The following is a 72,089-nucleotide window of genomic DNA, read 5'->3' on the forward strand; positions in this document are numbered from 1 at the left end:
CCGAACAACCGCAACGGCCGCCTCTACCACATGAATGCAGAAGAAGCTCAGGAAGCCCCAGACGTTGTGCTGGGTATGTTCTCTGTTAACTCAATACCCGCAAGAGTGCTGTTTGATTCTGGAGCATCGCATTCATTCATTACCGAAGATTTTGCATGCACTAGTAAGATTCAACCCATCAGTTTGAAGCATGGCATGATAGTTCAAATACCTGGATCAACCACTAAAGCTAGAAAAATTTGCATAGATGTGCCAATCAGAATACATGAAATAGAATTCTATGCAAATTTGATTGTTCTGGGAGCCAAAGGTTTGGAAGTAGTCCTAGGAATGGACTGGATGGCGAAACATCATGGACTGATTGATTGTGCCAAGAAGGCCATCACCATGACTAGTAGCACCGGAATAATAGTCGAACACATATCTGAAAAGATGCCCCGAAAATTCACTTGTAACCAAAGCCTAGCCAAACCCACCTTGGATCAGATCAGGGTCGTTTGTCGATATCCTGATGTGTTTCCGGATGATCTACCCGGTATGCCCCCAGATCGGGATATCGAGTTTATCATCGAGTTAATCCCCGGAACCGGACCTATAGCCCAGAGAGCCTACAGCATGAACCCGGCAGAGTTAGTGGAACTGAAGAAGCAACTGGATGATATGCTATTCAAAGGTCTGATTCAACCAAGTGCGTCACCTTGGAGATCGCCAGTTTTGTTTGTGGATAAAAAGGACGGTGCCACTCGTTTGGTTACGGACTACCGTAAGCTCAACGATGTCACCATTAAGAACAAGTATCCGTTGCCCAAGATAGAAGATCTGTTTGACCAGCTGACCGGAGCCCAAGTATTCTCGAAGATTGATCAGCGGACAGGATACCATCAGCTGAAGATTCGTGCCACCGATATCCCAAAAACTGCCTTTACCACCAGATATGGATTGTATGAGTACAATGTCATGTCATTTGGATTGACCAATGCCCCCGCTTACTTCATGAATCTCATGAATAAGATCTTTATGAACTTCCTGGACAAGTTTGTCGTTGTCTTCATCGACGACATCCTCATATACTCCAAGTCCGAGGAAGAACATGAGCAACATTTGGAAGTGGTCCTAGATACCCTTCGGGAACATCAGTTGTATGCCAAGTTCAGCAAGTGTGAGTTCTGGTTGAAAGAAGTAGGATTCTTGGGTCATATCTTGTCAGCCGGAGGAATTGCCGTTGACCCCGCAAAAATCAAGACTGTTGAAGAATGGAAAGCCCCAACCACTCAGACAGAAGTCCGTGCATTTCTCGGATTGGCGAGATATTACCGCCAATTCGTTGAAGGATTCTCGAGCATAGCAAGACCGATGACTCAATTGTTGAAGAAGGACCGGAAGTTCGAATGGACCGACAAGTGTGAAGAGAGCTTTCAACAGCTCAAGCTAAGATTGACAACAGCCCCAATACTGGTTATGCCGGACATTACCAAGCCATTTGATGTGTACTGTGACGCCTCCAAGATTGGTCTTGGATGTGTGCTGATGCAAGAAGGCAAAGTGATATCTTACCTATCCAGACAGCTGAAGCAGCATGAACAGAATTATCCAACCCATGACTTAGAGCTAGCAGCGGTGGTGTTAGCACTGAAAGTATGGCGTCATTACCTCATGGGTAATCGATGCGAGGTTTACTCGGATCACAAGAGCTTGAAGTATATCTTCACGCAGAAGGAGCTGAATATGAGACAGCGCAGATGGATAGAGTTAATCAAGGATTACGACATGGAAATCCACTATCACCCCGGCAAGGCCAATGTGGTAGCGGATGCTCTAAGTAGACTGCCGTGTCAGTTGAACTCCATGTTAGCAATTGAGCAACCCAGCCTGTTTGAAGAGTTTGAACAGTTTAGGCTTGAACTGGTTAGCGAAGGATACCTCGCCAGCATTGAACTCCAACCCACCCTGATTAGTCAGATCAAAGAAGCTCAGAAAGGAAATGCTAGCATTGACGGAATCAAGAACCAAATAGCCGCCGGAAAAGCACCAGGATTCACCGTTGATGAAGAAGGAGTGCTATGGTATAACAAGCGCCTTTGCGTGCCATCAGACTCAGAGTTGAAGCAAGTTATTCTGAAAGAAGCTCACGACACCCTATACTCCATCCACCCCGGAGGAACCAAGATGTACCAGGATTTGAAAGAACAATTCTGGTGGCATGGAATGAAGAGAGAAATTGGAAGCTACATCGCCAAGTGTGACATCTGTCAAAGGGTCAAAGCAGAACATCAACGCCCCGCAGGACTGTTGCAACCCCTACAGATTCCCGAATGGAAGTGGGATTCCGTAGGAATGGACTTCATCACCGGACTGCCCAAGTCTAGTAAAGGAAATGATTCCATCTGGGTAGTGGTCGATAGACTAACCAAAGTCGCCCACTTCATCCCCGTCAAGACCACCTATCAAGGACCAAGACTCGCAGAGTTATATATCTCAAGGATAGTCAGCCTGCACGGAACCCCGAAGTCGATAGTATCCGACAGAGGATCCCAATTCACCTCCAGATTCTGGCAGAAAGTACATGAAGGACTCGGAACTCGTCTGAATTTCAGCACCGCCTATCACCCGCAGACAGATGGACAGACTGAAAGAGTCAACCAGATACTTGAAGATATGTTGAGAGCATGTGTGCTAGAGTATGGATCTAAGTGGGAAGACTGCTTACCGTACGTAGAATTCTCGTACAACAACAGCTACCAAGCCAGTTTGCAGATGGCCCCCTTCGAAGCACTGTACGGAAGGAAGTGCCGTACCCCTCTGAATTGGTCGGAAGTAGGAGAGAGTCAAGTCTTTGGACCAGATATTCTCCGAGAAGCCGAAGAGAAGGTTCACAAGATCCGCGAGTATCTCAGGACAGCCCAATCAAGACAGAAGAGCTACGCCGACAAAAGACGCCGAGAGATGACCTTCGAGATCGGAGATTTCGTATATCTCAAGGTGTCCCCTCTTAAAGGAATGCAGAGATTCCAGCTTAGAGGAAAGCTCGCACCCCGATATGTCGGACCTTTCAAAGTCCTGAGTCGCCGAGGAGAAGTATCCTATCAGCTGGAGTTACCGGAAGAAATGTCAGCGGTGCACAATGTGTTTCACATCTCGCTACTCCGGAAGTGTTTAGAAGTGCCTGAGAAGACCGAGGTTTTCAAGAACATCGACCATCGAGCTGTGGATATCAACTCAGATCTGACATACCGCGAAGTACCTATTCGCATCCTGGAAGAAGCTTTCAGAACCACCCGTACCCGAAGTATCAAGTTTCTGAAGATCCAATGGAGTAATCACACCGAAGAAGAAGCCACTTGGGAGAGAGAAGACTTTATGAGGACTGAGTACCCATATCTCTTTAGTACCTAGTTTTCTCAGATCTCGGGATGAGATCTTTTGTAAGGGGGAAGGGTTTGTAACATCCCAAGTTTCAACAATAATAAACAAGAAAGATAATTTCCCCAAACCCAAAATTTGCAATTAACAAAAACTTTTTATATGCATATAGTGCCACATATAGTTTCTTGCATTTGAGTGATTTCTTTTGTGCCATTGCCATGATGAGTGTTGGTATGGTTAACAATTGCTAGTTGAACCCTAACCAAGATCACAAAACCCTAATTTGAGGAGAACTGAAGAAAATGGGAAAAACCCATTTTTCACTTACATACACAATATGCAAAATTGCAAATCCTCAACCAAGGCCATAATTGCTTGCTCCCTTGCTTGTAAAATACTTCAATATGATAAACTAACACAATTGCATCTTTGGATCAAGAATCAAACACAAGGAAATCAAAAATCTTACATACATATGATAATGGTCACTTGTCCCAAAATTATTTTCTTCACTACTTTACCCCTCTGGTTTTCTTATTTCTTGAACTAAACTTGGTCAACCAAAGCCATGTCATCCAAGACCATGTCAAGGTGAGTAACTTTGATGTTGACCACCATGGCTAGAGTTGACTAGGTTGACCAGAATAAAAGTGACAAGAGGGGATGCTGAAATAAAGTGAAGATCATGTCACTTTTGACATTTTGCAAAACAACTCCAAATTGAGTGCCACCACCACCAATACTTCACTCTAATATTATAAATGAGATTCACCAAAAAGATTTCCAAAATTCAAATAAAAACTTCATGCGGCCATATGATCAAACAACTTGCATGCAATAATCCAGAATTGAGCTACACCCTTTTACCCTCTGGTTTCTTCACTAAACCCCTTTAATCTTTGATCATTGCACTCTCTTACAACCCCTGCTTCATCCCAGTACTGGCCTTGGTCGATTAAAGTGAGAGGAGGAAGAAAAGAAACCCTAGACTAATGCCTACCGTGGCCATGCCGGCCACCTTTGGCATCTCCACCTCTGGCCACCATCTCAACCCATTCCCTTGTCCTGGAGCATCTACACAGCACAAGGACCACGATGGTACAAGCCCCTGCAACGCCAACGCTCGGCATTGGCCAGAAAGCGCGCGCCCAAAGCATGCCAGGGCATGCCAGCCAACGCGGTGAGCGCGCACTGGCCGCGCCAGTACGTCGCCCACTCGAGCGCGACCGTCCTCCCCCTGCATCCCTACCACGGCGTTGAGCAGCTACTCCCCGCCCTCTACACGCTAGACAAGCACCCATGCCTGTCCCTGCACCATCGCCGTCGTCCTCGACCAAATGATGCCGCACGCCCTGCCGCAAACCCTGCAAGCGCCCGAGCCATCCCTTCACCTTTTCTCCACGCCAGCTAGTCCTCGAGCATCGCCAGGACGACGCCTACAAGATGCCGTCCTCGCCTTGCCCCTTCGATCGACGGAGAGGCCACGCCGTCGATGCGCCCTTGCAGCACCTCACGGCCACCATCGCCCGCTATAAATAGAGCTCCTCAGCCCACAACTCCTTCACACCATCTGCTCCCCTCCCTTCACTGAACACTCTCCCCACCTCAATTTAGCACCACCTCGCCGGAGCAGCAGCAATTGGAAGCTGAGGTCCGCCGGAGCCCGCGGAAGCTCTGCTTCGATTGGCGCCTCCCCGAGCGCCGCCGCTGCACCCAGGGCTTCCTCATCGACTACACCTTCTCCGCGCACCTTGCCAGACACCTGCAACGGCCTGGTACGCCCTCCGACCCCCTCGGCTCGCCGCCAGGGAGCTCGCCGCTCGTCGGAGACGACGACGTTCACACACCATCGGATCTCGTTCTAATCCTACGGCTTAAATCCCGCATACCGTTTCGCTGTTTAAAGAGCCGCTGACAGGTGGCCCCCACCTCGTCAGGGCAGCCCACCCGCACCGGTTGCTTGTTGGGCTGCGAAGTGGTTTTTAATTTCGTTTCGGCCCAGTAACGTTTCCCGCCTAGCCCAGCAATTCAAATTTGGATTTAATCTTTATTCAAATTTGCCCTGCTGATGGTTTAGTAAAAATTGAATAGTTTGAAATCTGCCAAACCAAATTTAGCAAACTTTATACCGTTGGAAAGCCCATGAATTTATCTATCCAATGCCACTGGCCCCACCTCCAAATTCATAGTAGATTTAATTTGATAAAAAGAACAAGACAGGGACTTTTGAACATTCAAACTTTATTTAAATTTTAACCAGAATAGATTTTGAATTGATTCCAATTCTAATAAATCACAAATGATGTCCTCTAATTTATTATGCAATAACATAGGCATGTTGTTTGTATGATCATGGACTAGATCAAATAAATTGGCTATGTAGTCAATTCTAGAGCATTTGAAATTGGAATTCAAACTCAACACTAATATGAGAGCTACCTCTCATTTAAATTGTGATCCTAAGTATTAATAACCAGGGGGAATGACTTAGGCTAATGAACCCTTGAGAATTATTACTTAGAGATTTTAATTCATTTAAAGGTTAAGTACTAAAACTATGTGAAGTGTAGCACTTCAATTAAATTGAACTCACATATAATAGATATGAAATGTTGACTTTGGGTCAACCTATATTTCATACCCTATTATTATATGAAGAGATTAAATCTTAATAAGAGGCAATGAGAAGAAATGAATTCCTCTAAAATTCTACATACCAAATTTAAGAAATAGGAATAATGAGAGAAAATTATTTTCTTTCAAATAAAGGCAAATCAACTAATTCACCATGCCATGTTTGATTGATACTAGGACTAGTGTGTGAACTCTTTTGAGTGTTTCTAGTTTAGTATGTGAACTTGGTTTACTATTTATACCTCGTATTCGTATATAGACGCTAGTAACGAGGAGTACCAAGAGGAGGAGAGCTACTCTCAGGAAGAAGAAGAGAACTTCGATAACTACCCAGCTCAAGGCAAGCTAACCCTTACTAAACACAAGTCCTTAGCTCTACAAGAGCAAAGGCACCCTCACACTTTAATTTTTATGTATTACCTATCCCATGTTTTTACTTACATTTTCTTTTGCTTATTTATTTCAAGGTACTTTTTGATTTATGATTCACTTGGTCTAGAGTAGAACAATACTTGGAATAGATTAGCACAACTCAAAGCTAGATAGCACCCCTCATATAGTTGCTAGTGCTAATCAATTAAAATTGACTACTCTAGATGGGAACATGGTGAAGTGAAATGACTTTGAAAGAAAGTAAAGTGGAGGTGGATTTGAACAAGAGAAGATGGTGATTTTTGATAAAATTGATAATTGGGTTTGAATGCGATACCCTTCCAATTATACAAGTACCCCCACAATACCTGATTATGGGTAGGGCTTAACTAGAAACTTGTGTATTTTAGTATGGGTTCCCTCTGAACAAACATCATAGGGGTTACGCTGCGGCTGCCTCCGTTAAGTGTGGATTGATGTTGAAATGAGGTGAATGTACGGCCCAAGCCCTGTGCAGTTCCCGGGTTGACTGCGGTTTCCACCGGGAGGCCAAGCTCATGGGGAGAGGTGCTCATACTAGCATATATAAGTGGAAGGTTATGGTTGATGATCCGCGTACTGTGTTACGATGATTCGGGGTTATCCTCGACGGATGAAATCAAAAGTTGTGGCATAAGAGTACAACCTCTGCAGAGTGTTAAACCTATTCGAATAGCCGTGTCCACGGTTACGGACGATTGGAAAGGCCATACTATCTCCGTTATCATTAATATGTTTTGATCTTAAAAAGGAATGGTGAATTGAAAGGTGATATTGTGGTGAATCACTATGAGTTGTGGGAATGACACTAATGTTCCCACTTGAGTTAGTCTAGCACATGATAGGGCTTTACCAAAGATTTATCAAACTAAAACTTGGCTTTATGCAAATAAACCTAGAGCTTAGTACCCCCTTACTGCACTTAGTGAGTAATTATTATAGAATTAGTTTGCGAGTACTTTAAAAGTACTCATGGCTTTGCCCTGGCTATTCAAATGCCAGACTATGAAGGAGAGCACCAGTATCAGGATGACGGACAACAGGACGTCTACGATAACTAGGATCGTCTTCTAACGTCAAGCGTTGCCTGTGGAATAGATAGTCCACTACTACTTCGCTTCCGCTACTATTTGTGATGTTGAACAATATATTCGTGTAATATTGGATCATGTGATCTATGGTTGTAAGACAATATGTGTTGTAATAAATGATGACTCTATGCTACTTACTATTATGTCTCGCAAAAACATTATTCCTGGGATTGCGATGTACGGCATAATAGGCATCTGGACTTAAAAATCCGGGTGTTGACAAAGTAGTCCAGAGGGGGCGTCGGAGGACAGCCGAGGGGGCCACACACTAGGGCGGCGCGCCCCCCCTGGGCCGCGCCGGCCTGGTGTGTGGGGCCCTCGGGCCTCCACCTGGCTTGCCCTTCTGGCTCCGAGAGTCTTCTGGTAAAATAGGCCCTTTGGTATAAATTCCGAGGATTTTCCCGAAAGTTGAATTTCTGCACAAAAACAAGACACGAGAGCAATTCTGCTGAAAACAGCGTTAGTCCGTGTTAGTTGTATCCAAAATACACAAATTAGAGGCAAAACAATAGCAAAAGTGTTCGGGAAAGTAGATACGTTTTGGACGTATCAACGCTTCAGGTTCCTACACTGCCAATTCAGTCTATTTGGCACTGACACAGGGGGCGTCGGTTACCTGCTTCAAAGAGGCCTGGCGCACTAGGGTTCCTCCCAAAATCCGGGTCTTCTTGTGGCAACTAATCCGAGGACGCCTTCCCTCTTGTGAACAAGTTGCTAAAAGACATGGACCTTCGGATGGGAGATGTGCGCTTTATCAGGAGGTGGAGGATTGCAATCACATCTTCTTCTCCTGTCCCATCGCCAGAATGATGTGGTCTGGAGTTAGGAAACTCCTCCACTGTGATTGGAACCCCGCAGGGCTGGGGGAGTTCATTGCAATCGCCCAAGGCCTTTACGGTCCGATGCGTAGGCTAGTTTGGTTCACGTTCGCAGCCCAGTGCTGGACCTTGTGGACTATCCGCAACAAGCTTACCATTGAAGGAAAGTTGATCGGACACCCGGCTGATGTTTTTTACCAAATGTTGATACATATGCAGTGCTGGAGGGTTCTGGTCAGACAGAGGGATCGGGCGATGCTGGACGCGGCGGTGGACGACGTCAGGAGGCTGTACGCGAGACTGCGAGCTGAGTAGCCGGGGACCCAGGCTCTACACCATGGACTTCCCTAGTTATCCATCTATCTATCTATCTATGTGGTTGTGGTGTTTGTGTTGGCTAGGCGTGCTTTGTTTCGCACCCTCGCATCTCTCCGTGTCGTGGGTTGGGACTGACCTGGTTCGCCTTAGGGCGAGTTATGTGTTTGTGCTATGTAAGACTATGTTGGATTGTTGCCTTGTGGGCTTTATTTATAAAGCCGGGCCGTATGGCCTTCTGTTTAAAAGAAAACATACCAATAATGCTAACTCAAGGGCAAAGCTTTACATCTTTTTAAAAATATAATGTAATTCGAACTATCAAGACATTTGATTATCCCTCGTTGCGGGCAACTCGGTTTTGATTATCTTTCTTGCTGGAAAATTCCTTTCAATTTTTTATGTCACCACCGGTAAACCCAATGTCACCTTAATGAGGTAATAATGTGGTCCGAGAAATTATGACGTGCATTTCAAATATATGAAAATCTTTGAAGTCTTCAATTCTACAAGTATGTATAATGAATAACTCAACCTTATCTTGTATATATTAGGGTACATTCAATAATACATCTATGTAATACAGCAATGTTATTTACATTGAACTTAGAATACGATTTTATGATTGGAGGTTAAAATAGTCTATGTTTCTTTGGTCTGTAATCGATTTTGTGCAGTGTTCACCGAAACACGCATAACATTTTCATACATACGAAGCTTGTTTTGGACTTATGACCACTTAAAATTTTCAGAAAAAACACGCGCATCTAAGTGTATTCACCAAAAATTAAGGTAGGACGGGTGCCCTACCTTGACCTACTGGGAGCTTCGCCCCTGGCTCCGACGCTCCGACGCAACGGATCCGGCGGCTCCGTCAGCCAGGTGCGGCAATTGATGGCGTGAGTTAGGCGGACTCCTCCGACGCAGCAACTCCGTCGACCAGTACGTACCCCATCGTCAGCGATGTCCCATGCGCGTAGAACCAACGGAGAGCCTGAGCAGTTCGGTCGTGGACGAGTCGGAGACGGCATCGAGCACGCGCGGCCCGGCCATGGCCGTCCCGTCCTGTTTTGACGCCCTATGCAACCCACCCGGACGGCGCGATGAAGTAACCCGCTCAGTGCAAGTACAATAAGACTTAGTCAGCAAACTATAAGGATTTAAATATAATATTTGTGTTTAGTTTGAGGGAAGAGAAGAGGAGAGAGAAGATGAGTGGACTCTCATGCAAGAGCCAGCTCTAGCACGTACTCCTAGGTACTTTGTGAGAGTGAAATGTGGGCCATGTATTGATAAACTAGTACATTTCTATAGCCAACTATTGTACCCTTGTTAGAGCAATTCCAATAGTGTAGCCAGCTGCTGGCTATAAATCAAGTGTCATATCATCTATAGCCAACTTAGAGCTAACACATACAATAGTGAGTTATAAAAGTGTAGTACTTTACCAATGTATGACCCACCTTTCACTCTCACAAAGTGCCTAGGAGCACGTGCTAGAGCTAGCTCTTGCATAAGAGCCCACCCTTCTTCTCTCTCCTCCTCTCTCTCCTCCAACTAAGCAATAATATACTATTTTAATCCTTATAGCCAGCTGACTAGGACTTATTGTACTTGCTCTTAGCTATATGTTGGCTATATATGACATGTCATCTTGCTTATAGCCAACCGCTGACTATACTATTGCAATTACTCTCATGCCGCTAGCTGGTGATGTTCATGTCCTCGCCGTTGCATCTGGCCATCTGTTGTGTCGCTGTTGTTCGTCGCAGGCCACATGAGCTAGGCCTCCAGGAGAAATTCATCGCATCCAGGCCTCCTCCGCCGTCTCCGACCACACGGGGAGTGGCGGCGCGGCCTCAGGCGGGGAGCTGCAGCGCGGCCTCGATGGGAGGGGCGAGGCGGGGCGGTGGAGCGGCCATGCGTGCGCAGGGCGGCGGCCGCCTCCAGGCGAGCAAGGGGTCGCAGTGGGGCGGTAGACCAACAGATGGTAACGGGAATAAGAAGAGAAAAGGAAAAAAAATCTAAGAGTGGGCCTTTTTTTGCATATTCTGCCATATAGCTTTTTACAGTTGGGAAGGGTGTTTCTAGTCCCGAGCTCATCCGAGCTCGTTTTCTGGACCGCTCATTTCGTTGGTACATGGTGTATTCTACTTTGTATATTTGTTAGAAAATGAGATGGTTGCAGCTCCATGGCCCACGTGACAGCGTATTCAATGCAGTTCCTTCCGTTCTGTATTTGGTCAACAAGCTGGACCGTGATCTATTTCTTCCGTTCCTCACCCATCCACCCGCCGTTGTTCCTCGCCGCAGCCCGTCGCCCTCGCCCGAGCGCCGTCCGTGCTCGCAACTCGCGCGCCGCCCAGGTTTTCGCTTCCGCCGCGGCTACTCCACTGTTCGCGCGCCGCCACCCGCCCTCCACCCGTCCCGCACCTCGACCTGCCCGGCCGCTTCGCGCCGACCGCGGTTTCGGCGGCGCTCGGCTCGCTGCTCGACCATGGAGACCGTGGTCACGGTCAAGCTGCCACCACAGCGTTGGTGGCCAGGAGCGCATGCGCCTCCTCGTGCAGCATCTCCGGCGTTGCGTGAATCAGCGAGAAGACCTCGGCCGGGCGCGTCTGTGGCTCCCCCAGTTGAAGATGAGCTTGTTGTAGCCCGACGGCGGGGCGGGGTCTGCAGCTCCCGATCCAGATCGGAGGGTTGCACCGCAGGCGAGACCGGTAAGGCCAGAGGAAACCTCAGAGTAGCTTGGGAGTAAGAGAGGGGCATCAGAGCAGGGGGCGCTGGGGCCGAAGCGAACCGGAGGTGGCCGGCGGCGGCGGAGTGGCCGCCGCGAGGAGAGCGCGTGACCGGAAACGCATGACCGCACAAATGCTGCTCCGTCAGAACGACGCTCGACGGGAAACACACGGTTGTTACATGCTGGCCCACCGTAGCATACGGGTATGCTTCTGGTTCTCTGTGTCGTAGCAAATTAATAATGGTCTGACAGGACTGGTCCCAAGACCAAATGGATGGTCCACAAAAGGAGCTCATCTGTGCTCGAGATCAGTTTTGGTTTTCTCTCTGTTTTACAGTTTCTGATTTACGATTGGTCGATTTGAAAATGTATTCGCGTCTACAGTAGCATGTATTACCAATTTTATAGTTTGTGATTTAAGTGTACTGCTAGTGATGCTCTAACAACCTTGCGAGACACTAGCGTGCTTTGTGTGTAAACAAAATTCTTGAAGATCTAGCTGATATACTTATTCTCCGGTGCAGTCCTAGCTTGTGAAGCATAACTGGAATTTGTGAAGTTTCATGAGATGGTTCCAGAACCTAGCTAGCTACTTACTCTTGATTTGCATTTTGCAAGGACGGATTTAGGGCAATTTTATAGAGGGGGTAAAAATATGATACGTGGTGTAAATAATATTTCTAAATGGGGCATGTCAGTTTTTAGCTTATAATATTACAAGGGAGATGAAAATGGAGTGGGGCCAGCCGCCCCCCCCCCCCCCCCCCCACTATAGGCTAGATCCGCCCATGGCATTTTGGTAGTATAACGTACGTGTAAGTATTATGGCATGTATAATGGACTAATGGTTGATAAAACAGTTTTATTTTAACTCTGCCATGTAATTTAGATACGCAATTTCTGTTTCGTGTCTGGGCACTACGTTGTCTACCGCGGTGCCCACGTCCTGACGGCGTCCGATCTTCATCTGACGGTTTAAACGAAGGCAACTGCTGGGCGTCCTTCGGGGGATCTGATTTCCCAGCCCCCGGGTCGCCAGCCATCGGATCGGCTATCTTGGACGGTCAGATCTGCTTCTACTGAATGTAGCAAAAAATACCTCCCGGCAGCAAAAACATAACCCGCTTTTGCTACATTATAGCAAAAAACGGTTCAGTTTCGAAATCAAATAAAAAGGCTGAGCTCGCCGGAGAGCTCGTAGCAAATTTTTTTAAATTAAAGTAGCAAAACAATAAAACAATTATAGCAAAAAAATAGCATCACTTCGTGATAATATGTTTGCTACGTTGTCTCCGACGATGTCTCTGACGATTTTCATGTTTGCTACATTATCACATTTTTTTTGCTACGTGGTCTCCGGGAGGTCTCCACCGAGCCCAGCCTTTTTATTTTTCTTTTTCTGAACGAACCGTTTTTTGCTTCAGTCATTTGATGCCGAAGGTGATTTTTTACTGCCGAAGGTGTTTTTTTTGCTACATGCAAATCTAACCATCAAAATAGTTGATCCGACGGCTGGGGACCCGGGGGCTGGGAGAGCCTTATCCCCGGGACAACGAATCATTTTCCTTAAACGAAGGGGTGGGAGAGTGGGGAAACCACGGCACGTGGCCAGGCTGTAACAAATAGTTCCCGTGGTCGGATTCGTCTGTGGTTCACACAGTCCCCATCCCCACTCGCACATCAGGGAAGAAAAATCACCCGCACTTTCTCCTCGACGAACTCCAACTAAAAGAAAATGGATTGATCCAATCGAGTGGAACCTGAGGTCGGCGAAGGAGGAAGGAGAGACGCTGGTCGTACGAACCGCATGGCGCCCGCGCTCCCAAGGATCTGGGAGGCGGCCATGGCGTTGTTGCGGCTGCGGGGGAGGGAGGAGCGAGCAGCGCCGGCGACGGAGGCGAAGGGTGGCGGCAATGGAGGATGTGGCGGTGTGGGTAGCTAGGTGCCACTCGGCTCCACCTCCGCCTCGACATCGAAGACCTCCCCGAGGCGGCGCTGCTTGGCGGCGATCTGGAGCTCCTCGATCCGGCGGAGGATGCAGAACTCTCGTTCTCCTTTGATCCGACCGCCAAGCCCCAATCACCACCGCTCCAGCTCGTCTTGGTCTCGGTCTGCGGGCCGGCACAACGCCCTGCGCCATACCGGCGGCAGCAGCAGGCAACCAATCTCCGTGCCAGGCCCTCTGGTCAAAGGCTCAAAGCCTTGTCTCTTCGCTTCGCAGCAGCACTTCACAATCGACAGCAGCAGCAGCGCTGCAGCCATGCCCGTGCACGCAAGCAGGGTAGCAGGCCACCTTTTGCTTCTCCTGTATGTATGTACCATCCTCTCCATCCCTTGTCTCTTCTTTCTGCTCATGTTTTGTTTCGTGCCTTCATGCTTGTTCAGGTGCTAGCTACTTATTACTACAGTCATATTACATACTGATGATAGTTTTTTACATCCAGATCAATAGAAGGTTCTGAATTATGATTCCTAGATGTATTTTTTGCAGACTAATTTTTTTTTTGCTTTTTAACTTTTTTACTTACACACTGGTAGAAGGATGTATATTATGGTTTTTGGATGTAGTTTTTGCAGACTATTTCTTTTTTTTTTTTTTTTTTTGAAACGGGGCAAGAAGAGCTTGCCTTATATTGATATAGGAGGAGCAAACATAGGATTGGCTGAAGCCAAAAAATAAAAGAAAAGGGGAAAGACCCCAAGAAAGAGAAAAAAAAAATCACCCTACAAGCTCCGCCAGGTTTTTTGCACCGGCTAGAATCCAATCCTTTCCTTCCTTCCTAATCTTATCCATGATGACCGAAGGCAAAGATGATTTATTGCTGAAGACTCTTTCATTCCTTTCTTTCCAAATCTCCCAAGCGATAAGCATGATGGCTGTCCGTAAACCTTTGGGAGAAGAGGTGGGAGTCTTGGCGATGGCGTGCCAATAGTCCAACACCTTAGGTCTTCCCGTTCCCAAGCAGAGGAGAAGGTCTGGACAAGAGAGCCAAGAAGCCGCAGCAGCCCAGATCCTCTTGGAAAAGCGGCATTCAAAAAGGATATGTCGCGCCGTTTCGGGGGAGCATCTACACAGCTGACAAGTAGGTTGGTGTGGCCACCCCCGTTTCGCAAGACGGTCGGCGGTCCAGAGGCGGTTCTGAACGGCGAGCCAGGCGAAGAAACGACACTTGGGGGGAGCCCAAGTTTTCCAAACAATTTTCCTGAAGGGGCATGGCAGAGAGGCCAGGAACTGGGCCTTGTAGGCGGAGCTGGCCGAGTAACAACCATTGGGCGACATGGTCCAGATTATGGAGTCCCTTGTGCCAGGGGATAGTTGTACCCCTGAAAGAAGATCCCAAAGGCGGACGTATTGCTCCAGGTGTTCAATCGTGAAAGAGTCCACATTAATATCTGCAACCCAGGTCTGGCCCTCGAGAGCATCCCGAACCGTCCGGTTCTTTCTCCTAGAAGCTTTGAAGATTCTTGCCTATCAGAATATTCACCTCCCTCTTAGTGTAAGGATGTAATTATATTAATTTTTCTTTACTCTAGATGTAATTTTTGTCAATTTTCTACATCCAGAACGTTTTAATGGATCAAGTTGTAAAACAGAACGTTTTAATGTGATCCCACTTTTCGTGATCTTGGATGTATTTTTTGTACTCCGTACAATTTTACATCCATCGTCGTATTTTTTACATGCACAATTAGATCACAGAATAAGTGGTATGTGTTGTGTTATTTATCGGGGATGTAAATTTTTATAAAAGATATAGATGAAGTTTCATTGTTGTAACACTACGTGATGTGCAAAGTGTGGACGTGATGTGCAAAGCGTGCTTTTTTGTTTGTTCAGCATCTGCCTGCGCAGAGCTGTATTTGAAACTGATCTATCGTCTGTCTCCGCTCTCGCATGCACTGGAAAGGGGTCCCCGGGCTACATTTCCTCTTTAAGTGACATGTCCCTTTCAGGATGGGGATCGTTTTCCTTTTTCAGAAATAATTCTATTCAGACATGGAGTCACCCTGGTAGACTAACCGGTGCTATAGCACCCTGTAGCATCGTCCATAAATATATCCTGCAAGCAGATCAGGGTAGTGTCGTTGTAGTGCTGGTTACGTTGAGCATATTTCAGCTTTTGAAACTTCTTCCGTCGCCAACGTGTTGTAGTGCTGCAGTGCATCACAACCACATGCTGACAGAAAAGAAACCATCAACGAAGGCCTAAAATCGCCGCTCACTGCACACCAAACCTTCTCCGATTCCTTGCTCATCAGAGCAAATACAATAAGTCCTAGTCAGCTGGCTATAAGGATTAAAATAGTATATTATTGCTTAGTTGGAGGAGAGAGATGAGGAGAGAGAAGAAGAGTGGGCTCTTATGCAAGAGCCAGCTCTAGCACGTGCTCCTAGACACTTTGTGAGAGTGAAAGGTGGGCCATGCATTGTTAAAGTACTACATTTTTATAGCTCACTATTGTAGATGTTGGCTCTAAGTTTGCTATAGATGACATGGTACATGCTTTATAGCCAACAGCTGGCTACACTATTGAAATTGGAGCAGTAGTTGTTCTTGTTTATTAGCTCATGAGGGGTAGAGGCGGCGGGCGCTCGCGATGGACTCCAATGGGCGGCGGGTGCGAGTTTCTCTGGAGGAAGCAGGCTTGGAGGCCGTTCGGGAAGGACACCCTTGCAGTCAGTGGGTGGCCGGGAGTGCGGCACCGTTCCTCGTCCACAAAGTCATTGTCACCGAAGCCGTCCGCCACGGGGATGTTGGTTTTTTGTGGTGCAAACCCGATCCTAGTGCTACTCTGTTTCAGCAGATTGTCTCTTTGCACTGAATGGCAGTTCACTAAGCACTAGAGCTGGAAGAGAAGGCTCACCAGATTGGACCAGGGTGAGTAAGTGGAAACAGCCGTTGACTCGGCGACGTAGTTAACGATGAGCTGAAGCAGCAAGTCGAGGCGGAGCGGAGGTCTCGGCTGACGCCGTCAAGCGCAGCTGCTAACGGAAGGAAGCGAGATGGAGCAGTACACCAGGTGACGCCGACGATGTCCGGGCGGCCTGTGCGGCCGGCGGCGGAGGCAGAGACACCCTGCTGGGTCCGGTGTAGGATGAGGAGCCAAAATCAAGATCTTCATGTGGCAAAAAAGAAACCTCCATGCAGCCAAAAATCGTTGAACCATGTTGAAGACCATACCAGCATCCAAAGCAACATGTGTCGTGTTACCTTGGCAGCTTAAAATCTGTGCAGGTGGAAACTAACCTTCTTTCTTTATCTAGCCAAGCTAGCTACCAGAACCATCTTAGAGCATCTCTAACAGAGATCGTAAATCCCACCGGAACTGATTTCTTTCAGCGGATTGACGGGTTCGGGCGAGCACCCGAATCGGTGGGCTGGTCCGTATAAAAAGTTCGGGGCCCGAGAAACTGGACCGTCGACCCGTATATATACAGGCCGCGGAGGGGAGTATGGTTCCAAAACCCTACTCCCTCCGCCGCGTCCACCCCCTCTGCCGCGCGCACGGTTGGACTTCCGGCGAGCAATCGCGGAGCCACCGCCGCCGCTTCTCCCCTCTCTCCACCACCACCGTGACCACATGGCTGGGGCGAACAACACCGGCAAGGGAGACAGGCAGATTGGCGGGAGCACCTCTCCGCCGTACCCCCCGTCTTCCAGTCCGAGGCCGAGCGGTGCAAATGGAACCGCTTAGAAGGCGCTCGGAAGCGCAGTGCGCGGCGCTGGACCAACTGGGGTCTAACGCCACCGGGAAAGCTCGCGCGCTACGCGAATAGCGGCAAGGGGTCGTCCTCGGCCGCGTCCGGCCGTGCGCTGTGGTGGCCCGGCACGGACAACAGTGATGATGAGGAGGAGGAGGAGGAGGTGCCGGTGCGCACCCTCCAGCTGCAGTCGGGGGACTTCGTCCTCAACGATGAGGAGGAGACGACGGCGGTGCAGAAGGTGGCCATCATCTCCGCCGCGGAGGCGCGTGCGCTTCCGCCGCGAGGAGGCGGAAGCCGTCGGTGCCGTGCGCGAGTACGAGGCCGCACAGAAGGAGGCGGTCGTCCGCCGCTTGAAGCAGGAGGTCGTCGACCTCAACGCCGAGTACGCCACCGATGGCGTAGTCTTCCGCGGCGCACATAGTAGGTCGTTGCCGGCCAAATTAGTTTACTTTTGGACCACCTCAAACGCAATGTGCGTAGCCATCTTATGTATCGAATTACGCCCTAACTACGTTTGAATTTCTCTTTTAAGCATTTCTCTTTTAAGCTTGTTTGCGATGATCATTTTACCGGCAAATTTTGAATTCATTGTTTTTTCGTTCCGAATACGGGTGTTGATCTGCGCCACGTCCAAATTCACTCGCAATTTGTTTTTCAGAAGACTGAACTCACTTTTTTCGGTTCAGAAAAATAAAGACTCTGCTAGAGATGCTCTTAGTTGTTTCATTAACAAATACTCTCACGGCATACAGGTGGCACAATTTTTCAACAGAAGCAGACACACACTTGTTGACTCTAAAGGAGCCCTACCTACATAACACAAAGTTTCACCTTTGGTGAAAGTTTTTCACTGAGACAGGATCCGGCATGCAGAGCAGCGCGCTCGGAGCATGATTTTTTTCTGCAAATCAAATTTACAGAAACATCTTCATATTCATAAAGCCGTTCTGTTGTGTCCACAGTTAATACCTCCAGCGCAGGGGCATTTTCCACAATATGTAGAAGAAATTCAAGTTGACCTCTTGCCCCTTTATATCCCGTCATATGCATACTCTTCAGATAAGTATATTCACACCGCTGAAGACGCTGATTGTCCAAAGTACCATTGTTCGAAAAACAAAGGTGGCCACAGGTAGCAAACTGCAAGATTCAAATATGGTAGTATATATGATTAGCACAGTATATGAAAATACATACGTACGAAGGGGCCCCCCTTCGAATTTTAGTGTCCACTTCAACTGCCTATCACACAAATTCCGTATCCATGCACACAACAAGTTGTAACACCTATCACGAACAGAAACAAGTATAGAAGGGCTAAAAGCAAATCAAATGCGGTGCCAAAGAAGAAAGATACCTATTGGGACATAAGAACCAAGAAGGGTACTTACATGGATCTCAAGCTTTTCAATAAATGGAGCTGCCCTCAGGATGGAAACTAGTACATGGGGAAGCTTCTCAATATGTTTACCTAATATACTCATTAACAACTGTAAGTGCCTAAGATGGGAAATCTTGCATGTGTTATTCAACAATGATTGCACCTGCAAGGCAAAAAGAACTGTATTATTGAACTGATGATGTCCACCATAAATTTGATTGTAAATTCAATGCCATTCGAGGAGCAAACCTCTAGTTGTGGGCAAGTAGTCTGGAGAGTCAGATTTTGCATGGTCGGAATACCATTCAGAAGTGCACTGACAGCATCTTGATAAGTTGCCTTGAAGAATCGTATATGTGCATTTTCCAGCTTCGAATGTTGAGCCATAACAATAGGAACAATGGGACCATCATATACAAACGCAACAAGCTTCGTAACATGAAGTTCTATCCTGGTCACCTTACAGTATACAACTGTTAGGTGTCGAAGGTGGGACAACGGACGATCCAACTTTAGTTCGCCATTCAGGAAGCATCTGACTAAGCTGAGCCATCCAAGATTATAGCAATTGGACAGTATAACTTCAAGATCCTTTATAGTGATATCGACAAACTGCAAATCAAGCTTTCTCAGGCTTGGGAAACCTCTGAATTCAGATGGTGGTCTGAAAGATACAAAGCTAAGCTGTATACACTGTAGATGAGACATGTTGCTTCCACTATCCAAAAGGTGAAATGGAAATAAGTAGCGATCTACATCCGTGCGTCTCAAGTTAATAGGCCGTAAATAGAAAACTATGCTCTTTGCCTGTGATGATACCGCAAATTTAACCCAATTATTTAGATGATCAACCAGCATTGCGTCGAACTCGAATCTGACATTGAACTCTTCAACCAACTTGGCATGGCACTTTTGCACGGCTGTATTGACATTATTGATGAATTTATGGATGCACTGGAGGTATTCTTTTCTTTCTAAAGTATCACGGCAACACCCAGTAGCACCAGTGAAACATAATTTGTAGCAGCAAATACCACAGATATATCTCCAATAGCTTGATAAAACAGTAGCTCTTGAAACTTCTTTAGCAGGCAACTTTGATACAATGGTGCACAGCAGATCCTGCGTCAATATCCCTCGAGATTAGCAGTTCCATCTATACAGAATTAACACAGAAAAGAAAATTTGACATACCTGTGGAAGGTCTTCCAGTTTAACATTTGGCCTCGCTTTCTTATAGATTGGTTTCCCACTGATACGGTTTGAGGAAGTTCTTTTGCATACTGTATTGTTGATCATTGTGCACCTGAAATTAACAAGGAAGAGTTTCTTATTTTGGTATTACCAAACGGATCACAAGGGTCAGAACTTAGATTACAGACAAGCACAAGTGTCTCGTTTGATCAGTGAACCATATATAGGGTAGAGAGAGAGGGACGAGGGAGAACAAGTAACCTGTAATGGCATACAATGGTGTTTCAGTCGAGAGGATTTGTCTAGTAATAACAGGAATTGGAGTTGGGGCCGGCCGACTGCTCTGCTCCAGTCCGAGCCTCCGACGCGAGCAAATCCAGGGATCGAAATCACGCTCTCGGTTGCAGAGATATTGCCAGGAAACGGCTGTGGTCGTTGGATCACGACTCGGAGACTCGATCAGGAGAACAGTAGGATCACGCCCGCGATGAAGCAACTCGAGCCGAGTCTGCCGAGAGAAGGGAGCTACTAGGAGCGCACAATCCGGCAGCTGGCCCTTCGAACTCCCTTGATTTCTACTCTTAAAATTAGAGCCAAACTTCCGCCGCATAATCTTAGAACTATGTTGTCCGCCTAGAACTCTGGAGGATCACGACTCGAACACTGCATCTGGAGAAGAGTAGGATCACCCTTCGGACTCCCTTTGTTTCTACTTGTATAAAATTAGAATCAAAAACTTCATGTGTTAAACTTGTTTAAATCTTGGTTAAACCTAGGATTTGACAAAGATTCAAATGGGCATGAAAATTCAAAAAAGAAATCAAAAAATGAAAATAAATGGGCATACAAATTCAATTTTTTGCCAACATTGTGAATAACTAAAATGGAAAATACACTGATATCATTTTGCATATATAGGAGTAAAAAACTTGAGTATGCAAAGTTGATGGCCGTGAGAAGATTCACATATGTGCCAAAATATGTCTTCACAAGAAAGTTCGCTACAGATCCTGCATGAACCCTTCCCAAGTGGGTACAAAAACAAGCAAAATCATACAGTTTAATTTTGAATCCAATATGATAAAGCTCAATTATAAACCATATGTAGATGTGGATCGAGATAAAACACTGCAACTTGATTTGGACATCCTTCAGGGTCTAGGGTACATGTGAAAATTTAAGTGGTTGTAGATTGGTAGAGACACTTCACAAAAGACCACTCGTTTTTCCCTCCTTGTGCACAGATGAAATGGGGAATCCATTTTTATTGCCAACACATGACCGCAAAAACTACTACATCCCCGTTTGAAAATATATAGGTGTCTCACTTATGTCTAAATACATGCATTTTAGTTAGTGTAATGTCCCAGGTTTAGAGACGATCGAGGGGTAGATTTTAGAAAGGGATGTGCATTGCATTGTAAATTACGGGGAAATTTCGCGCTTTTAAAACCAAAACTGCATCGAAGGGGGACAGGTTTCTCTCTCGACACCTTACAGGGTTAGGGTTTCGAGAGTGCGATGAACTTGTTCCTACTTATCTAAATTAGGGTTTTGAGAAGAGAGAAGTGATATTGCATTGAAATCTTAAGTTGCATGATTGAATTCTAAATTAAGTTGTATGATTGAATTCAAACCAAATTTGAATTTGAATTTAAAATTCAAACATCAAATGGATATTCCATAATTCAAACTTTAGCTAATTCAAGAGATAATTAAAAGGAATCAAGAATATAACTAATACAACAATTATATAAAGCTCATTAAGGAAAATGGGAGGTTTATTGATAATCACACATAATACATTGTCAATTACAATATCCAGAATTGAATTATGATATATTACAACACATTACATGAATTGAATAAAAGGAAAAAGAAATAGGAAAATTACAAGTCAATAAAATGTCCTAAACTACATTGTTGATCATCATGTAATTCTTGCTCAAGAAGATCTTGATCTTCATCTTGATCAGCACATTGTCCCTGCACACACACACACAAAGACCAAACAAGGATTAAGCCAAGTGGCAAAGCCACTTGGCAGGTTAGCAAATAAAATGTGATGGTGGATAATACCAAGTCTGCCGAGCTGATCCACTCTCACAGCCAAGTGCAAAGCATCAGCATACACACACACACACACACAGCCTGCATGCAGCACACACACACAGTGAGTCACCAAAGGGGAGAGGTGGAGCTGTCGACCAGAGAAGGAAGAGGAGAGGCATACATAAGCTTTTCACAGTCAAACCCTAACCATTCCATCGACAAGGAGCATCAGGGTAAGAACAGCAAGAACACATCAAGAACAGCTAGAACAGGTGAACAACAAGAGCTGCTTCACCTATTCTAGCAACCACCGGAAACCAACCAAGATTCACAAGCCAGCAGGAGGAGCAGGGCAAGCTTCACACATCATCCAGAAGCAAACCCTCTACACCAACCACAATTCTTGGAGCTGGAGTGAGGTATACCAGAAAAACATGAGCAAACCATGGTTTTGCTCATAATTAAGCATGTGCATATGTCACAAAAGCAAAAGAGGGTAGAAACCCTATGTGTGAGTCATCATATGGCTAACAGCCATTTGGTACAAGCAAAGAGGGGAGAGGCTAATAGGAAATCATCCAAGGGAACACTAGTTATGTCATATCAATGGCACAACTAAGGAAATCCAGCAAAGGATGGATTCACAGCTAGCCTAGCCCAAATCACCTAGCACCTACAGCTAGTAAAACCATCAGACAGATAGGCAACCTGTGCCTATTTCTTTTGTCAACAGTAAAGCTCACTGGAAATCCAACAAGGGATTGTCCAGTGATGCATTAATCAAGCCACAGCCAGCCAACAGGGGTGGGAGCTTCCTGAACAGCCAAGAATGGCTGCTGAGGCCACCTCAACCAACCAAAACAGTCAAACCACCAAGCCCAGCACATGCATCATCACCCTGGTGGGTTCAGAGTGGGCTAGGGTCCCCAACAAGTGTTGGCATCCCTCTAGCCCAAGCAAATTAATTGATATGATCATCACTGTGTCACAACTCACATCATTTATCCAAATATCAAGGCAAATTAAGCAGATAAATGAAACAGACAAGCTACTGATGCACATAGTCTTGCAGATGATCCAAAGGATCATTGCAAGCAGTCATTAATGCTTGGACAAGCACCAGCACACACAGGCTAAGCCTGTAGGAAGCACAAATAGCACTGGGTGAGCACCAGATAGCCACAGAAGGAAGCACAACAGTTAACCATCAAGCAAACGATGATCAGATAATCATCAGAGCTTGCTAGCTCATGCTACTGATTGCTATAAGCCAAGCATAGCATCAGAAATGAGTCAGCTACTGAAGAATTACACCCAAGCCTTAACTGAATAAACAGATACTGAAGTAATAATCATATGATTGTATCCAGAAGCACATCAAAGGCTTGATGAACCACTGGATCATGATAAACAAGTAAAGCACTTAGTACTTATCACTGAATCACACCATTAAGCCAACAGCAATGCTCAGATGAGCATGCTCATGAATTTGAGCACAAGAATTAGCCACCGAAGCTCAGGCACTTGCAAATTTGCAAGAATTGCATACTGCAATTAAGCCAAGGAAGCATATATGAATACACTTGAGTGTCAGGCAAGCATATTAACAAGAACAGAGACACAGGGAAGAATTCTAGCAAGAAATGCAAGCTTTAACAAGCACATAGCTTAGTAATTTTGCACAGAACCATGCACAACAAAGATAACCACAATTAAGCAGGCCCTTAGGCAGAGTAGGGCAGCAAAGAAGACAAGCAAGCACATCAAAGATAAGCAACACAAAGAACACAAGCAAAGACAAAGAAGAAATACAGCTACAGCAGTAAGCACACCACGTAGCAAAGATAGGCACAAGGAACAGCAAGCAGTGGCCAGAGCTAGCCTAGAAGAAAAGGAAGAGAGGTAGAATAGGTAACAGAGGAAGAAGGAGGAGGGGAGCACTTACAGGCGATGCGAGCGAAGAAGCACGGCCGTGGCGGCCACAGCGGCACACGCCGGGCAAACGGCGGCGCCAGCCAGGCCAGGCCGCGGCAGAGCCGCAGCTCCAGCACCACCTCGGCGAGGCTCGCGGTGGCGACATGGCGCCAGGGGCACCAGGAAGAAGAACCACGACGTCTCCAGCGCACGGCGGCGGCGAACACCGAGAGCCAGGCGTACTGGAGGGTCGAGGGCGAGCGAACGGGGGCGCTAGCGTCAGATCGACGCGGACCACCGTGTCCGCCGTCAAGAGGCGGATCAGATCCACCTATTCTCGCCGGCGGCGGCGGCCTAAGTCGGCCGGAGAAATTCCGAGAAGGGGGCGGCGACGAGAAATCGCCAGAGCTCGAAAGAGTTAGGGTTCGCGAGCGCGTGGGGGAAGAAAGGGGTCGATGCGACCGACCGAGCCCAAGTGGCTCGGGTTAGGGTTAACCCATTGGGCCACCCTGACAGGTGGGGCCCAGGGGCAAAATGGACTTTTCACAATTCTTAAAAATCTAGGAACTTTGAAATTACACCATAAATGTTTAAAAGCTCTAAAAAAATAATTAAAAATATGAAAATTGATCAGCATAAAATTCTCTATCTAAATAAAATATCAAAGATAATTTTTGAAGACAACTAAGAATAAGTCTCAATTTGATGATTTAAATAATCATTTAAATCACACATATTATTCTCAATAATAAAAATAAGACCATAAGTTCTTTTAAACTTTAAAAACACCTTGACAACATTTCAAGGTTGTATTATGCCTAAGTTAAGTATCTCCAAATTGTTCTTAGTATTAAACCTCTTACATGAAATAATAACGACATCGGAAGGGGGGAACAAACCCTAAAACTGGAATCATGCATAATTGCCTCTTTAACCATTGCCCTTATCGGACAATGATGCTATTTTTCAGAAATAGAGGACAAGGGTCAGTCCACACTATCCAACTGCAAAACTTTGCAGTGTTCAGGCAAGTTCATCACTTGCTCATGTCATTTGTGTATTTCTATCAAATTACTTGCAAAGTACTATGGTTATCACTATCGCATAAAAACCAAAACCACTATTTTCATAACTATGAATATGACTATGTGGTTGGCAATGGAACCATGGATTGTGTTGATATGGTGGAGGTTCCATTGCAAGGGTTATATCCATCTAGGATTAAACAACAAATGTCGCTAGTGATTCTTGTGCCGTAATACCCGTGTTAACCATAAGATCCGGAGTGGGACGGAGTAGTCAAAAGTGTTTCCACCTCTCGTTCATCAACGGACGCGCTTTACCGTAGTACACTTGTAATCCAAGGGGGCAAGCTGGTGAGGCTGGGGAGTCCTAAGTCCCCACGGCATTGTCCGTAGTACACTTGTCGCCCGAAGGAGCAAGATGGTGAGGCTGGGGAGTCCTAAGTCCCCACGGTATTGCGGTCTATGATGGGTTGCAGCTACCGACGAAGGAGTTTGGTTCGATCCCACACTGTCGTCGTGGTCGGGGTCCACCCTGAAATATATGGGAATAATGGGACCGGCGAGGACCCAGGGTCGGGGCATGCAACAAAGGGTGGGTGTTCGAGGTAGCGGAGGAACATGATTGGCTAGACCTTATACCGGGCCTCACACCGAAGGAAGTGTGGACGTGAAAGCTGCCCGGTTGGCACCAAGGTTAAGATCTCTTATGGGTAAAGCAACACACCTCTGCAGAGTGTAAAGAACCGTGACCTGTCACTCCCTGTTCCGGGATATGGAACTGCGAACGCGGCCGGAAAGGAGCTCCATGAAGTTCTAGTAAACCGGTGAAGGCTGACGGACATAGCTCTTTGAAATAAAAGCAATCTCTTGAAGAAATGTTCATCAAAACCTGCATTGGTATTAGACTTTCTGGTCTAATATCGTAGCTAGTGCATTAAACACCTCTTATCTTTAATGAACTTGTTGAGTACGCTCGTACTCATCCCACTCTTAAATCCCTTGCTTAGATTGTCTGAATCGTCTGGAGGAGAACTACGACAACCCTGAAGGAGCCGAGATCATCGGCTACGAAGAACCAGACCTCTCTGGAGGTATTGAAGGCGTAGACTACCTCATAGTCTACGGAACCGGGGAGGCTTCCGGAGGAGATCAAGCCTAGAATCATCTAGTAGTAGTAGTAGTCGAGCAGTCCGAACTCTTAATACTAGCTGCTCGAGAGAATAAATGTACAACTTAATGAGACTTCTATATTGTAAGCTAAGTTGGGTTTGCCTCGAACCCAGGAGTATTCCTCTTAGGACTCAAGAGGAGCTCCGAGACGATATGTGTATGATGCTTGTAATATTAAATGAATGAGTTATGGACCTGCTATGTTCTGTTGTACTACTCTGAGGGATGTAATATTTGCGGAATGGTACTTCGTGAATGTTATGTCAACGACTGGCATACTACAACATGCAGTGGTATGCAGGGTCACCACAGTTAGAGATACATATGTATCCATATAAATTTGAGACGCATATTTTTACCCTAGGGAGCATATGTGAATCTCTAGCAGGTGCGTTTTTTTAATCCATATGGAATATTTTGATAAAACCCTTTTAGAAGGCTTTGTCAAGGCCGCAAGGACAATGAGTTGGGAGGAGGCCAGCTAGATTGTAGCTAGGCATTGATTCAAAATTTATGATGCTTGCGACTTGCTTGCGTGGCTTGTTGATTTCCCAGGTGAAGCAGCTTTTTTTGACTGCCCAGCCATGGATAGGTCATAGGAGTGCAGAGCTGTAGGCGGTGCGGATAATTACGCGGGGCATTGATGATGTAGGGTTATGTGAGTAGGCCTTTAAACTGGGAGGTGGCACAAGAAGATTTTAGTAAGATGCGTTGCAATGGAAAATGACAGTGTGTGGTGGCCTGATGGTGAAGAAGAAAGGTTGGGCGAAGAGTTCTTGGCTAGAGTCGGTTTTATACGAATCGACGAGGTGCGGGATAGTTTGATTTAAGGGCTCCTTTCATTCACAGGATAGGGAAATCATAGGACTAGGATTGAGATTTGGGATGACATGGGTAGTTAAATCCTATAGGTAGATGAGTTGTGTTTGATTGCGCCAAATGAATTTTTCCATAAGGTAGGACCAAATATTTAATCCTATACTAGGATTCGCACTACTTGATGATTCCTATAGGATTATTTCCTATTGGATATGTTCATATGAATCAAACTACTAGTGTAGGAAATATTCCTATAAGATCTAAATCCTATTATTCTTAAACGAACCTAATATGAATCAAAGAAACCCTAAAGGATTTTCGAAGTAATCCTCTACGGAGTATGATTTTACCCATATGGTTATTTCCTATAGAGCTCGTTTGGTTCAAAGGATTGAGCCCTAAAAAATTCCTATCGATTGTTTTCTTAGTACTACTCTAGTAAAATCCTATATATAGTATTTCCAGCAAGAGGTTATTAGACCTCTTGAAAAAAAATCCTATGAGTCTATGACAACTATGTTATGCACTCAATCTCTAGTGAAACTAGAAGGATACCCCACACATTGAAGTGGCAATGTTCTAAGCAATTATATTGTATAATTAAGCGAAATGGTATAATACACATGAAATATGAAATGTTTTTAATTTGTTTTTAAACATACGTGGTTGTCGATCTAGCTACTCCCTAAATATATTGTAATTAATTTTCAGGTAATTAATCTATGGTTAGAAGTAATTTAGTATTTTTGAAATTCAATTTCTCAATCATTGAACAATTCCTTTTTCCAAGTCACCCAACATATATACTAGGACTAGAACTAAGTAGTACCATATACTTAGGGCCACATGCACAAATATTAAGTGTGGACTGAGGAAGTCGACAACTTGGGCAAAAACTTTCGCAACTGCACACCTATGTTACCACCCATGCGACGCTAATGGTCGTAGAGCTGACCTAGAACGAACTCTTGTCTCGATTAACATGAAAGAGATAAGGGATAAATACAATTGTGATACACTTTCCTAATATTTTGTTGAATGAGATAATCTTGTGTTTCCCTAATAGAGTTAATTAAGTACAAATTTGGCCGCTCGTGTGTTGCATACGTTGGTGAACTTTAGACCCCAACTATATATTATTTTTGAACTCACCTCTAACACTTAATTATGTATAATAAGGTCCCTAACTGACCTCAAACACAATTAGGTATAACAGTGGTCCATAACTAACCTCAAACACTTAATTAGGTCTAACATTGCCCCCTTAGACTACCCACAATGGGAGTATCATAGGTAGTACAGTATCATGCATCTCATTCTTGCAAAAAAGCTGATGTGGGACTGCAATTAAAGATGAGAGAGAGGATTATAATATCATAGGTAGATATCATATCATAGCACGTAGTACTAGAAAATTTAATGTTAAATACATCTTGTACATAGATCTGCATTGAGATTCTACAAATCAATTAATATAAGAAGATTATGATACTAGTACATGATACCATGCATCGTTGACATAGTAACATGTAGTATTGTATCATACACACGATACTTTTATATATGATACTATGCATTGTGACTAGTATTACTGACCTCATATATACGCTTACTTAGGTCAAACAATGGTCTTTTAAGTAGTATCAGTTTAATGATGGTTGACCTATTTTTAACTTCATTTGTGCACTAGTAGATATGATTTGACCCATTTTTATCCAAAGGCTCATCTGATGTGATGTCTGCTATATATATTGTCTTCGATGAGTATCACGCGCATTACATACTCATACCACAGAACGAAGATGAAACCCCTTACCCTCGGTGACGTACGCAACATGGTGTTTGGGTGGGATGGCCCACCCTATTTAAAAATGTTTTAGTTAGTTATTTATGTAAAAAATTATCACATATAAAAGTGCAAAAAAATAAAATTAGTAAGGTGTGCCCACCCGGCCTACGGTTATTTTGTGCGTCCTCCACTACGTACTCCTCTTGATCTCTGACGATGAACATAGTTCTTTAAAACACATGCAACACTTACCGTTGATAGGCCGTTGCAAAGCTAATCAATGATAAAACATGCTTTTATACATCCATTGTACTTTGATTTAATTAGTCCCTCTAATGGACCCCAACTATGTGTGCTTCAGATTTGGCAAAATGCTTTGCCGTCGTGCCACAGAACAAGTAATAAACAGATCAATCAAGTTTTAATCATTGCTAGACCTAACTAAGTGTTCAAGTGCTCGATTTTGACCACATTAGAGTTGAGGGGCCAAACATAATTCTTAAATACTTGAGGGACCGAACATAGACTTCTAAACACCTGAGGGACAAGACAAAGTTGAGTACTATTGTTATTATTAGACTAGTCACAATGGGGAGTATCATATAATAGTATCATGCATATAATGTACGATATTATTTTCACAATCCATAGTACCATCATCTAGTAGTACAATATGTTATATGTATTTAGTGATTTGTAGAATATCAATACAAAAGTGTGTACAAGATTTGTTTGGTAGTAATTTTTCTAGTTCTACGTGCTATGATACGATATCTACCTATGATACCACTATCGTCTCTTTCATCATTAATTGATATGACACATCAACATTTTGCATGCATGTAGTGCATGATAGTACTTATGATATTGCAATTGTGAGTAGTCTCCCTTTGTCCTAGAGTACAATGCCAATTTGTTTTCAGAGGCAAACTTAGACTAATACTTGGGCCCGCCAATTATGAGTTGTATGTCATTCAGAACTATATCATCGGATGCTTGTTTCGATGAACTTTCCAATGGTATATTTTGCGGATGTCATAAAATTAGGCTGGTCATACTATTTCTATAGTGGGTAGTATCATGGAGTAGTATCATAGTCATGCTACATTTATTATTTTTTAGAACCTCAATGCAAATTTGTGTACAAGATTTGTTTAGCATTAACTTTTCTCCTTGTTTGCGCTATGATACAGTATCTACCTATGTTACACTAATCTCCTCTCTCCTACGTAATTAGCTGCCACATCAACATTTTTGTGGGACCAATGTGTATGATACTAGCTATGATACTAGCACTATCATGTGGGTACCTAAATCTCGAGTCAAAGTTTGACACGAAACCGATGTGGACTTTATTCATGATGAAAGGGAGTAACAATCATAAGCACACTATTATTATTAATTGAACAACATTTTATTTGATGTGCCATAAGAAGTTTAGAAACTCCTAGCCCCCGGAGGTGGCTTTTTGGCACACGTGTGCATATGCACCCATTATAGAAAATAATAAAAAAAACATTTATATAAATGTTAAAAAAATCTGACATAATTTTTTTGGTATACATTGTGACATCCTACGTTCGTTCACAAGTTTTCGTGCAAAAACGACATTTTGTGTGGTGTGTACAAAAAAGGCAAAAAATGTACTGTACGTAGTCGTGTTACAACATCAAAATTTGTCTTTTTTACAGGAGCCACATTATTTTTTTAAAAAAAAACTTGTGTACCAACATAAAATGTCTAGATATACATGTAAAATTTTAGTTTAGAATTTTTTGACACTTTGAAATGTGGATTCACATAATGGGAGCATATGCTCCTATGAGCCAAAGTGCATTTCCCCTAGCCCCCGCCATTGCTTATATCTCTATATTGTCTATATATCTATACCTCTACCTCTACCCCCTTGGATTCCTAAACAGACGTACAGTACTAGTAGGGCCTACTATTTTTTATTATTACTAGGAAGTTTGCGGCGCGGCGCACGCCGCGCCCTTGCTATCTACGATGCGCCATTATTTTTTGAAAAGAAGCGTTCTTTACGCTAAAAAATGTGGGATTCATTTTCAAAAACAGCTGAAGAAATATCCAAAACTTGATCGCGTCCTTGGTATCAAGACCGTTGGTTACAATTTTGTAGAAAGAATACAATTTCTAGGTTGCTGAAGTACCACAAAAGTGACAGTGAAATAGGCGGGAGTGCTTTTGTTTTTAGATTGTTGGATAAAATATTGTAGAAATAAAACAATATATGAGTTGCTGAAGTACCGTAGAAGTGCCGGTGAAATTGGAGGTGGATGGTGGAGTGCTTTAGTTTTCGGTTTTGCTACAAAAGGAAATGGTAGTATTTCTCCGGCCGAAAGAGGCAACGGGTGATGGAGTAAATCTATCTTTCTAAAGTTACCGTAGAAAAAGGTTATCCCAGGTGAAAATGTGACGGATGGTGGAGTAATTTTTTTTTGACTTACCGTAGAAGAACTCAACATATTCTCCCTGAGTAAAAGAGGGATGGACGTTGGAATTTTGAATCAATTGTTGAAGAATTATGCACTATTAAATAAATATCGGCAGGTAATTACTATCCAGAACTACCATTGAGGTTGAAGGTTCGTGTAAAAATTACTACTCATATGCGTCGTTGCAAAATGATTGGCACAGAAATATGTGGCCTTAAATAATTAATAGTAGGTAGCTAACGACGTGTTTCATAGTTCATATCGGCAATGTTCAAGATGTCTACAGCAAAATTGCTTTTAGAAAAATATAGGTAGTTGCCGCATCACAAAAAAATACTGCCAAAACTAAACTTGAGGTTAAGTAACACGTTGTTGTACCATTGAGAAATTATCATCGCTGGAATATGCGTCCTCAAATAATTAAATATTAGGTAATTAACGATCTATTCGTAGACAGTGGAAAATTACTGTTGATGTTCAAGGATTGCACCGAGAAATTGGTTTTGGGAAATTATAGGTAATTACCGCCTTGCAAAAAATAACTGCTATATTGTTAACACCCGACAAATTATTACGAAAGCTAACTATTTGAACCGACGATCTACTGCGAGAAATCACCATCAGAGTCTTTAAATATTGTTAACACGACAAATTGTTACAAAAACCGATGATCTACAGCCAGATTCTTTGAAAAAATAGTATGAGGAACTTTTTAAAATCCAAAAAAGCAAAAAAAAAAAAGCACACAGTTCGTGTGCACTAAACAGTGTCAAATGCATGAGGTGAGAGCAAACCATCAGATTCTTTGAAAAATAGTATGAGAAAATTTAAAATTCGAAAAAAAAAGGAATGCACTGTTCATGCAGTGCTCAAATGCATGAGGTGAGAGCAAAAGCTCTCAGATTTTATGTATAGTGCTTGCAGAAGTGTCATATATGTATATATGTTACATATGTATCAATAACATCAGAATATATATGTAGTTGTGAACTTGTGATTACATAATTTGTGAGTTTGTGTTACCTAGCTCGTGCAATGCTCTGATCTAAATGAAACACCGTAATAAAGTATATAAATTACAATGATAAGATACGGGTTTTCTTCCTTCATTTGTGGTTCCTGGTAAATCAATGTTTGGTAATATCATTGTTGGTATCATTAGAAGAGAGGAATTGGAGCAGGCTCTACACCCTTGTCCGAAAGAATAGCTGACCGCGGTCATCGGTGCTCTCTCTTCTTGCACACGCTCCTGGAAGCATGTTGCTTTATTCATAGATGTGACCTGTGAGGCGGTGGCTGGCTGGGCTCTTGGCGTTGGCGAGTGGCAGATGTAGTTGTGGTTTTCTTTGGTGTGTTGCAGAGCAGAGCCGTCTACTTTCACAGTTCACCAAGAAGTACACTATGACTCTCTTTTCAGATGGTTGTCATCGCTCGAATAAGAATCGTGATGTATCAACAAATAGTGAAGAAGTCTTGAAAGCGAGTATGACTGAAATAGTTTATGAATTATTACAGTTATAAGACAATCCATGTACATGTATTAGATAATTATAAGCTGGAGTTCACTCCTAAGTATTGGTGCTGGAAAAAACATAATATAGCCCACCGCGCCCTTTGTGCAAATCTTGTTGCATAGCTATTGTAGAGTGTGTTCTTTAACAGTTTGTGGAGTGGTGTGTTTGAACTATATATAGTTACGTAAGGAGCAGAATAAAGAATTAGTGCACACAAAACAGTACACTTATGCTGTAGCTTCTTCGGGTGGATTAGAACAAATAAAGGGTATCTATTATCAGTGATATGAATAGATAATAGTGCAGAATATAAATAGCAGGGATAGATCATTACATAGAGGATGGTTTTACTATGGATAATTCAAATGGTTTTGCTGCATATTATACATCACATGGTTTGTAGTCATGGAGATATGTCTGGTGGCATCTAATGTCTAACCATAGTAGCAAAATACAAATGACAGTAGTTGTGTAGTGGTCATTTTGCTGGTAACCAAAAGTAGATCATGTCCCGGTACATATGGCCTACCGGTTGGGAGAGGCGGCCTACTAATCTTAAGCTTATTACCATTTCAGCGCCTACTAATCATTACGTACCCTACGGAGGAGAACCTAGAAGATCAAAGCGACAGTTCTGCTGATGTCCAATATCACCGGTTAGTCCATGTTTGAGCCATCACTATCATAGGCACATGACCACATGTGGATAGCAAAGGGACGACCTGTACCACCTAATATCTTCAGGAGAAAATGCACCCGAAAAAAAAAAGGTATGAACCATTTAGTAATTGGTCAGATCCACAACATAAATAATTTAATATATTGGAAGTAATGGCATAGCATTGAAAATACATAATATTTTAGGTTGCAGTGTATATTTCTAAAGATGGCAATTTGGCAAGTACTTTCTAGCTTACGTTGCTCCTTGTATCCATAGTTGGAACACCAGATTCATCTATTGCAAGGATTTTAGATATTTTATAGATCACTCTATAGGCAGCAATGTAAAACTGGCTGTGAGCAAATACATGTCTCAGCAAGTACACACCTACTTTACCAAGTGTCTAACCCTCACTTTTGTTAATAGTCATTGTTGAAGAAAGACGAACTGGATAGTGCCGACGCTACAACATGAAGATCCATTTTGCCAATAGTGCATTTAATACTATCCTGAGTATACTGACATATTCACCTTTATTACTTCCAGGCATGATCTCTGCTTCTAAAACCTGTGGATGGTCACAGGTCACAACAATGCCTTATAGTTAATGAATGCAGCCTGCACCATGTTGCCTGCACCTATAATACTTTCAATTCAGGATAAACTTTTAAATAGAACGAAGAGATGTTTAAATTTCTAATTTAGTAGCAGAAATTAAAGTTGCATTCATAATATCTCTGATAGTAGTAATAATGCATTATTACTGATCAATTACACATGCAAATGGCTTTGACCTGGCTCCTTCTAGCCCTTTCTATGCTTGTTTAGTTCAAAAGCTGCAGTTTCAGATTTATGTACCTCCAGTGAAATGGAAAATAGTTAAATGGTAATAATAAAGCATTAGCAAGAGGTACTAATAGGCCTTCTAAATACTTTCTACATAGACATTCGAGGAATCCACCGCAAGGCTTCCGGTAACGACTTACAGATAAAATAGCACCTGCAGGAAGAACATGGCCACTACACACAACAAAGAAGTCAAAGATCCAGCTTGTATTGGCTGCAAAATGACAAATGCTTAAACAGAGGCGCCCTCATGAATTAAATCTAGTTGAATTGGAGTGTATGAAGAGGTTGAAGGAAACAATATTCCATTAAGTAGCCTATATAATCAGCACTAATGAAACTTGAGGACGTGCAGTTTAACTCCCAACTCACACTATTTGAGGGCTAAAAGTCTGTACACAACAATAGATTGATGGAAAGGGATTTTCTCTATTCACAGCTAACTAAGCAATAATGCTACGTTGGCAGTGACAACAGACCACATAAAAACGAATACCTGGCAAATTATATTTTAGTATGGCATCATTCTAGTAACATAGCAAGGATTTTTTTTTTGTCTCATCCACGATCGAATGGCCGCCTAGGATTTTAGCACCTCTTGGAAAACAAATACAAAAATGGAAATATGTCGTGTACCTGGATATCAAAGATGCCTCAATAGAACCTCTTTTTATATAAGAAAACACCAAACCTTGGCAAAAAAGGGAAGCAATAATGGTAGTGAAATTACATCGGAAAAATGCCTCTGATAGGTGATGTGAAAGATTATATAACCTTTCATTTTGCAATTTTGCTTTCAAGCCTCTCCTCACTTGAATAAAGCAGCCATGGTTTTCTACACTGATTAGTGAAGTGCCAATACTACAACTTGTAAATTAAGCATGAATTGATAAAATCCCTGTTAAATGAACATAGACCATCACAGGAATGCACCTAGAGCAACACAAACCATATGAATCCAAGACATGAGCAATGGCCGTTCATCCTAAAACATGGAAATAGTAAATTCAGGTTAGTAAAAGAACATGCCACAATGTACTTATGTTAATTGATTTATCAAACAACACCAAATAGGAGAACAGAAAAGTATTATAGATGTGGGTTGGAGTTAGGGAGAGATGATGTTCAGGTTTCCAGATGGGAACGCAAGGTAAGCTGCCGACGGCGTCGGCCAGGTCATAAATATGGTGGACAACCATGAGCTGGAGCACTTTGATCGGGACCTAGGGAGATTGATTCCTGACCTGAAAATTGCACAAAGTGCGATGAGTAAAACACATCAGGACAGCATCCTAAAGTAATGAAATTACAAATATGGTACTACTAATCAATGAATAACGTATAACGGTAGTCACGAAACACATTCTGATGGATACTATCTCCTTAAATCAATTCATAGTCAGTTTATTCAACCATAGCTCACCTTTTAATAAAATACCGACCAGCAAGGCCAGCCATTTTTTGTACCCAAGTGAAGGAGTGAGACAACAACACCTAAAATAAATAAGCAATGTTAGCTTCTACGCAAACCAATCGAAGGAGCACAAAGAAAAAAAAGAAAAGTAGTTAAGTAATTACATCTTCTAATCTGATACAGCATCCTTTGATTAAAAACAAATGAACAATACAAACAGCACAAAAAAAAGGTAACTGAATACACCTTGTAATCTACTATAGTGTGGACTTCTATTTTGCAGGAAATATGTGAGAAAAAAAATCTGAATCCTATTCAATTGTGACAGAAGCTATGGCTGATTGTGCTTGAGGCTGAAGTTGATTTGCATCAAAAGGAAAGCAGAGATTTGAGCATTAAGCACGAAACTAAATTGCAAAAAGTGAAGCCAATGCTTGGAACAATGTGTAGGGTAAGGAGGTAAAAATGTCATTCGATGAGTAGTTGCAACAATCATTTTTTGTGGTACTGAAAGGCAAAGTACTAATGCGAGCTTAATATAATGTTTAGCACGAAAGTTTGCGTGTTCATTTGAGGATTTGAGCTGTGTAGCAAAATAGAACATGGTGCTCCTCTGATTCATTTCTCTTTGCGAGACAACATTTTTATTCAATGTGATACACTTGTGAATCCATATATATGAACACACTGAATTCTGAAGTATATGCATACAGCTGAGAAGAGGTAAACTTGGTCAATTTGTGTCCCCATTGTTAGTTTTCTTTATCTTGGCAAGCAGCCAGTTAGAATTTTAACTTGCACATCTTTGTTATGCTGAGTACTTGTCAATATGGATTTCTGAAAGAAGCCATGGCAAGATACTGAAAGGTAGAGAATTGTGCATCGAAGAGAGGAACTCAATAAGTCAAAGCAATGTAAAAAAAAGAGACAGAAAGTCACCTCACAGTTCACAACAATGAACCCTAGCTCGTAAATGTTCTGCCATGTTTGGTTGTCTTTGTTTTCCTAGATGAGGCATATACGTGCAAAGATATTCCATTGAAAGGATTTGGGGGCTACATGTTTGACCAAATGAGATCTGCATATTGTCTTTCTTTCGATCTGCACACGAAGAAAATTATTCATTCAGTACAGAATGGCGGACATAGTAATGAAGATCACAAATTGCCAATAAGATTTACGGGGAACATCAGACTGACCAGAACATTCAGTACAGTCATGCCTGCAGCCAGGAGATACAAACACAGCCTGAGGGAAACGCCCGCCGCCACCAGATGAAGACCTAGTATGCCTTCCACGCCAGGCACAAAAACCAACACGGAGAGCCACCAAACGCAGGGGTGCCTCCGGACTCCGGAGGAGGCGACATTGAAGCAAGCCGTCCTCGCCGACGATAGGCTCCTCCTCTCTGCACATAGCCGTCCTCGCCGACGATAGGCTCCTCCTCTCTGCACATCCACTTGGAACAACACAGGGAAAACCCAAGAAGAACATGGATCAGCAGAAGACAAACAAAGATAAAACAACAGCTGAGCTTCAAGATCCCACCACAAGGCATGGCTATATGTGGCTGATGAGTGGACACGCACAGAAGCACCAAGCGGCGCTGACCATGGCCATCTCCTACTTCGATTCTCCGCACAACCAGGAAGGGCCACCTTCTGGAGTCCAGAACAGCCCGAATCCATATCTGCACCGGGTCAAATCGGCCAGACACGGGAGGCATCTCCGTGTAAATCTTCGCCCGGCCAAATCGGCCGCCGCCGTAGACAGGGGAACCACCTATGCGAAAATCTCCATGTCAATGACCAGCGGCCAGCACTCTGACGCCAGCAGTCGCCACCGAGCCGCCGCGCCCTACGGCAACGCAAGCGCAACTGCTCGACGCGATCGTCCCGCGCCATCCATCACCAAGCAGGCGAGAAAAAAGGGCGTGGCGAAGCCGACCAGACTTCAACCGTCAGGGCGGCCTGACGGCGGCCTGACGGCGGCAAGGAGAGGGAGGAGGGAAGGGATTAGAGCATCTCCACTCGTCCCCCCGAACAGGCCCCCGGCGAGCGTTTTTTCCATCCGGACGGCGTAATTCGGCCCAGTCGCGCCCCCGGTTCCTCGTTTTCGTCCGGATTTGGGCCTAAATTCATCCGGCGATCCCACGACATCCCCGGCCCCCCGGGGAGCTCTCAGGGACTCCGGACGAAACAAAAGCGCGCGAAACGGCGAGGAAACTTCCCGCGCGTCTGGTGGCCCCAACTTGTCGGCGAGAGAAACCGATCGTCGTCCTCATCGCATCGTCTTCCGCGCGCTGTAAAGGCCTGCCGCGGTCCGCATTCGCCGGCCACGCGGCGAGTTAATGTCGTCGTCTTCCGCGCACGCATCGTCTTCCGCGCGCACTAAAGGCTGCGCCACGGGCTCGCCGCGGACGCGTCGCAATCCACGCGGCATTTAATCCTCGCGCCACCCACGCCTATATACGCCGGTCCACTCGCCCAAGCGCACCCCGTGCTCCACTCTCCCTCCACTCTCCCTCTACTCTCAAGATGGCGTTCTACGACGACGACGGCGCAGCCAACAACGGCTTCCCCGCGGTCGCTCCACGCGTGGAGGGGCACCTCCTCCACCAGGCGGGGTACCGCCCGCCGGGACACGAGGCCTCCCGGAGGCGGGCGGCGGCTAAGTGCTTGGCGGCGTTCCAATCCCGCCGCCGCCGCCGCGGGCCATGCCCTCGACGTCGCCATCGAGGAGGCGAGGATGACGATGACCGACGAGGAGCGCGCGCCGACCCGCGCCACCACCCCGAGAACTACACGCGGTGGAACTCCTACTTCCTCCGGCGGTGGGAGCGGGAGTCGGCGCGGCCTACGACGGCCCGCCGCCTCCGCCTGCGCGCAACAACGCCGCGGGCCGCCGACGGTGGTGGAGCGCGGAAAGGACGTTGGCGAACGTCATCGCGCACATCGAGGGCGGCAACTTCCCGTGCTCACGATGCCCTCTATCGGCATCGAGGGCATCGGCGAGCCGCCGTCGGGAAGCGTCTGGCAGCCCACGCGCATGGCTGCCGGCTCGTCGTCTTCGGATCGGCGTCAAGGTCATCCTTGGCGCCGGTGAAGAGGAGGAGGCGACGTCGCCTTCGACGCCGGTGCGCATCAAGAAGGAGCGGCGTCTCCGCCGGCGACCGCAGGCGCAGCAGCGGCGTCCTCGTCATCCGAGAACAGCCTTCCGCGCCGCAGAGCGGCCGGAAGAAGACGAAGAAAGAGGCCGCCGCAAGCCGACTCGCCGAGGAGGAGGCGAAGCGCGCGGAGGACGCCGCGATGGCGGAGGCGATCGCTGTGTCGCCGCACGACATGGAGGAGGAGAAGCGCGCGACGACGCCGCATCGATCGGGCCAGCGCGATCGGGAGCGCCAGAGGTGGAGCAGCGGCGGCGGCCGCCGGACTGGCCGCCGCACGCCAACTCGCCGCCCGCGCCGCTCCAACCGCCAACGACGATGTCGCGCGGTACCGCCGTCTGCGACACCTCCATCCGGCGTCGCCGTCCCCGTCGTCGACCTCGAGTCCTCCGACGACGATCGGTACAAGCCATCCCGGGTGGGGAGACGCGGCAGGGCAGCGGCTCAAAGCCGCGCAGCCGAAGGCCAACGACGACGGCTCCGACGACGACGGCGGCGACTACACGGTGTTCTACCGCCATTTCGGCATGTAGAGCGCCGTGTTTTAAAATTAGCGTTTGAATTCCCCTAGCCGAATTCGAAATATAGTCGAATTCGGCCTCTATGTATGAACTCCTCCCGTAATGTAATAAATATCATTAAATTTAGTCTATATTCACCCGTTTTTAGCCGTAGTTTGTCAAGTTTCCGTTTTTTAAATTCGCATCGTCGACTTCGCCTGGGCACGCGGCTGGGAAACTACTACTCCCCACGCCAAATCTTCCTCCAATCCGGACGAAAATTTCGCCGGATTTGGGCGTGGGGAGCGCCAACGAGTGGGGATGCTCTTAGGCCCGGTGCGGCCAACCGGTTAGGCCTTGTTTGGCAAAAGTGTTTTACAGAGTATTTGAGAGTATTTTTTGGAGGGGATTGGGTGAAAACACCCCTATCACCAAAAGGAAAACGCTTTACATCCACCGACCGATGGCGCGCATAAATCGGTCGTGCTGCCCCTCGCGCGCGACTGCCTTTTCCCGCCTAGCTACTTTCCTCCGCGCGGAGCGAATCTTACCGTTAGCTGACCCTACAGCTTTTGCTCTGCTCTTGCATGCATGAAGCAGCACTGCAGTAGTTGGGCCGGACCATGCATGGAATAGCAGGACTGCAGGACAATGCATCCAAGAATAACTCTAGGCTAGCGAACCTTTTCTTTGCTACTCGTTCATGCACGATCATTTGCTATGTTCACAAACAACTATAATTTTAAGTTGTTTGTATTTTTAATTTTTTGTTCAATTTGTTTGTGATTTTTGTTGTAAATGAATCTTTAGCAAAAATAATTGTTGTTTAACCACTTTTTCATTTGTTGGAAACACATGGTTTTTGTTGTAACCATTTTGTCGTTTTTGTTGTAATAGATGATAATTTTTGTTGTAATTAATCTACAGCAAAAAAGTTGTAGCTACAAAAGTGTGTCTGAAATGTTGTAAACCTTTTCCATTAGTTTTAGATTCACAAAAAAATTTGTTGCTAATGATGTTGTGTAAGAAAACTATTAATTTGAACTAATATTACTCATCCTGCATTTAGAATGACAAGTGGTACATTTCTACGTGTACGTAACCGTGTGCACATAACAAAGAGAAGTCTATTTGGTGGGGTCCACCATGTGAGGAATGAAGCGTCCAGCTCCATCCATGCAGCGATCTACACGGGACATGCATTAGCGGTGGGCTCCATCACGATAGGGACTTGACTCTGCATGCAACAGCGGTGGGCCCAATAGGTAAAAAGGAGTTTGATTGTTAGCCCTCAGATGCGCATCGGACGGTGTCGGCACGACCGATCCGGCGTGCGGAATCGGTCGGCCGACGGCCAGCGCGCGCCTCACCAAAAACACTTTGTTACACCGAAATTCCCTCACTCGTCAATACTCTCCATTGATTTTCTATTTGGAAGGCAGGGATACGAACTTGAATTTCAGCAGACTTTTTTTCACAGTTCAGACAAGTTACGAAGTGAAATCTCTTCGACTTAGAAGTATATGCTTCAAAAGCAATCACTAGTACTTGATACATCCAGAATCAAAGTTTTTTTTTTTTTTGAGAAACATCCAGAAATCAAAGTTGACAAGGAATCAGCTACACAAAGAATCAATTTTCGAGTACTACTGCTAGTGTGACTCATTCGATTGAAAAGTAGAACTCGAATCAGTACTAGCTAAGAAAGTCCAGATCGAGTACAAGATACAGTAGAATCAATTGACCATGGTTGATGGGACGGAGCAGCTAGAATCCGGCGGTGGCCGTCCAGATTGTAGACGGGCTGAAGTGGAGGTCTACACGGACGCTGCGTCGCTCTGAGCGTCAGTGTCGCCAACGCAGAAAAACGCGAGGGACCGGGAGCGTCTCGAATACACGTCAATCCGGCGTGTATCGGGGAGTTTTCTGGAGTTGAGCCCTGCGTAAACCGGCCCGCCAAACGACCAATTCATGATTTCACGTGTAATAATATTGCGCCGGGATAATACACTGGAAACCTGGCTAATACTCCTGTACCAAACAGGGCCTTAATGATAAAGGCGGCGCAAATGATGATGGAAGGGTGGAGACCTAGAGAAGGTAGGGAGAGAGAGGGGCGCGCGAGCCTTCCAGAAAAGTGGCGACACGCGGAGAAGCGCGAGAGAAGCGGTAGAGCTGTGAAGAGCAACCGGCCATCAAGCGGTAACCGAGCCCAAGAGCAAACCAAGAAAGAAATCAAAGGCCGGTGACATAGCTTTGCTAACCGGAAGAAACCGGTTGAAACGAAATTATCAAGTAAAGAAAAAGAAAACAAAATCACGGCAGGGGAGGATCTACACTGACCAAGCTTTCATCTACAGTGAAATATCTAAACGTGGCAATTTTCTATTGGAGGTAAAAAATCATGAACAGTTGCATAATAGGTGAGGTTTTAGCAAATAGGGTTAGCTTTTATATAGTTAATTAATTAATTACTTACTGCAGCCAAAATTTAATTTCGTCGAGCGGTAAAATTCCCCGCCAACGTCCAAATATATCGCGCCGCAAAGTTTCAGATCTGCGAATATTTTTTTCCCTCAAAAGAAGGACTGCGAAATTTCCTTCGACTCCTCAATCGCCCAGTTTCGCCCTAGTTTCGTCCGCAAGCCCTCAAAGAAACCGCCCCTCTTACCTACCTCCAGACCTTCATGGCCGCCGCACCGGAAAATCACCGCTGCACTTTGCCGTTCAAGCTGCCATGGCTTCAAACCCCGAGGCTGCCCTATCCGCTTGATCCGCACCTACTTCGGCGTCCACCGCACCGTATCTCGTTCGCCGACTCTATCGACCACCGCACATGACCAGCTTCGCCAACACCGACGCCCCCGTGCACTGCACATCATCTGCTTCACCGACCTTCTAGTTCGGCCGGCGCGCTGAACACTTCATCGACCGCCCAGCATGTCCTTCTCCAACCCCCCAAGATCTGCTTCCCCGGCACCCACCGCAACAGCAGTCCCCTCGCCGACCTCCACGTCACCCGTAAGAACGCGGAACACGTCTAAACGCCGCCCAGAATTAGGTAACCAGACATCACTGCGCGTTTTGTTATGTTAGGAGTATTGCAGCTGACTGTATTTCTGAATTCGTGCTATATTTCTAACTTACAAGTGCTTTCGTTGATAACCACCTCATCCTTTAGGTTTAAACACGATGCATAAGTATTTTTTCCGTGACCTAACCCACCCATTCGCTGAAACTCTACATGGTATCAGAGCCTAGGTTTCCTTCCTACTAGCCACCACAAACAGTACCAAACAAGTTCTTCCTTTGACCACAAAAACCACCGTTGAGATGGAGAAATCCAGGCGGCGGGAGGCCGCATCAGGCGCTCTGCGTGGGTTGCGGCTATCACACACAGCGATGTGAGTTGTGTGAGATCGGTGGCTGCTCGCGCGGGAAGAAAGAAAAGGGTGAAGATCGTTTTGGTTTAGAAAGGAGAGAAGAGGAAGTGAATCCGTGGCAGAGAGATCTCGATCCGTGTGAGGGGCAGAAGTTGGAGGCGTGCGGAGTGGGGCGAGCCTTTGAGCGCAGGGCGGAGCCGGAGGTTGGTGCTGGACGTTGACCAGCGCAAGTCGGTTGATGTGGCCAGGTGCGGTCCGCCAGGTTGGCCAGGGCACGCAGACGAGGCGCCATCCGAGTGGAAGTGAGGACAAAATGGATATGTGAGGCTGTGAGGATATGTGGTGATGGAGTTGATGAGGCTGCGGTTGAGTCGTGATGGAGTTGATGAGGCTGCGGTTTAGTGGTGATGGTGATGGTTGTGGATATGTCCAGGGGAAAGGCATGCGTGCCTGAGGTGAGACTGGTTGAGACCTGACCGGGGGATAGGCATGGGTGCTTGAGGAGTGGATGGTTGAGGGAGGAGTTGGCTGGGGGTTTGTGGGTGAGACGGAAGAGGTCAGTGGCCGGGCAAAGTGGAGAAGAGAGGCTGAGGACATTGAGGCGAGTGTGGATGGTTCTGCGGAACTTGTGTGGTGAGGCTGAAGGAGATATGCCCTAGAGGCAATAATAAAGTGGTTATTATTTATATCTTTATGTTTATGATAAATGTTTATATATCATGCTATAATTGTATTAACCGAAACATTAGTACATGTGTGATATGTAGACAAACAAAGAAGTCCCTAGTATGCCTCTTAACTAGCTTGTTGATTAATGGATGATTAGTTTCATAATCATGAACATTGGATGTTATTAATAACAAGGTTATGTCATTGTATGAATGATGTAATGGACACACCCAATTAAGCGTAGCATAAGATCTCGTCATTAAGTTATTTGCTATAAGCTTTCGATACATAGTTACCTAGTCCTTATGACCATGAGATCATGTAAATCACTTGTACCGGAAAGGTACTTTGATTACACCAAACACCACTGCGTAAATGGGTGGCTATAAAGGTGGGATTAAGTATCCGGAAAGTATGAGTTGAGGCATATGGATCAACAGTGGGATTTGTCCATCCCGATGATGGATAGATATACTCTGGGCCCTCTCGGTGGAATGTCATCTAATGTCTTGCAAGCATATGAATGAGTTCATAAGAGACCACATACCACGGTACGAGTAAAGAGTACTTGTCAGGAGACGAGGTTGAACAAGGTATAGAGTGATACCGAAGATCAAACCTCGGACAAGTAAAATATCGCGTGACAAAGGGAATTGGTATTGTATGTGAATGGTTCATTCGATCACTAAAGTCATCGTTGAATATGTGGGAGCCATTATGGATCTCCAGATCCCGCTATTGGTTATTGGTCGGAGTGAGTACTCAACCATGTCCGCATAGTTCACGAACCGTAGGGTGACACACTTAAAGTTGGATGTTGAAATGGTAGAACTTGAATATGGAATGGAGTTCGAATATTTGTTCGGAGTCCCGGATGAGATCCCGGACATCACGAGGAGTTCCGGAATGGTCCGGAGAATAAGATTCATATATAGGAAGTCATATTCCAAGTTTGGAAATGATCCGGTGCATTTATGGCAGGTTCTAGAAGGTTCTAGAAAAGTCCGGAAGAAACGCACTATGGAAGGTGGAGTCCCGGAAGGACTCCACAAGCTTGACCAGCCAAACCCTAAAGGAGGAGTCCCAGGTGGGCTCCACCTAGAGGTGGCCGGCCACCCCACCTCAAGGAAAGGTGGGAGTCCCACCTTGAGTGGGACTCCCTCCTTGAGTAGGTTTCCCACATATGGGAGGTTTTAGTGTTGGGGTCTTATTCGAAGACTTGGACTAGAACTCTTGGGGCTTCCACCTATATAATGAGGAGGAGAGGGAGGGGGGCAGCCACTCTTTGGCTCAGCCTTGGCCGCACCCATTAGAGGGCCGGCGCCCAACCCCCCTCTCTCCCCAAACCCTAGCTTCTTCTCCTCCTCCACTTCTCCCGCATATGCTTAGCGAAGCTCCGCCGGAGATCTCCACCGCCACCGCCACCACGCCGTCATGCTGCCGGATTCAAGGAGGAGCTACTACTTCCGCTGGCCGCTGGAACGGGGAGGTGGACGTCGTCTTCATCAACAACCGAACGTGTGACCGAGTACGGAGGTGCTGCCCGTTCGTGGCGCCGGAACCGATCGTGATCAAGATCTTCTACGCGCTTTTGCAAGCGGCAAGTGATCGTCTACCGCAGCAACAAGAGCCTCATCTTGTAGGCTTTGGAATCTCTTCAAGGGTGAGACTCGATACCCCCTCGTTACTACCGTCTTCTAGATTGCATCTTGGCTTGGATTGCGTGTTCGCGGTAGGAAATTTTTTGTTTTCTATGCAACGTTATCCTACAGTGGTATCAGAGCCATGTCTATGCATAGATGGTTGCACGAGTAGAACACAATGGTTTTGTGGGCGTTGATGCTCTTGTTATCTTTAGTTTGAGTACTTTGCATCTTTGTGGCATAGTGGGATGAAGCGGCCCGGACTAACTTTACATGACCGCGTTCATGAGACTTGTTCCTCGTTCGACATGCAACTTGTATTGCATAAGAGGCTTTGCGGGTGTCTGTCTCTCCTACTATAGTGAAGATTCAATTTACTCTTCTATTGACAACACTAGTATCACCGTTGTGGTTCATGTTCGTAGGTAGATTAGATCTTACTCGAAAACCCTAAACCACGTAAAATATGCAAACCAAATTAGAGACGTCTAACTTGTTTTTGCAGGGTTTGGTGATGTGATATGGCCATAATGTGATGATGAATATGTATGAGATGATCATTATTGTATTGTGGCAACCGGCAGGAGCCTTATGGTTGTCTTTAATTTTCATGTTGAGTAGTATTTCAAAGTAGTTGTAATAGTTGCTACATGAGGTGAACAACCATGAAGCCGGCGCCATGAACCTTGACGCTACACCGATGATGATGGAGATCATGCCCGTTGATGATGGAGATCATGTCCGTGCTTTGGAGATGAAGATCGAAGGCGCAAAGACAAAAGGGTCATATCATATCACATATGAACTGCATGTGATGTTAATCCTTTATGCATCTTATTTTGCTTAGATCGCGACGGTAGCATTATAAGATGATCCCTCACATTAATATCAAGATAATAAAGTGTTCTCCCCTCGTATGCACCGTTGTAACAGTTCGTCGTTTCGAAGCATCTCGTGATGATCGGATGTGATAGATTCAACGATTCACATACAACGGGTGTAAGTCATGTTGCACACGCGGAATACTTGGGTTTGCTTGACGAGCCTAGCATGTACAGACATGGCCTCGGGACAACGGAAACCGAAAGGTTGAACACGAGTCATATGGATGATATGATCAACATGTTGATGTTCACCATTGAAGCTACATCATCTCACGTGATGATCGGTTTTTGGTGTAGTGAATTTGGATCGTGTACCACTTAACAACTATGAGGGATGTTGTATTAAGTGGGAGTTCATTAGTAATTAGATTAAAACATGAACTAATTATCATAAACATAGTTTGAGTAGTATTTTGAATTAATTTTGTAGTATTGGCATCCGTTTACTACTATGCGCTAGTCTTGTAATTGAGATAGAAATACTGTTAAAATCTGACAAGAAACTTTACGGTTTGGTACCGTATTGTTAAAGAATCAAGAATTAATTAAGTCCTATTGCAAACTTTTAGTAAACCTCACATTGTTGATTCAAAGAGTAATGGTTTCAATTAGTACCTAAAGTTATCTTGTCTCCGTGAAACTTGAAGTTCAAATTTGTTTGAAAAGTAAGGAGCTGAAAATTTAGTTTTCAGAAATAATCAAGGTATGAGATATATGTGATATCTAAGACCTTATTGCAAGATGATAGAATATAATTTGGTGAGACTACATGAACTCATAAGTTTTATGGGAATGTATGAAGGTTGAAGACGCAAGGCATCACAATCCTCCAACTATTGGGGCACTAACGATATTCGCATATTCATGAAGTGACCATCCTTAATATGCACCGTTACTAAAACTCGTCGTTTCGAAGCATCACGTGATGATCGGGTGTGATAGATTCTACGTGTGCATACAACGGGTGCAAGCTAGATTTGCACATGCAAATACCAAGGTTAAAACTTTACGAGCCTAGCATGTACAGACATGGTCTCGGAAAGTCGTCATGATATGATGGATAAAATTATGAGTGAAATTGTTCATCATATTACAAAGTTACTAATAGTGAAATCTGGAACACTTGTCATATGATGATCAACTTCAAAGTAAGAACCTCAAGGTTATTGGTATTTGACCAACAAACCTAGAAGTTATTAATGTTGAAGTGTTTTTCTGAATAATGAGGAAAGCTAAAAGAGAAACTGCAAAAGATATTTTGGTAAAAAGAAAAGAAAAGACTAGAAAGTCTAGCTCAGGTGTATATAAATGATATACATGTTATGGTTGTATTCCTAGTTAAGTCACACAATGAAATTCTTGGGTATTAGTACCATATTGGTTGGTATGAAGTGTCATACAAAACAACGCAATACAAGAATACAATGGCCTAAGTGACTGACAAGGAATATGATAGGAATGCACGTCTGGAACAAAATAAAGTGTTATTATGTTCGTCGTTGACATTCTATCTAGCCCTTAGAATTTATAATAAAGAACTTAATAATTGTTATTTTGCTCTGGTCAAATGAAAACAATGAGTTGTTCAAATTATGACATTACTCCATGTACGATGGATAAGTTATTATAAATCTTAATGGTGAAACACACATACATAAAACTGACGCTAAAATGCCATAAGGCAAATGATTTGAATACCACTTATTTGTGGAACCGCCATTTAGGTCATGTTAGAAAGGAACGCATGAAGGAACTCCATGCAAATGGATTTTTGGAGTCATTTGATTTTTGAATCATTTGGCGCTTGCAAATCTTTTCTAAAGAGAATGATTAAAATACCGTTCATAGGCCAAGAATTGAACGGAAAACAAACTTAGTTGAAAAATACATAATGATGTATATGGTTCACTGAGCATAGTTGTGTGCGGGAGATTCTTCTACTTCATGAAAACTTTCAACAATGAATTGAGTATATATATGTGGATATATTCGATAAGGAAGAATTTTGAAACATTTGAATGGATTCAAATAAATTTCACCATGAAGTGGAAATCATCGTAATAGAAAAGTCAAATATCTATGATTGGATCATGGTGAAAATATTTGAATTACGAGTTTTAGCGAACATCTAAGAGAGTCATGAAATTGTTCTACAACTCACATTTCTTGGAGAATCATAATGATGATATAGTATCCAAGAGATGTATCCAAACCTTGTTGGATTAATGATGAGATAAAATATTATGACGCCATTATATTTTTGTAGATAATGCTTTAGTGACTACCGCTTTTACACTGAATAGAGCATCATCATGATCCATTGAAATGACACCATACAAGTTATGGTATGGGTATAAACCCTAATAGTCTTTTCTTTAAATTTTGGTCTAAAAGTTTACAACCAAAATCGGATAAATGTCTTTGTTGGTTATCCCAGAGAATTAATTGGGAATTCTTCCCACTACGAGACAAAGACAAAAGTGTTTGTCAATGTTTCTTATTTCCGAGAAATTGTTTCTAGTGAAGTATTTGAGTGGGAGGACAATATAATTTGATAAGGTTTATGAAACTGAGCATAATGATCAGAGTAGCACAGCATCGGAATTGGTTTCGGAAGCGGCCACGACGATCATGGCTCCCATGACTACAAAGTGTTTTAGCCATGGAGATCGAAGTACATATTGAACCTTGTAGGTATGGTTTACTTTGTGATCAAACAAATGATTTGTGGACAAAGGATTGATTTTGAATAATGATAAACCAACTACAAACAAAGAAGTTATGATGGGCCCTGACTCCGTTAAAATGGCCATACGCCATGAAATCCATAATAGATGAATACTTTTTGAAAGTAAATTGATCTATAGACTTGGATGAAATATCCTTAAAGAAGCTCGACTTGTCGAAAAATTGTTTACGACAAAGTTCAAAGAGTTGATTACGATAAGATTAGATCTTCCGTAGCAATGCTTATAGTCTATGTGGATTATTCTAGTAATCACTACATATTTCTTTTATGAGATATGCTAGTAGGATGGCAAAATACACTACTTAACAGAAGTATGTATACAAGATACAACCAATTGTTTTGCTAGTCCGTAGAATACTAGATAGGTATACGAACTTCAATTGGATGAAGTGAGTATTACGGAGATGGAATCTTCACCAGATGAAATAGTCAAAGAGTTTTGATTTCATCAGAAATGATGAAGAGGCTTGCATTTGCAAGAAATTAAGTGGGAGCACTGAGACATATTTATAATACTTTATGTAGATGACATATAGTTGGTTATAAATAATGTAATTATATACTTGATTAAAATGTTTCATTGAAAATTAACTTCAATGAAAGGATATGGACTAAAACATATTTAGTGTCAAGATCTATGAAGATAGATTGAAACACATAATAAGTTTAAGTCAAAGTACATAGAATGGATATTGAAATAGTTCAATATAGAAATATTAAGAAAATGTTCTTGTCATGTGAAGGTTTAACAAGACTTGAGTGTATCTGACACTCGATGAGTAAAAACACATGAGTGATTTTAGATCACGAATAATATGTACAAAATCAGATATCTTGTGCTCTAAAATGTTATGAGCATATACCGGAATGATTCATAAGATGATCATGGGACGACAATAAGAATATCCTTGAGTACTTTAGAAGAACTAAGGATATATATATATTTGTATGAAGAAATGACAAACAAATCGCTGTAAGGTGTTACACCGATATTGGTTTTGTCACATATAAAATATAATTTCAATCTCAAATTAGACTAAGTGTTGTTTAAAAGGTAGCACAATGAGCTAGAAGTTGTCTATGCTAGATTTAGAAGAGTTCTAAATATTGTGACGGAATCTACAAAAGAAGGCAGAGTATGTCATTGTTTTGACAATGACAAAGGATGTTAAGTCAAGAGGTTCTTTGAGAACTTGGTGTATTTCCGATAGAGTCAGAACTTTGAAGCTATATTGTGTGTGACAATATTAGTGACATATTTCAGACCGCGGAATTAAGGTTCCACCAGAAGATCAAACATATTTAATGCCGACTCATTTGGAAATGAGTGATGCGTTGAGACGCAAATGAATTACAAAATACATACGTTTCTGAGCATGTCAGTTCCGTTGACTAAAACCTCTCCCGTGAGCAAAACATGATAAAGCACCAGAAGGCCAAGGTGTTATATCTTTACAAATGTAAACTAGATTATTGACTCTAGTGCAAGTGGGAGACTGAAGGAGATATGCCCTAGAGGCAATAATAAAGTGGTTATTATTTATATCTTTATGTTTATGATAAATGTTTATATATCATGCTATAATTGTATTAACCGAAACATTAGTACATGTGTGATATGTAGACAAACAAAGAAGTCCCTAGTATGCCTCTTAACTAGCTTGTTGATTAATGGATGATTAGTTTCATAATCATGAACATTGGATGTTATTAATAACAAGGTTATGTCATTGTATGAATGATGTAATGGACACACCCAATTAAGCGTAGCATAAGATCTCGTCATTAAGTTATTTGCTATAAGCTTTCGATACATAGTTACCTAGTCCTTATGACCATGAGATCATGTAAATCACTTGTACCGGAAAGGTACTTTGATTACACCAAACACCACTGCGTAAATGGGTGGCTATAAAGGTGGGATTAAGTATCCGGAAAGTATGAGTTGAGGCATATGGATCAACAGTGGGATTTGTCCATCCCGATGATGGATAGATATACTCTGGGCCCTCTCGGTGGAATGTCATCTAATGTCTTGCAAGCATATGAATGAGTTCATAAGAGACCACATACCACGGTACGAGTAAAGAGTACTTGTCAGGAGACGAGGTTGAACAAGGTATAGAGTGATACCGAAGATCAAACCTCGGACAAGTAAAATATCGCGTGACAAAGGGAATTGGTATTGTATGTGAATGGTTCATTCGATCACTAAAGTCATCGTTGAATATGTGGGAGCCATTATGGATCTCCAGATCCCGCTATTGGTTATTGGTCGGAGTGAGTACTCAACCATGTCCACATAGTTCACGAACCGTAGGGTGACACACTTAAAGTTGGATGTTGAAATGGTAGAACTTGAATATGGAATGGAGTTTGAATATTTGTTCGGAGTCCCGGATGAGATCCCGGACATCACGAGGAGTTCCGGAATGGTCCGGAGAATAAGATTCATATATAGGAAGTCATATTCCAAGTTTGGAAATGATCCGGTGCATTTATGGCAGGTTCTAGAAGGTTCTAGAAAAGTCCGGAAGAAACGCACTATGGAAGGTGGAGTCCCGGAAGGACTCCACAAGCTTGACCAGCCAAACCCTAAAGGAGGAGTCCCAGGTGGGCTCCACCTAGAGGTGGCCGGCCACCCCACCTCAAGGAAAGGTGGGAGTCCCACCTTGAGTGGGACTCCCTCCTTGAGTAGGTTTCCCACATATGGGAGGTTTTAGTGTTGGGGTCTTATTCGAAGACTTGGACTAGAACTCTTGGGGCTTCCACCTATATAATGAGGAGGAGAGGGAGGGGGGCAGCCACTCTTTGGCTCAGCCTTGGCCGCACCCCTTAGAGGGCCGGCGCCCAACCCCCCTCTCTCCCCAAACCCTAGCTTCTTCTCCTCCTCCACTTCTCCCGCATATGCTTAGCGAAGCTCCACCGGAGATCTCCACCGCCACCGCCACCACGCCGTCGTGCTGCCGGATTCAAGGAGGAGCTACTACTTCCGCTGCCCGCTGGAACGGGGAGGTGGACGTCGTCTTCATCAACAACCGAACGTGTGACCGAGTACGGAGGTGCTGCCCGTTCGTGGCGCCGGAACCGATCGTGATCAAGATCTTCTACGCGCTTTTGCAAGCGGCAAGTGATCGTCTACCGCAGCAACAAGAGCCTCATCTTGTAGGCTTTGGAATCTCTTCAAGGGTGAGACTCGATACCCCCTCGTTGCTACCGTCTTCTAGATTGCATCTTGGCTTGGATTGCGTGTTCGCGGTAGGAAATTTTTTGTTTTCTATGCAACGTTATCCTACAGAGGCAGTTGGGGTTGTTGAGGATGTGTATGGTTAGGAGTTGTGCGTATCCCAGATGGTTGAAGCTGGATGTCTTCGCTGCTGATGAAGAGATGAATCAAGATGACAAGATGATGGAAAGTGCAATGCTGTCATGTATCCTAGGAGTTATGCTGAATGTTCATTACTGGTAGTTATCATATGTGTCATGTTGTTGTTGCAAATAGGCCATGGTTGTTTACCCATGATCACCTTGAGGGTGTGTGTTGGACCATGAGTGAGTTTAGTAGTAGCGCTGTAGTAATATTGTATCCAGTGTGAGGCCCATAGAGGCCCATGTCCAGTAGTATTGTAACCCTAACTCAGATGATATAAATACAGAGTGTGGTGGTATGAGTGACCTAAACCACTGATGACCCACAAGTATAGGGGATCGCAACAGTCTTCGAGGGAAGTAAAACCCAATTTATTGATTCGACACAAGGGGAGACAAACAATACTTGAAAGCCTTAACAGCGGAGTTGTCAATTCAGCTGCACCTGGAAACAGACTAGCTCGCAAGAGTTTATCAGTAGTAACAGTTTTATAGCAGTAGCAGTAGTGAAATAACAGCAGCAGAGTAACAAAGACAGCAGTAGTGATTTTAGTAAACAGTAGGATTAAAATACTGTAGGCACGGGGACGGATGAACGGGCGTTGCATGGATGAGAGAAACTCATGTAACAATCATAGCAGGGCATTTGCAGATAATAATAAAACGGTGTCCAAGTACAAAGCAATCAATAGGCATGTGTTCCAATTATAGTCGTACGTGCTCGCAATGAGAAACTTGCACAACATCTTTTGTCCTACCAGCCGGTGGCAGCCGGGCCTCAAGGGAAACTACTGGATATTAAGGTACTCCTTTTAATAGAGTACCGGAGCAAAGCATTAACACTCCGTGAACACATGTGATCCTCACATCGCTACCATCCCCTCCGGTTGTCCCAATTCTTGTCACTTCGGGGCCATTGGTTCCGGACAGCGACATGTGTATACAACTTATAGGTAAGACCATAAACAATGAATATCTTGATGAAACAATAACATGTTCAGATCTGAGATCATGGCACTCGGGCCCTAGTGACAAGCATTAAGCATAACAAGTTGCAACAATATCATCAAAGTACCAATTACAGACACTAGGCACTATGCCCTAACAATCTTATGCTATTACATGACCAGTCTCATCCAATCCCTACCATCCCCTTCGGCCTACAGCGGGGGAATTACTCACACATGGATGGGGGAAACATGGCTGGTTGATGTAGAGGCGTTGGCGGTGATGATGGCGATGATCTCCTCCAATTCCCCGTCCCGGCGGAGTGCCAGAACGGAGACTTCTGGCTCCCGCGACGGAGTTTCGCGATGTGGCGGCGTTCTGGAGGGTTTCTGGCGACTTCGACTTCTCCCCGTGCGTTTTTAGGTCGAGGCCAATAAGTAGTCCGAAGGAGGGCGTCGGAGGCCGGCCGAGGGGGCCACACCATAGGGCCGCGCGAGCCCCCCCTAGGCCGCGCCGCCTTATGGTGTGGGGCCCTTGGGCCTCCACCTTACTTGTCCTTCTGGCTCCGTCGCATTCGGGAAAATAGGGCCTTACTGCATAAATTCCGAGGATTTTCCCGAAAGTTGGATTTCTGCACAAAAACGAGACACTGAATCAGTTCTGCTGAAAACAGCGTTAGTCCGTGTTAGTTGCATCCAAAATACACAAATTAGGGGCAAAACAATAGCAAAAGTGTTCGGGAAAGTAGATACGTTTTGGACGTATCAACTCCCCCCAAGCTTAGCTTATTGCTTGTCCTCAAGCAATTCAGTTAACAACTGAGCGATAAAAGAACTTTCACGAACGCATTTGCTCATATTATGTATATATTCTCATGCTATGGCTAATACTTAAACAGTTCATAATGAGATACATGCAAATAAGATCATCTAACAGCTATGTCAATCATGGAGAGGTACCAACAATTAATAATAAGCATCATGAATCATGTATATAAGCAGGATTGCAATGTTAATAAGAGAGTATGATAAAGTGGTATCTCGCTTGCCTGTATTTGATTGGCAAAACATAAATGCCCGGGCACCTCTGGAGTTCATAGAAAGACTAGAAGTAGTGATTGTCAAAGATAAAAGCATCAAAGTTATACCACAATCAATCATATTTTGAGACAAGCATATTATACTAAGAATGACAGTTGTGCTCTCAAGATAGTGCTCAAAGAAAGAATGGAGACACAACATCAAAGTAAAAGATTGACCCTTCACAGAGGGAAGCAGGGACTAACATGCGCTAGAGCTTTTCATTTTCGAAATCAGGAGTAAAATTATTTTGAGAGGTGTTTGTTGTTGTCAACGAATGGTAATGGGTACACCAACTACCTCGCCAACCGGACTCCCAAGAGCGGCTCCCATGAATTATTTGCATGTTTATGTGGCACTCCTTCCAACCTTTCTTACACAAACCATGGCTAACCGAATCCTCGGGTGCCTGCCAACAATCTCATACCATGAAGGAGTGTCTTTTTATTTTAGTTTTATTATGATGATGACACTCCCCCCAACCTTTGCTTACACAAGCCATGGCTAACCGAATCCTTCGGGTGCCGTCCAACAATCACATACCATGGAGGAGTGTCTATTTAAGTTAATTAATTCGGGACTGGGAATCCCATTGCCAGCTCTTTTTGCAAAATTATTGGATAAGCGGATGTGCCACTAGTCCATATGAGAGTCCATCAAAAGTAAATGACAAGGTTGAAAGCTAAACACCACATACTTCCTCATGAGCTATGAAACATTAACACAAATTGAGAAGCATTTTGAAGGTTTTAAAGGTAGCGCATGAGAATTTAGTTGGAATGGTTTGAAATGCCATGCATAGGTATTTATGGTGGACACTCTGGAATAACTTGGTTTTCATGTGTTTGGAAGCACGAGCAGCGTTCCCGCTCAGTACAAGTGAAGGCTAGCAAAAGACTAGGGAGCGACAAATCAAGAGAGCAATAACTGTCATAATCATGCTTGCGGCAAAATAAATTAACTGAGGCATAAAAGTGATACAAGATGTAATATCCCAGGTAATGGGGTTACAAAAATAGAGGAAACAGATGTGTGCATTGCATTCATGCATAGAAAATCTGGGGAATTTTCGCGCTTTAAAGTAAAACAGTCACAGTAACTGAAGTTTCACTTGACCTTGGTGGAATTGAAGTAGCTCATCAAGTCAAGCGCTATAAACCTCAATGTGACTTTGTTAAAACCTTGTTTTGGGTAGAGATGATATAATCTAAGGGGTTAGATCAAATGGAACTAATAATCAACACAACAATACTTTACTAAATGATCAATTGCTTGATCTCAAAACAGATCATAAGATGGTAAACCTTGCCATAGCATATGAACATCTATTCAATTACAAACCAAGTAACAATAAAATGGAGAAACCATTATTGACTTATCTTCTCCATGTATTAAACTAATCTATGCTCTTATCATAAACCCTATGATACCCATTCTACTTTAACCTTGGAAACAAGACAAGGAGATTCAACTTAAGAAGTACATAATTCTTCTCTATTTCAAATTACTATACATCAAACCCAGAGAGGTGAGAGTTCTACTATAATTATTAGAGAAGCAATAACAAACCTTGAGATAAACCTTGGATATACATCCAAGTATTCAAATCATCATCTTTAAGAGGAACCCAAGGATATTATTCAAGACATTCCTAGAGAGAGAATCAATTTATGTTAACCATAGATATTGGTGACCACATCATTCTCTATGGAGCCTAACCTTAGGTTAGTATTCAAGTCCTTCCCTAAATGAGATAGACCACTCATACCAATCTTAGCTTTACCTATTTAAGAATAAAGGACAATCATTGAACTAAAGTATGGAGAGATTAACCATTCCATCTTGAAGTGGTGAGATAACCTTATTATCACATGGAATAATACCATATCCATGAATTGATAAAGTAAGGAAGAGACTAATCCAACTAAGGTAACCAAGGGGAGTCTTAGCCTAGATACCTAAGAAAATAATAGGAGTACACCATAAACCCTAGAATAAACCATTCCTCCATGAGAGAACTCAATCTATGGTGTTACACTCAAGTAGTTAAGGCAACACTTGAATGTGAGGGAGAGAACTATACATATATCCAAAAGGTTAAACCATCATTCCTTGAGAGAACTCTAAGTGTATATCATAGGTATTCTCCTGGGATATAAATTATTGAGGCAACCATAGTAGTCCTATCCTTGAAAGTAAAATAGGGGTATTATACCCTAGCTGATCAAGACAATACTTTAGAAGTGAGAAACCTAATTCTTGAGAGATAACTTAGGAAGCCAAACCTTGATCATTATAAATTGTGTAGTGATCATAAACCCTAAGAACTTGGAGTAGAAGATATAAGAACATAAGAAAAGCTTAGAGTTAAAGCTTATAATTTATATGGTGAGAAACCATTCATTACTATAACCAAAGTTAACTATAAAAAGAACTATAACCACTTTAATTACCTTAATAACAAATTAAGGATAATAATAGAAGTGGTTGGTAAAATATAAAAACCAATTCTCAACACCTTAGTAACTACAGGAGAACATAAAATATTAAGCAAGTAACCTCTTATCATGGATAGGGGAGATTAAACCCTAGCACATGCAATATGGTGTTATCCCACCTCTATAACCTAGAATTAAATCTCAACCCTAGTTGAGTATCACTTGGGTGATCATAACTAAAACCTAAGCTACAACTAAGTTCCAAACCATATGCCATTTGGTAAATAACATTAGAACCCTAGTTTTGCACATTAATCAATTCTTATGCTTCAATTCTTTAGAATAAGAAAAACCTTGTGCTACACTATATGGTTAAAACCATATGTGTAGTGATCAACTATTTAACCTGGTAACCAAGAACAACCATGTGGGAACAATACCTACCCTAGATCCTTTCAATGATAATTATAGTGTTAATTTACAAGGGGGGTTGTAATGGAAATCATAAAACCTTAATAGCATTAATGCACACATAAAATCATATGTGAACAACTAACCTCTCAAATAGAAACCAACTCCTAATAACTAACTCTGAAATACTTTGAGTTGAGATTATCAACTCTATTAAACTCCAAATAGATTTGATTCATACAGAAAAAGGAATTAAAATGAGAACACCAACTCATGTTTACTTACTATATTAAATAAGCCCACATATGTGAATTATTAAGCAGATATAAATGCTTTCTTCAATTGGGTGAATGGTGTAATAACCATTACACTATTCCTTGTATTATTCAATTAAGAAATACCTGCAACATAGAAAAGCAATTGAAATTGAATTATAAAACAGAAAATCAAAACAGAAAAAGAAAAAGAAGGGAAAACTTACCTGGACCTTACCTGCACCGCAGCCCAGGCTGCAGCCCAGCAACCAAGGCCGTAGCAAACCAGCAGCAGCCCACCAACACGGCCCAACGCCAGCCCAAGATACCCTTTCGCCAAAATAACAGAGGAGGGGCGTCGTCCTCATCGTCACCGTGTGCTGGAGGACAGCACGACGCCGTGGAGCTTTTCTCCTCGCGCTGGCGCCTCCTCCTTCCTCGACGGTGTGACGAGGCACGCGCACAGGCGCCGTATAAAAGCCCTGGACGAACCCTCGCTCAATCTTCTTCCTCCTCTGCTCTGTTTTCTTGCCCTGCCGAAACCCTGGCCGTGCCACTTCACCATTACCGCCGGCGATGGAGACCTCCCCAGGTCAAGCCGTGACCACCACCGTGACCGCCGTCCTCGACTTGCTCTTCCTGCAAAAGGAATCGAGCCGCCATGCTCAGAATCGTCTCCGACGAGCTCGTCCTCCCCGACGCCGGGAGTGAGCAATTCCGGCGATGCCGACCACCATTTTCATCGCCATCAAGCCCTGCGTGCTCCTGGTGAGTCCCCAAATCTCGTAGCATGCCTAACCTGTCCGATTGCATCCCGTAGCTCCGCCGTACCCATCAACTGCGAGCTCCGCCGTTCGGTCTCGTCGTCGTAGCTTGCTCCGGCGACCAAATAGGGGCGGCGCTGGTACCGTTACACTCACCGCGATGCCGTGAGTCTAGTGGTTCTGGTAATTCGTCCGCGCGAGCCCTGGATCGACGGCGATCGCCGATTCCTGCCGGCCACCGTGAGCTCATGGACGTGGGGTCAATTTTGACTAGTCCACGCTCACGTGGCAGCCAACGTGGACCAAGGGGCCCACTGGCCAGTGGCTGTGTATAGCCCTGTCCAGGTAACTTTAGCATTTTGTTTCATTTAAATTCAAACCATAAATTCCAGAGATTTCAAATAAATTTAGAAAATCCAATTTAAGTCAGAAAAATATAAATGAGTTATTAAAATTCTTAGAAAAGAAAACTCTATCCAATAAAAATATAATATGAAATTTTTATTTTTAATAAAAATTCAATTATTTAATACTTGTTATTTAAGCTTTTAAATTTTAATCCTAAACTCCATTAAATTCAATAATTAGTAAAATTTCCAAAAATAAATAAAAACCAGTAATCAAATAAAGAAAACATGAAAACTAATTTTCTTTATTTGTTCTTTTATTAAATCTTTTTTTAGTGGAATTTAAACCCTAATTAATAATTGTCTTAGTTATTAATTCTTTAAAAATAAGAATAGGTCAAATCCAATATTCTTCTTAATGCAAAATTATTAACAACTTCAACTTTATAATGAAGTTATTAAACAAGTAACTATATGGTAAATAACAAGTCCTAATTCCATATTGAATGATAGTACAATCCTATCATTTCATGGGAAACCCAAAACCCTAATCCAATTAGGAACCCCAAATCCACTACTTCATATGAACCCTAAATTATTCCCAAACATAAACCCTAAGTAACATGTGATCATGTTACTTCATTAGTAACCATAGATTCATATTTAGCAACTAAATGCTTGTTCAAATTCACATAACATATGGGAACCCTATCACTACTAATTAGCATCCCATGTGTTCATCTTAATCAAACCTAGTTCCTATCACAAGGATCTCATCCTAAATTAACCTTAACTAGCATCACACCATTGTGATGAGCTCCAATAGCATCTATACCCAATATTTATCATTAAATTCCTTACACATTAAACCCTATTAGTGTGAGATAATAATTAAACATCCTATTTAGGAAACCACCATTTCTTACTTAGTGAATTAAATAGTAAACCTAAACAACCTCAACCTAATTGATATACTTCTTATTATCTAAGAAGTATGTTCTTCAAAAGTTATTCTTTTGAAGAAAATAAAGAATCATCACCAATCCTGCTTATAAGGACCTATAAACCCTAGCCAACTATCACCAACAAGGTATGCCACCTTGATAGCAACTATTGGTAATTAAGAGGTTTAGGCTTAATTCAACAATACAAGACTAGTAGCTGATGAATCCAACTAGGTTGTGATCCATCTAATACTTACTCCAGAAATTAACTAAACCCATAGTCAACCATAGAACCCTCTCAACTTAATTATCATACTTGTTCTTTATTTAAGAATATGTTCTTCAAAAGTTATTCTTTTGAATTATATAATAAGTAATCATCAACCATGTATTATAGGACTTAAAATTGACAACTGCTCTTTACTTATTATACATCTACTATCCCTGGTTGTGTATGATTGTTACTATTCATTTTGCCACTTGCTTATAATTCTAAAACAACACCACCCTGAATAAAAACCTTGTTTGTGAACCACTCTAAAAGTGCAACACACCCTGAACTAATCATTACAACTCACCGATCCTAAATCATCGGGGTTAGGTCACGTTTAGAGCGATTGCATCTCATTCTTATGCATCATTGCATCCTTGCCAATCTTTTAAACATCGTCCTTACCGGACGATGATGCTATTTCAGAATTTGGAGTTTTTACGCATCGAAGACCTTATCTGCATAATCTTGCAGCCAAGAAAGGCAAGTTCATCACTTGCTCATGTCATTTGAGTATTTCTATCAAATTACTTGCAAAGTATTATGGTTATCACTATTGCATAAAAATCAAAACCACTACTTTCATAACTATGAATATGACTATGTGGTGGGCAATGGAACCATGGATTGTGTTGATATGGTGGAGGTTCCATTGCACGGGCTTATATCCATCTAGGATTAAACAACCAATGTCGCCAGTGATTCTTGTGCCGTAATATCCGTGTTAACCATAAGATCCGGAGTGGGACGGAGTAGTCAAAAGTGTTTCCACCTCTCGTTCATCAACGGATGCGCTTTACCGTAGACAATTGTATCTGTCAGGGCAAGCGGTGGGCTGGGGAAGCCTAAAGTCCCCACGGCATAGTCCGTAGACACTTGTCGCTCGAAGTGCAAGCGGTGGGCTGGGGAAGCCTAAAGTCCCCACGGTATTGCGGTCTATGATGGGTTGCAGCTACCGGCGAAGGAGTTTGGTTCGATCCCAAACTGTTGTCGTGGTCGGGGTCCATCCTTAAGTGGTATAAGAGGACCGACGAGGACCCAGGGTCGGGGTATGCAACAAAGGGTGGGTGTTCGAGGTAGCGGAGGAACATGATTGGCTAGACCTTATACCGGGCCTCACACCAAAGGAAGTGTGGACGAGCACGCGGCTCGGTTGGCACCAAGGTTAAGATCTCTTATGGGTAAAGCAACACACCTCTGCAGAGTGTAAAGAACCGTGACCTGTCACTCCCTGTTCCGGGATATGGAACTGCGAACGCGGCCGGAAAGGAGCTCCATGAAGTTCTAGTAAACCGGTGAAGGCTGACGGACATAGTTCTTCTGAATAAAAGCAACCTTTTGAAGAAATGGTTATGAAAACTTGCATTGGTATTAGACTTTCTGGTCTAATGCTGTAGCTAGTGCATTAAACACCTCTTTCCTATAATGAACTTGTTGAGTACGCTCGTACTCATCCCACTCTTAAATCCCCTGCTTAGATATGGAGGCATCGAAGGAGGATCTACAGCGCATCTCGAAGACCAAGAAGTCAACAACTATTTCAAGAGACAGGACCCTGTCAGAGGAGCCAAATACCACATCCAACAAGGAGAAAACCTAGTTTAGCCATAGAAGGGAACTAGCTTCCTAAACCTAGCTCCTATTTAGCTAGAGTCTATTCTTAGCCTCTGTAGTTAGTGAAATACTCTACAAATAGAGTTCGTGATAAGACTAGACTACGAGTCGTTCTTCTGGAGTTATCTGCAGTTTTACCTCAATGTAAAGTAGGAGGCTGTGCTGATCTTATGTAATAGAGTCAATGTTGTAATTCTATAGACATACCTTGGACCCGCATATGTTTCTGTTGTACCACTCTGAGCGATATAATACTAGTGGAACGGTGTTTCATTGGTGTTATATCAGACTTGCATACTACACCATGCAGTGGTATGCCGGGTCACCACAGTTGGTATCAGAGCAAATGCTTTGACCCTAGGATTAAAACCCTTTAAAGGAGACCTATAGGATTGGTAGTGTCTATAGGAAGTTATCCTAGGTAAACTAAATATTTCTTATGACTTGAGATGGATATTCACTTGAGAATAATCCTGACACACTTGAGTCAATATTTATTACCTAACTTACCAAGATAAAGTAAAGTTAGTCAGCTTATGCCAAACATGTAGTCCACAATTAAGTTCCTAAACAATAGATGGGTAGATCATAGTTGGTATACAATACATGGTAGTCCAAAGAGAGGATACAACCATAAGGAAGATATCCTAGTGGAATATGTATACCAACACATATTATGGTTAAGTAAAAGTTATTCAGACCTGTACTAGAAGTAATATCAAGTAATGATAATCATTAAGATATCCTAATAGAAGATGTAGATCCAGACAAGTAATGGGTAAGTAAAATCTATTCAAACTTGTGAAACAGTTGCTAGTAAGTGATAAATATAAGTTAAATGAAGTAGTATAGACCATGATGAGTCAATCATGGGAGGTAAGGAAGAAAGATAGGAATAATATAGGTCGACTTATATGGTAGAGTTGTTAATCATATATGATTCACCTGAGAATCATTATGTGATGGAATAGAACATCATAGACATTTAGGAGGAGAACAATAAGAAGCAAGACAATAGTGCAAGAACTGTGTTCCAAAAATATGGGAAGTGTGCCAAGCACATCATGGCCATATGCTTATAATAGAAACACTTGGAAGTATAGGAGTTATATCTTAATAGATATGTATTCAGAGTAACCATATTCGAACTAGAGGTATCATACCAAATAGTCCTCAATAGCACCTATATATGGAATAATACTAAGTTAAGTAGTACTTCCAAAGAAAATTAGGTTAATTTTAACTATCCTAGACCACTTTGTTTCAAGTTTATCCCATTGCAATTGTGCAATTCAGGTAAATGTCAAGACAAATAGTAGTCTGCCTTATACTCATGCTAACTATCATGATATAAACCTATCTTATGTGGTGTTGTATACTACACATCAGAGCCTGATGTTTAGAGATGTCTTACTCAACTATTATATCCAGGCTTATGATGGTGTGTATTATATGCACAAAGCTGAATCTTCTTGGATTTTATCGAATTTTCATTGATTGACTAGATCCATACATGAAGTTCGACTTTGATATGCAAATGCATGTTGCAATATCAAGTTCCGACTTGATGCTATAGATCTAGAGGGTAATAGCATTCGTGTGAGGAAGCGACGAATTCTGAAGATTCCGAAGACAAGATGAAGATTCATCAGAAGAAGGAAACAAAGTTGTGGGAAGCAACCACAATATTCAGAAGGAAGTACCAATCAAAACTCATGCTTTCCCTCAACAGAGGAGTACTTTAGTACATAAGAAGCATGAAGGAGAGAAATCTGGTGATTATGGTGAAGCTGAAGCAGATCCATAATCCACATAGAAGAGGGAATGCATGGGAAATCACTTAGGATACTATAATCATAGTGTCAGCTAGTGGTTTTGTAGCAACAATAAACCCTGAAGAAAGGAAGATGACCTATGAACCCATAGCAGATATAAGAAGACCATAGTTGATATCAGAAGACCACAATTGATATAGGATCAATACTGCGAGATAAAGCAGAAGATATCTCGTCCAGTTGATCAGAACCTATAATAGAATCCATTTTTAGTTATCAAATAGCCACAGTTGGTATAATAACCACAGCTGGTATCAGTTGGTATTACAAATAGTCCTCGATTTAAGTATTTGTAACAAGAAGTTGTGCACAAATAAAATTTTGTTAACTAAATAACAATGACCTATAAACATTTAGACAAAGGATTCACATTGGATGTCCACAATTGAGTGGACACACCACAAGGATTCTTCACAAGACCTTAGATGAATATAAACCACAAGCTACACCTAGACTAATATTCTAACCATCAATCCAATGGTTGGAATAAAAAGGGAGTCGAAGAACATAAGTAAACTCTAAGGGGTAGAGTAAAGATTGAGTTGGATGTACAATGACTCAATACTTTAAGTTAGATAGAAACAGAAGGTCTGAAATGAGAGGAAGTTCGATCTTATTTTCATAAGATTGTTGGACATTACTTTCAGAAGAATGTCAGACCAAAAGCCGAGGTTTATACCTCGAGGAAGTAAGAAGTGGACTATAACTCGAGAAAGTGAGTAAGATTTACTCATAAGTACGAAAGCTCAAGTAAGCTAAGCTTAATGAAGTTGGAAGAAGGAAATATAGGAGACCAAATATAGCTCAAGAAGGCCAAAGACCGAAGAAGATTGACCATACCAAAATTAAGGACTAATAGAATGGTTCCTTTCATGGAACCTAAATAACCCAAAATAGTTATAGGTATCAATTATAAACCCTGATGGGATGGACTAAATGAGTCTAATCCATTCCTAGGGAAATAAACCATCACCACCATTTCCATGGTAAGTGCCTTACCAAGTACCATTACGGCACTTTTGGTAGTAAGGGAAAACAAAGACCTAGTTTATCAAATAGGAGATTGTTATCCAATTAGTCCTCAATTAAGACTGTCAGGACCAGAAGAAGTCCTAATCATTGAATATTCAATGAGAAAGGAAACAAGTTTATAAAGTTGGAATAGATCAATGAATCAAAGTAAGAACCATGGTTCAGAGACGGTATTATTAGATTCCAGAGAAAAATCATATAACTGGAGTAAGAATTAATGTTCGGAGACAAACCCTAATGGATTCCAGGAAGAATCTGGACAAGGGATATATTCAATTATATCCAGTGAGATCACTGTGGAGTTCTAGAAAAGTTTAAGTCTGCGTAAGTCAGATCCACACTCCGAAACGTGAGAGAGATCAAACTTCGAGGACGAAGTTTAGTTTAAGGGGTAGAGACTGTAATATCCCAGGTAATGGGGTTACAAAAATAGAGGAAACAGATGTGTGCATTGCATTCATGCATAGAAAATCTGGGGAATTTTCGCGCTTTAAAGTAAAACAGTCACAGTAACTGAAGTTTCACTTGACCTTGGTGGAATTGAAGTAGCTCATCAAGTCAAGCGCTATAAACCTCAATGTGACTTTGTTAAATCCTTGTTTTGGGTAGAGATGATATAATCTAAGGGGTTAGATCAAATGGAACTAATAATCAACACAACAATACTTTACTAAATGATCAATTGCTTGATCTCAAAACAGATCATAAGATGGTAAACCTTGCCATAGCATATGAACATCTATTCAATTACAAACCAAGTAACAATAAAATGGAGAAACCATTATTGACTTATCTTCTCCATGTATTAAACTAATCTATGCTCTTATCATAAACCCTATGATACCCATTCTACTTTAACCTTGGAAACAAGACAAGGAGATTCAACTTAAGAAGTACATAATTCTTCTCTATTTCAAATTACTATACATCAAACCCAGAGAGGTGAGAGTTCTACTATAATTATTAGAGAAGCAATAACAAACCTTGAGATAAACCTTGGATATACATCCAAGTATTCAAATCATCATCTTTAAGAGGAACCCAAGGATATTATTCAAGACATTCCTAGAGAGAGAATCAATTTATGTTAACCATAGATATTGGTGACCACATCATTCTCTATGGAGCCTAACCTTAGGTTAGTATTCAAGTCCTTCCCTAAATGAGATAGACCACTCATACCAATCTTAGCTTTACCTATTTAAGAATAAAGGACAATCATTGAACTAAAGTATGGAGAGATTAACCATTCCATCTTGAAGTGGTGAGATAACCTTATTATCACATGGAATAATACCATATCCATGAATTGATAAAGTAAGGAAGAGACTAATCCAACTAAGGTAACCAAGGGGAGTCTTAGCCTAGATACCTAAGAAAATAATAGGAGTACACCATAAACCCTAGAATAAACCATTCCTCCATGAGAGAACTCAATCTATGGTGTTACACTCAAGTAGTTAAGGCAACACTTGAATGTGAGGGAGAGAACTATACATATATCCAAAAGGTTAAACCATCATTCCTTGAGAGAACTCTAAGTGTATATCACAGGTATTCTCCTGGGATATAAATTATTGAGGCAACCATAGTAGTCCTATCCTTGAAAGTAAAATAGGGGTATTATACCCTAGCTGATCAAGACAATACTTTAGAAGTGAGAAACCTAATTCTTGAGAGATAACTTAGGAAGCCAAACCTTGATCATTATAAATTGTGTAGTGATCATAAACCCTAAGAACTTGGAGTAGAAGATATAAGAACATAAGAAAAGCTTAGAGTTAAAGCTTATAATTTATATGGTGAGAAACCATTCATTACTATAACCAAAGTTAACTATAAAAAGAACTATAACCACTTTAATTACCTTAATAACAAATTAAGGATAATAATAGAAGTGGTTGGTAAAATATAAAAACCAATTCTCAACACCTTAGTAACTACAGGAGAACATAAAATATTAAGCAAGTAACCTCTTATCATGGATAGGGGAGATTAAACCCTAGCACATGCAATATGGTGTTATCCCACCTCTATAACCTAGAATTAAATCTCAACCCTAGTTGAGTATCACTTGGGTGATCATAACTAAAACCTAAGCTACAACTAAGTTCCAAACCATATGCCATTTGGTAAATAACATTAGAACCCTAGTTTTGCACATTAATCAATTCTTATGCTTCAATTCTTTAGAATAAGAAAAACCTTGTGCTACACTATATGGTTAAAACCATATGTGTAGTGATCAACTATTTAACCTGGTAACCAAGAACAACCATGTGGGAACAATACCTACCCTAGATCCTTTCAATGATAATTATAGTGTTAATTTACAAGGGGGGTTGTAATGGAAATCATAAAACCTTAATAGCATTAATGCACACATAAAATCATATGTGAACAACTAACCTCTCAAATAGAAACCAACTCCTAATAACTAACTCTGAAATACTTTGAGTTGAGATTATCAACTCTATTAAACTCCAAATAGATTTGATTCATACAGAAAAAGGAATTAAAATGAGAACACCAACTCATGTTTACTTACTATATTAAATAAGCCCACATATGTGAATTATTAAGCAGATATAAATGCTTTCTTCAATTGGGTGAATGGTGTAATAACCATTACACTATTCCTTGTATTATTCAATTAAGAAATACCTGCAACATAGAAAAGCAATTGAAATTGAATTATAAAACAGAAAATCAAAACAGAAAAAGAAAAAGAAGGGAAAACTTACCTGGACCTTACCTGCACCGCAGCCCAGGCTGCAGCCCAGCAACCAAGGCCGTAGCAAACCAGCAGCAGCCCACCAACACGGCCCAACGCCAGCCCAAGATACCCTTTCGCCAAAATAACAGAGGAGGGGCGTCGTCCTCATCGTCACCGTGTGCTGGAGGACAGCACGACGCCGTGGAGCTTTTCTCCTCGCGCTGGCGCCTCCTCCTTCCTCGACGGTGTGACGAGGCACGCGCACAGGCGCCGTATAAAAGCCCTGGACGAACCCTCGCTCAATCTTCTTCCTCCTCTGCTCTGTTTTCTTGCCCTGCCGAAACCCTGGCCGCGCCACTTCACCATTACCGCCGGCGATGGAGACCTCCCCAGGTCAAGCCGTGACCACCACCGTGACCGCCGTCCTCGACTTGCTCTTCCTGCAAAAGGAATCGAGCCGCCATGCTCAGAATCGTCTCCGACGAGCTCGTCCTCCCCGACGCCGGGAGTGAGCAATTCCGGCGATGCCGACCACCATTTTCATCGCCATCAAGCCCTGCGTGCTCCTGGTGAGTCCCCAAATCTCGTAGCATGCCTAACCTGTCCGATTGCATCCCGTAGCTCCGCCGTACCCATCAACTGCGAGCTCCGCCGTTCGGTCTCGTCATCGTAGCTTGCTCCGGCGACCAAATAGGGGCGGCGCTGGTACCGTTACACTCACCGCGATGCCGTGAGTCTAGTGGTCCTGGTAATTCGTCCGCGCGAGCCCTGGATCGACGGCGATCGCCGATTCCTGCCGGCCACCATGAGCTCCTGGACGTGGGGTCAATTTTGACTAGTCCACGCTCATGTGGCAGCCAACGTGGACCAAGGGGCCCACTGGCCAGTGGCTGTGTATAGCCCTGTCCAGGTAACTTTAGCATTTTGTTTCATTTAAATTCAAACCATAAATTCCAGAGATTTCAAATAAATTTAGAAAATCCAATTTAAGTCAGAAAAATATAAATGAGTTATTAAAATTCTTAGAAAAGAAAACTCTATCCAATAAAAATATAATATGAAATTTTTATTTTTAATAAAAATTCAATTATTTAATACTTGTTATTTAAGCTTTTAAATTTTAATCCTAAACTCCATTAAATTCAATAATTAGTAAAATTTCCAAAAATAAATAAAAACCAGTAATCAAATAAAGAAAACATGAAAACTAATTTTCTTTATTTGTTCTTTTATTAAATCTTTTTTTAGTGGAATTTAAACCCTAATTAATAATTGTCTTAGTTATTAATTCTTTAAAAATAAGAATAGGTCAAATCCAATATTCTTCTTAATGCAAAATTATTAACAACTTCAACTTTATAATGAAGTTATTAAACAAGTAACTATATGGTAAATAACAAGTCCTAATTCCATATTGAATGATAGTACAATCCTATCATTTCATGGGAAACCCAAAACCCTAATCCAATTAGGAACCCCAAATCCACTACTTCATATGAACCCTAAATTATTCCCAAACATAAACCCTAAGTAACATGTGATCATGTTACTTCATTAGTAACCATAGATTCATATTTAGCAACTAAATGCTTGTTCAAATTCACATAACATATGGGAACCCTATCACTACTAATTAGCATCCCATGTGTTCATCTTAATCAAACCTAGTTCCTATCACAAGGATCTCATCCTAAATTAACCTTAACTAGCATCACACCATTGTGATGAGCTCCAATAGCATCTATACCCAATATTTATCATTAAATTCCTTACACATTAAACCCTATTAGTGTGAGATAATAATTAAACATCCTATTTAGGAAACCACCATTTCTTACTTAGTGAATTAAATAGTAAACCTAAACAACCTCAACCTAATTGATATACTTCTTATTATCTAAGAAGTATGTTCTTCAAAAGTTATTCTTTTGAAGAAAATAAAGAATCATCACCAATCCTGCTTATAAGGACCTATAAACCCTAGCCAACTATCACCAACAAGGTATGCCACCTTGATAGCAACTATTGGTAATTAAGAGGTTTAGGCTTAATTCAACAATACAAGACTAGTAGCTGATGAATCCAACTAGGTTGTGATCCATCTAATACTTACTCCAGAAATTAACTAAACCCATAGTCAACCATAGAACCCTCTCAACTAATTATCATACTTGTTCTTTATTTAAGAATATGTTCTTCAAAAGTTATTCTTTTGAATTATATAATAAGTAATCATCAACCATGTATTATAGGACTTAAAATTGACAACTGCTCTTTACTTATTATACATCTACTATCCCTGGTTGTGTATGATTGTTACTATTCATTTTGCCACTTGCTTATAATTCTAAAACAACACCACCCTGAATAAAAACCTTGTTTGTGAACCACTCTAAAAGTGCAACACACCCTGAACTAATCATTACAACTCACCGATCCTAAATCATCGGGGTTAGGTCACGTTTAGAGCGATTGCATCTCATTCTTATGCATCATTGCATCCTTGCCAATCTTTTAAACATCGTCCTTACCGGACGATGATGCTATTTCAGAATTTGGAGTTTTTACGCATCGAAGACCTTGTCTGCATAATCTTGCAGCCAAGAAAGGCAAGTTCATCACTTGCTCATGTCATTTGAGTATTTCTATCAAATTACTTGCAAAGTATTATGGTTATCACTATTGCATAAAAATCAAAACCACTACTTTCATAACTATGAATATGACTATGTGGTGGGCAATGGAACCATGGATTGTGTTGATATGGTGGAGGTTCCATTGCACGGGCTTATATCCATCTAGGATTAAACAACCAATGTCGCAAGTGATTCTTGTGCCGTAATATCCGTGTTAACCATAAGATCCGGAGTGGGACGGAGTAGTCAAAAGTGTTTCCACCTCTCGTTCATCAACGGATGCGCTTTACCGTAGACACTTGTATCTGTCAGGGCAAGCGGTGGGCTGGGGAAGCCTAAAGTCCCCACGGCATAGTCCGTAGACACTTGTCGCTCGAAGTGCAAGCGGTGGGCTGGGGAAGCCTAAAGTCCCCACGGTATTGCGGTCTATGATGGGTTGCAGCTACCGGCGAAGGAGTTTGGTTCGATCCCAAACTGTTGTCGTGGTCGGGGTCCATCCTTAAGTGGTATAAGAGGACCGACGAGGACCCAGGGTCGGGGTATGCAACAAAGGGTGGGTGTTCGAGGTAGCGGAGGAACATGATTGGCTAGACCTTATACCGGGCCTCACACCAAAGGAAGTGTGGACGAGCACGCGGCTCGGTTGGCACCAAGGTTAAGATCTCTTATGGGTAAAGCAACACACCTCTGCAGAGTGTAAAGAACCGTGACCTGTCACTCCCTGTTCCGGGATATGGAACTGCGAACGCGGCCGGAAAGGAGCTCCATGAAGTTCTAGTAAACCGGTGAAGGCTGACGGACATAGTTCTTCTGAATAAAAGCAACCTTTTGAAGAAATGGTTATGAAAACTTGCATTGGTATTAGACTTTCTGGTCTAATGCTGTAGCTAGTGCATTAAACACCTCTTTCCTATAATGAACTTGTTGAGTACGCTCGTACTCATCCCACTCTTAAATCCCCTGCTTAGATATGGAGGCATCGAAGGAGGATCTACAGCGCATCTCGAAGACCAAGAAGTCAACAACTATTTCAAGAGACAGGACCCTGTCAGAGGAGCCAAATACCACATCCAACAAGGAGAAAACCTAGTTTAGCCATAGAAGGGAACTAGCTTCCTAAACCTAGCTCCTATTTAGCTAGAGTCTATTCTTAGCCTCTGTAGTTAGTGAAATACTCTACAAATAGAGTTCGTGATAAGACTAGACTACGAGTCGTTCTTCTGGAGTTATCTGCAGTTTTACCTCAATGTAAAGTAGGAGGCTGTGCTGATCTTATGTAATAGAGTCAATGTTGTAATTCTATAGACATACCTTGGACCCGCATATGTTTCTGTTGTACCACTCTGAGCGATATAATACTAGTGGAACGGTGTTTCATTGGTGTTATATCAGACTTGCATACTACACCATGCAGTGGTATGCCGGGTCACCACACAAGAACTCTGAAGCAATATAAATCATCGAGGCTTAATTGACTTTGGTTCAGTCATATGCATGCGTGAGCATGTGCCAAGTCGATATAAATGAATTATTCAGAGGAGGATACCACAATGCCATACTTACTTATGAATAAAACAATGCAAGCAAACATCCATGACATGCTACTCATATTAATAAATTGGAGCTAAACATGAGAGATCATAAACTACTAGACTTTCTCAAATGACATATACCTCACATGAACCAACCAAGCATGCTCACATGGATGAGTATATGTACAAAAATGAAAACAAATAGAGTTCATACCAGCCTCTCACCACAATCCAATTGTCGTAGATCGTCATTATTGCCTTTTCACTTGTGTAGCTTGGATAATATGAAATGAAAACCACGCTCCAGCCACCGAAGACCATTGAACTCATAATGAACTTTACAAACCAAAGAAGAACAGCAAATATTTTTGGTGTTTTCGAATTAGAAACAAGAACAAAAGGAAACAAGCAAACAAAGCAAAATCTTTTTGGGTTTTCTTATAGCAAACTGGCAATAGCAAATAAAGCGAAACAAATGCAAGAAACCAAGTTAAACAAATGGTGAAGAGAAACAGCAGACATATTTTTGGTCTTTTTGTGTTTTAGGAAAGAAACAAAGCAAGAATAAGAAAATGAAAACTAAAAGAAACACAGAAAAACGAGATGGCAGAAATCTGCCAAAACCTGACAGCAGTACAGAAATCGATTTTTACAAAAATCTTCCGTTGCTCAGATCGAAAAGTGTTCAACTAATGAAAGTTAGATAACAACCTGGGGAACATGCACAAAAATTGGCAGCTCAAAATAACGTTCTGGCTGGGCGCACGAATTTTTCTAGTAACAGTCCAGAATCTGTTTTCAGGCAGCACTTCCCCAAATATCATCTCCCTCTCATTAGAAAATCACTCAAAGAGACTAAACAAGTATGTACAAGTATCCAGCAACCATAATATGCAAAGAATGAGTGATGCCGGTATACCTCCCCCCAAGCTTAGGCTTTTGGCCTAAGTGGAGTTCAACCCCATCGAGGGTCTGGGTTCCATGCTGGTGGATCGTACATGGAGTAGTCATAATAAGGTACCGATGCAGAAGAAAAACGTGGAGGCTCCTCATGCCCAACTTGTTGATGCGAAGAACTTGCTGCATCTGATGACGAGTCGAGGTGTTCCTCGACCTCATCTGTGTTGTCTCTCGCACGATGGTCATCTCTCTCTATGTATGCCTTCAGTTCTCCTTCCGTGATTGACCAATCCTCCCTGGAATCAAGGTTAAACAGAGCAGGTGCAGGCAATCCTACTAATTTTTCAGTTTTCTTAGTTATTGTCCAGACTTTCTTATAAAATGTCATCTTGTAAAACAGGTTACCCAAGTTGGAGGAGTCAGAAACAAATTCATGTCTAATCATAGAGACTATGTCAAGTTTTTCTATGGAAAGTGGAATGTCAAAATGATGAGGTTCTACATTATGAAAAGCTAGTAAACGAGAGGCGATGAGACCTCCACAAATTCCACCTTTCTCACGGTTAGTAGCGAGTCTATAAGCTATCAATGCCCCCAAATTATAAGTCCTACTACCTTGCAGTGCCGCAGCTAGAAAAGCTAAATCCGGGATAGAAAGTTTACCACCAATCTTTCTAGTAAGAACGCATTT

At 42.8% G+C, this 72,089-nt stretch overlaps 1 protein-coding gene and 2 long non-coding RNA genes across 3 annotated transcripts; 1 reads left to right on the forward strand and 2 right to left on the reverse strand.

Annotated features, from left to right (window-relative positions):
* The first annotated feature begins 12,965 nt into the window (after positions 1 to 12,965).
* Positions 12,966 to 14,996, forward strand: LOC127342044 (uncharacterized). Its single transcript, XR_007876166.2, has 2 exons — positions 12,966 to 13,683; positions 13,817 to 14,996. It is a non-coding gene; the product is annotated as an uncharacterized lncRNA (long non-coding RNA).
* A 2,786-nt stretch (positions 14,997 to 17,782) lies between these two features.
* On the reverse strand, positions 17,783 to 20,088 carry LOC127342045 (F-box/FBD/LRR-repeat protein At1g13570). The gene is made up of 5 exons (XM_051367979.1): positions 19,916 to 20,088; positions 19,655 to 19,766; positions 18,710 to 19,582; positions 18,471 to 18,623; positions 17,783 to 18,219 (listed from the first exon to the last, which is right to left on the reverse strand). The coding sequence occupies exons 2-5, from the start codon at positions 19,757 to 19,759 to the stop codon at positions 17,890 to 17,892; spliced, it is 1,461 nt and encodes a 486-aa protein (XP_051223939.1). The 5' UTR covers positions 19,760 to 19,766; positions 19,916 to 20,088; the 3' UTR covers positions 17,783 to 17,889.
* Positions 20,089 to 32,715: 12,627 nt separating this feature from the next.
* On the reverse strand, positions 32,716 to 37,327 carry LOC127338325 (uncharacterized). Its single transcript, XR_007874288.2, has 5 exons — positions 36,514 to 37,327; positions 36,254 to 36,415; positions 35,324 to 35,394; positions 33,586 to 35,144; positions 32,716 to 33,131 (listed from the first exon to the last, which is right to left on the reverse strand). It is a non-coding gene; the product is annotated as an uncharacterized lncRNA (long non-coding RNA).
* Positions 37,328 to 72,089: the final 34,762 nt, after the last annotated feature.

Source organism: Lolium perenne, chromosome 3, assembly GCF_019359855.2.
Source record: "Lolium perenne isolate Kyuss_39 chromosome 3, Kyuss_2.0, whole genome shotgun sequence".
NCBI lineage: Eukaryota > Viridiplantae > Streptophyta > Magnoliopsida > Poales > Poaceae > Lolium > Lolium perenne.

Excerpts from the sequence above, each read along its gene's own strand:
- LOC127342045 (XM_051367979.1), bottom strand. The coding sequence starts at position 19,759 with ATGATCAACAATACAGTATGCAAAAGAACTTCCTCAAACCGTATCAGT. Across the intron at positions 18,624-18,709 it reads CTACTTGCCCACAACTAGAG|GTGCAATCATTGTTGAATAA; the intron begins GTTTGCTCCTCG and ends TTTGCCTTGCAG. Across the intron at positions 18,220-18,470 it reads TTGAAAAGCTTGAGATCCAT|TTTGCTACCTGTGGCCACCT; the intron begins GTAAGTACCCTT and ends TGAATCTTGCAG.